This window comes from Aotus nancymaae, unplaced genomic scaffold (genome assembly GCF_030222135.1).
Source record: "Aotus nancymaae isolate 86718 unplaced genomic scaffold, 86718_ANA_hifiasm-v0.15.2.pri h1tg000029l, whole genome shotgun sequence".
Classification (NCBI taxonomy): domain Eukaryota; kingdom Metazoa; phylum Chordata; class Mammalia; order Primates; family Aotidae; genus Aotus; species Aotus nancymaae.
Genome location: NW_026988442.1, coordinates 42,852,593 through 42,907,832, shown reverse-complemented (window position 1 = coordinate 42,907,832; position 55,240 = coordinate 42,852,593). Strand labels below are relative to the sequence as shown.

Genomic DNA, 55,240 nt, shown 5'->3' with positions numbered 1-55,240 from the left:
GGGAGACGGGCTGCCCGGGAGTCCCACTGAGCTTGTCAGCAGTACTTCCTGACTCAAGCCTCAGCTCAGGAGACCAGGGTGGCCCGGCACCCAGGAGCCCCCCTCCCCACTACCAGAGGCCAGGGCCACGCACCCACTGCCACCCACAGTGACACAGTGACCGGAGCCAACCAGAGATTTCTCGGTGGGGGCTTGGCGGAACAAGCAGTATCTCCTGGGCTGTGTGCCCCCAGCCCCTCCACCCAGGTGAGCCCCCTCCCTAGAGGAGGCCCACAGCTGCTCACCATGGACCTTTCAGGATCTTGCCCTCCCTCACGCCCGCCAGCAGGCCATGCACATGATCCTGGGTCCTCAGACGGGATGTGTGCCGCCACAGGGCCAACACCAGCCAACGGCTTCCCTGGACAGGCTGCCTGGAGGACTGCAGATGCACAGGCCAAGCGGAGGCTTTTGAAGTTGGCTCCTCCAAGCTGAGGGAGGGAGCAGGAGAGGCCACGCAATCCCAGCCCTGCCCCTTCCCTCTCCCCACTCCCTATCGCTTCCATTAACCTGGCCCTGAAGCTGAGCAGCCGCCTCTCCCAGGGGACCCAGGGCGCTGCTGTGGGTCTTGGATTAACTTGTCAGTCCCAGAGACCCTGTTCTGTCAAGGAGGGGTGGGCGCCCCGTGGGCTGGGGCAGTGCAGGGCCCAGCTGGTGGGGGAGGGGAGCCAGGTGAGACAGGGGCCAACTCTGTGGCCAGCGAGAACTGCCTCCCCCAGGATCTGGCCAAGGAGCAGACTGGTGGGAGCCCCTCTTCCCCTCCCCAGCTGCCAGACCTGCAGCCTGACATCCAGGGGGCCCTGTCCCAACGGGTCCAAGATACGGACTTCTGGGGCCCCCACTGCCGGCCCGGCCTCACTCCTCCTGGGCTGAGGGGTCCCCTCGCTGAGGAGGTCGCGTCTGAGGCTATTGCTCTGCTGCCTCTGGTGCCAGCACACTCCGGTTTGCAGCCTGACAGGCAGCAGTGAAGAGACGTCTCAGAACAACCTCTGAGGCGCAACTCACCTTTCTGGGCTGAAAAAATTCAGCTGAAGAAAAGTCAAGGTAGTTTCCCAGGAGGAAAAGCCAGTGATTCACACAATACAGTCAAGAGCAGACCACACAGGATAGGGGTCCCCTAGGGTTCTAGCACTATCTTCACGTCTCTGCCTCTTCATGTGTGTAACATTGGAACTGCCCACAGTGACAGGCTGTGCAGGTCTGCGGCCCAGGAGTCCAGGCTTGTGTAAATGCACCCTGATGTTTGCAAGATGACAACATCACCTAGCAAGGTGTTTCTCAGAATGGATCCCCACCGTTGTGACGCACAACTATAGTCTGACCACCTTGAAGCTTTTGAGAAAACCCCACACAGGCAAGAAAGAGACACTCATGGACGGCGCAGGCGCCCTGGAACTCTCCGAGGGCCCTGCAGGAAGCCTCCCCTGAACGTGGCCGGACACGTGCTTTTCTGTGTGGCCCCTCAGTGCCCACCCGGCATTGGCCATGCTCAGCTCCAAGGTCAGAGAAGTGCCAAGAAGCCAGGCCTTCCCTCCTGGCTTCCCCTAGGCCTTGTTTCCACATCTGTGAAGAGCCAGGCTGGCTTACAGACTCCAAAAAGCCGCAGGACCCTCTTCATCTTCAGAGTAAATTCTGAAGGCTCCCTCGTTCCTCCATCTCTCCAGGAGACATCAACGGAAACTCCTTCCCGAGTTCCAACGAAAACCCTCATGGAGCTCCAGCAGCTGCTCCTCAGGATGGGGCGGGGAAGGACTTCCACAATCCAACAATTTGAGCTGGACCCCAGGCTGCCTGCCCGGCAGAGACCAACCAGCAGTTCCTGACCCCACGCAGGGGTGGCAGGTCCCCTGCCCTGGACTGGCCGTGTCCTCGAGGTCCCCAGAACCAGAGAGAAGGGGGACCCACACCCACATTCTGGCCTAGCAGGACCACCCCATGTGCAGACAGGGCTCCCCCACCCCAGCCATTCTCACTCGTCAGGAGCAGGGCGGGCAGACCACCAGGCCGAGCACAGGCCCCATGTGCAGGAGGGCAGAGCTGTGGGTCAGGGCCTGGCCACCACAGACTCTGTCACTGGCACCGCAGGACAAGGTGGGACCCTCGGGGCTCCCCTCTCACAGGGAATGTCCAGGGACAGCTGCTCTCCAGCAGCCTTCTCGGCCCACGTGACAGCAGCCTCCTCCTCCCCGGCAGGCCTGAGCGACTCTCCCCCCACAGCCTCTGGGCCAGCCATGACCTCCAGCCAGATGTCTCCAGCCCCCGCCTACACAAAAGAGCCAGCTGGCTCCCAACTGAATGCGCACACAGGATCCAGGCCTGAGGAAGTCCTTCATCCTCACACAGCTAAGGCTGAAAAGAAGCCATGTCTCCCAGGTAATACAACTTTCAGTTACAAGTGCTTTAGGGGTTTAACTGCTAATGATAAATTAGCAAAAATAAACTCACCTCCAAAAGTAAGAACACCTCTTATTGGTGACACTGCCATTCAACACGTGCCTGAGGGGCCTGGGAGGCAGCGTGGAGGCGCCCTGGGCAGAGCTGACCTCTGCTGTTCGCACTTGAGACCACAGGGAGGCCCCAGCTGTCCCCTGACCAAAACCCTTGCAGGCGGCTGCCAGGCTCCTGTGAGCACCTTGGCCTGCACACAGCTCGGTCCCCACTGTCTCCAGCTGTCCGCACACGTGGCTTTCACCCGGAACATCTGCACCCCACCACCTTCTCCACAGTCTCGGGGAACCCTGGCACCTCCAGCGTCTCCTCTGTGAGACACCAGCTGTCTACAAGAGGCTTCTGCCCAAGCAAGGGCGATCCCAACACCCCAGGACAGCATGGGACAGGCCAGGACAGGCCCAACGGGGGCAGCGGAAGCAGAAGCCAGGGAAGAGCCCCAGAGAAAACCAGCAGGCCGCCCGCTCTGACACAAGACATAAAAACTTTTAATGGAAGATGATAATGAAGGACACCGCCCGGAGCCCTCCACACGCCCTCCCCCCGCAGCCCAAGCCCTGTCCATGGAGACCGGCCAATCAGAAGGTGTTCTTGATGCGGCCGGCCACCAGCCTAAGGACCTCCCCGATCTTCTTCTGCCAGTTGGCGATGTCCTTGGACACGGCGCACCACAGCTCCCCGTGCCGAGGCTCTGCGCTCTCACAGCGCTTCCTCACCTCCTCCTGCTGCTCCTGGTGGGACCACAGGGCACTTGAGGCAAAGGCCCTCCCAGGCCACTCCCCACCTGCCCCCGGGCAGACCTGGCTCTGGCAGTACCGACCCCAACTGGCGGGCGAGGGGGCACAGGCCCTGCACCAGAGGGCAAAGCTCTTCCAGGTATGTTCCTCAAAGGAGCCCCTCCTGAGGAGCATGGACTCCCAATTCTGTGTCACGCACAAGTGCTCACGTCTGCCTTCTCCAAACAAGGAGTCAGGCTTCACATGGGCTGGCACCACTTTCCAGGGAGGACCAGGACAGCCTGCCTGCCCTCCAGCACAGCAGCTCTCACAATGCCTGGCTCCAGGGGGGGAAGTGGGAGCAGAGGGAGCTGCTGTCAAGGCTCTACCAGAAAGCCACCCCCAGGCTCAGCCCCAAGAGAAAGGCCAACTCCATTCCCATTCCTAAGGTGAGCGCAGTCTCCAGCCAACAAATGACTCAGTAAAATGCGCCAGCAGACAGGCCACTCCAAGGGACTGGGCACCTCAATTCCAGGGTGTGGGGCTGTGAGGCTATAACCAGAAAATGGATGTAGAGGCAGAGACTGCCTCGTGAGGAGGTGTGGAGGACTCCGTGCCCCACCCACCCTGTCTATCCTCCCAACCCGGGCAGAGTCACGCTGGCCTTGGCCACCTCCTAGAGCCCCCAGGGCTGGCAGAACTCCCCGCCACAGTCCCAGAAGGCCTCACCTCAGTGCCATGCTGCAGCTCAAACTTGTAGAAGAAGGCCCAGGCATCCCCCAGGTCCGAGTCGATCTTCACAGTGCGGTGGAACCACTCCCTGGCCTTGGTGATCTTCCGCTCACTCCAAAACAGCCTGTTCCGGAAGACGGGTGGGAACCCAGAGTGAGTGGCTGCAGGAGGGTGCCCTGGGCAGGGGAAGGGCTCCAGGGCCATCGGCCTCATTGCTGACACGGCGGCCCACTCAGGAAGGCCCGAGGAGCAGGGCCTGGGCTGATCAGGAAATTACCCCAGATCATTAACTTGAAGCCGTCCTTCATGGGTCTAACCAAATTCTTTCTTTTTTTGTTTAGAGACGGAGCCTCGCTCTGTCACCAGGCTGGAGTGCAGTGGCATGATCTCGGTTCACTGGAACCTCTGCCTTTCGGGTTCAAGTGATTCTCCTGCCTCAGCCTCCTGAGTAGCTGGGACTACAGGTGCCACCACGCCCGGCTCATTTCTGTATTTTTAGTAGAGACGGGGTTGCATCATGTTGGCCAGATTGGTCTCGAATTTCTGACTTCGTGATCCACCCGCCTTGGCCTCTCCAAGTGCTGGGATTGCAGGTGTGAGCCGCCGCGCCTGGCTCAAGTTGTTTCTTAAAACAAAAAATTCACACAGAGAAAGATCTTCAAAATCCTTAAAATCACGGTCAAATATCAGGAAATGAAACTCACCCTGACAAGTAACTAAATATGAGGGTAAGTTACGCAGTTTCAGCTCCTCCCTGAGACACCTGCTGGATCATCCTGCCCCACCTGGCCTCCAGCAACAACCCCAGTGGGCACTGGGAACGTGGGCTCGGGGCAGCGCCAGGGCCTGGGCCTGCAGCCGACAGCCCTCACACCACCGTGCCTGCCAGACACACGAACACCTGAAAACCAGGCCCGAAAAGGTCCACGTTGGACTATTAAGAGGCCAGGTGAGAATGTACATGGCACCCCCACCCGCTGCTACAGAAAGGACGGCGGGAGCTGGCTGCTGGGCGTGCTGGCAGGCCTGGGACCCTGCGCTGCTGCCACCTTCTCCTCGGGGTCACCTCCCCCGGAGCCAGAGGCATCACAGTCAAGAGCCAACATGAGGAACCCTCCACTCCAGGCAGCTGTTTGGGTTCGTCTCAGTTGCCAAACGGAATAATTTCACACTCTGATAACCTGATTGTTTTTTAAGCCTTGTGGTATTCTTAATTGCCTGGTGTTAGATAAACTGTGATTTAAAGAACACAAACCCAGATAGCAGACACACAGAACACTGGCTTGGGAATAGCAAGGAGTGACTTATTTACTTTAGCAAAGCCTTTTATAGGGTTTTATGGCTTCCCTATCAGAGTGTCACCCAGAAGTCACTCTGGGAGGTGGACGCACAGGGCAGGAGCACCAGGCAGACACAAGCCTCCCCGTGGGAAATCTTTCTCATCTGTCAGGGGCCTACGGGCAGGGGAGAAGGTGCCCCACAGGCAGCAATGCGGGGCAGCACCCAGACCTCTGGAGACCAATCACCACTGCCAGCCAGCACTGGGGAGAAGGGATGGAGAGGACCAAGAGCCGGTACTAGCAGGCCGCTCTCTGCATGACCCGTGGCAGGGCAGGTGGAAGGGAAGTCGGGCACATGAGCTGCTGGAGTCAGACACACCACCTCTGCCAGGTGAGCCGACATCCCCAGCTGCAGCCTCAGAAGCCCAGGGTTCTTCCAAGAACTCCTTCACCCCCACACGGTCACTTCCCAGCCTCCCGGCCCACACTCAGGCCCAGCTCCTTCTCGGGCTGTCCTCCTCTTTCTAGAAGGAAGCAGAGACTCTGTGGGTCAGGATGGTCCTGAGCTGCCCACTGTGCCCACACCTGGCAGGCCTTTGCCCACGTACACAGAGTCTGCACGCTCTGCACCACGCCACATGCTGCTGCCTGTAAGGTTCAAGAGTGGCGTCCCCAGAGAGTCTCCGACCCAGCACACCAGTGTGACCCACATGGTATGAGGTCACTCCTTTATACCATGTCTCCTGAGACAGCCTCCAGAAAACAAATCAGGCTCAAATCCCCAGCTCTGGATTATTTACGGGGTCACAGAGCTGAAAGTGATTTCTTGCCCCAACATAAAGCCTCTTGTCCAAAGGGGCTTTGCTTACCACTTAAATTCTATGTGAACATCAGCAAATCTATCTTGTAACCCAGGCCTGTGCAGGCATAAACTAAAAAATTGCAGAGACAAAGAGAGCAGCCTCCTAGAAAAAGCTGGAACAGAGGAAGGGCTGAACCACACCCAGGGGATCCCTGGGGGTGGGGAGAGAGAGGGAGAGACTGGCTGGTCCTCCCCAGGGCTTTGGGGCAGACGCCAGGTGATGCAGCAGCACCCTCAGGCTTGTCTCTGCCAGGAAAGGCGCCTGCCCCAGACCACAGCAGAAGCGACAGCAGCCGAGGATTGGGGGAGCCCACCTTGCTGCTGGGCATCTTTACGATGACCGGGGAGAGGCAGACAGACACTGGAAAAAGAGCCCCTCAGGACCCTGAGGTTCAGGAATCCTGTAGGACGTCCCACTCACTTGGCCACGGCCAGGAGCACGTGAGGGTCATGCTCACACTTCTTCAGGGCGTCCACGCTCTTGGTCTTCCTTTGGGGCCTCGCCTCCAGGAAGATGGCCTCAGACCACAGGATACCTGAAATTCAGAAACAAAGATCGGCATGCCAGCCTCTTGCCTCTGGTTCCAGAAAGGTGCCCAATCTATAGAGATTCTACCTGGGGACATCCTCAGACCATGGTGGGGGCCCCCCACACACTGCTGGCAGAACTTGTGCGAGGAGAACCATGAAGGATGAGCGCTCCAGCCCACCCAAACCCACGGCAGCCCCGAGGGCACAGAAGGGACCCCCTGCTGGGGGAGACTGGGATGGAAACGTTGACACCCTTTAAGCTCCTACTGACTCAACAATTTCACATTTAAGAATTTATAATGGCCGGGCACGGTGGCTCACGTGTGTAATCCCAGCACTTTGGGAGGCCAAGGAGGGTGGATCACCTGAAGTCAGGAGTTCGAGACCAGCTTGACCAATGTGGTGAAACCCGTCTCTACTAATAATGCAAAAATTAGCCGGGTGTGGTGGCACACACCTGTAATCCCAGCTGAAACTCAGGAGGATAAGGCAGGAAGAGAATCACTTGAACCCGGGAGGCGGAGGCTGCAGTGCGCCAAGATGGAGCCATTGCACTCTAGCCCAGGCGACAAGAGCAAAACTCCATCTCAAAAAAAAAAAAAAAAAAGAACGTATCATAACAAAACCACCAGAAATGTTTGTAAAGATTCATACAGAAAGACAGGCACCTCAGGCCGGGCGTGGTGGCTCACACCTGTAATCCCAGCACTTTGGGAGGCCGAGGCAGGTGGATCACGAGGTCAAGAGATCGAGACCATCCTGGTCAACATGGTGAAACCCCGTCTCTACTAAAAATACAAAAAATTAGCTGGGCACGGTGGCATGTGCCTGTAATCCCAGCTACTCGGGAGGCTGAGGCAGGAGAATTGCCTGAACCCAGGAGGCGGAGGTTGCGGTGAGCCGAGATCGCGCCATTGCACTCCAGCCTGGGTAACAAGAGCGAAACTCCGTCTCAAAAAAAAAAAGAAAGAAAGAAAGATAGTCACCTCAAAGCAGTATCAGATTAAAAATTGGAGAAAATCTAAATGTCCAATAATCGGTCAACAGGTGAGCAGCATATTTAACATGTCCAAACAATTACAGAATGCCACTAAAAACTAACATTCTTGAAGATTCGACCAGAATAAAAAATTCTCACTAACTGTTTAGCTTGAAGAAAAGGTACAAAACTGAATGTACAGCATGACTTTAGTCTTGTGCAAGACACAAGCTGTAACTCACAAGCTAACAGCAGCAGGCCTGCGGCTGGCTTCCATTCCCTTCTTACATCGACTGAACACGCATTACTTGACATAAAATGATAAAATTTAAAAATATTTTATTTTTAAATTATTTATTAAATAAATTTAATACATTTAGTATTATAAAATAATTTCTTTTTTTTTTTTTTTGAGACGGAGTTTCGTTCTTGTTACCCAGGCTGGAGTGCAATGGCGTGATCTCAGCTCACCGCAACCTCCACCTCTTCGGTTCAGGCAATTCTTCTGCCTCAGCCTCCCAAGTAGCTGGGATTACAGGCGTGCGCCGTGTCCAGCTAATTTTTGGATTTTTAGTAGAGACGGGGTTTCACCATGTTGACCAGGATGGTCTCGATCTCTTGACCTTGTGATCCACCCGCCTTGGCCTCCCAAAGTGCTGGGATTACAGGCTTGAGCCACTGCGCCCGGCCCTATAAAATAATTTCTTAAAAAATTTTTTTTGAGATGGAGTCTCACTCTGTTGTCCAGGCTGGAGTACAGTGGTGCAATCTCAGCTCACTGCAACCTCTGCCTTCAGGGCTCAAGCAATTCTCCTGCCTCAGCCTCTGGAGTAGCTGGGATTACAGGCACACACCACCATGCCCAGCTCATTTTTGTATTTTAGTAGAGACGGGGTTTCATCATGTTGGCCAGGCTGGTCTCGAACTCCTGACCTCAGGTCATCAGCCCACCTCAGCCTCCCAAAGTGCTGGGATTACAGGCGTGAGTCAGCCCACCCGGCCTCATTAAAATGTTTTAATGGCCAAGTACAGGTGAAACTTTTGACTGAAATGATTCACACAAACAAAACATTTTAGTACAGTCTGTCTGAAGCTCGAATCCCCACTCCCTCAGGAGGTGCCAGCCCTCCTAAACATGAGAAGCAGGAAGCACCCACTTACCGGAGTTAGGGCACTCCTGCAGCGCCTTGGCCATGAGCGTGTTTGCGATGTTCTTCAGCCCCGCCCGGTACTCCAGCCGCACAGACTCCAACCTGGGGAGACAGGCCCCGGGAGGTCCCACAGCCATCTACCAACAGCGTACATTCTGGGAGCTTCTGGGAAGTCCCGTCTGAAAGGGCTCTCGACCCAGTCACAGCAGCAAAAACTCCATTCCCTGCATAGCAGAGTTCATCCACCAGAGAAGCAAGGCACTGGTGCCCACATCCCTGCCAGTGCCACCAGCAAGCGCCCCAAGGCAAGACCTCAGATCCTGACACTGTCCAGATGCAGGTGAGGGCATCCAGAACAATCAAAACCAAGCTGGGAGAGCCAGGGCCGCCCGAGGCACCCGGGAGCTGCCCGTCTGCAGCAGTGCCCCTGCAGTGCTCCAGCCCTGTCACCCTGAGCTGGATGCTGCACCTCCATGAACAGAGCCTGCACCTGGCAGACTCCTGCCCACCTCCAGGGCCCTCCAGCCACCTCCTCTATGGAGTCAGCATTCTGGGATCCATGCTTCCTGCGCCCCAGCCATCATTAACCCCTCTCTCCCCCAGGCCCCTCCATCAGAGCACAAATTAAACTGCATCAAACCATCTAGAGGCCTGTCACAGTACATAGGCTGGACTCTCCCAAGGCAGGGACCATGACTTTTCATGGCCAGCACCTACCGCCCCCCAAGCTCCTGAGCCTGGAAACACCGCCCAAGCAACTCCACACACGCAGCTGGGTAAGGACGGCCACCTGATGGGTGAGCTGTGCCAAGCGCCCAGGCTGCCTAGACCCACCAGGACTCACCACAGTCCAGGGTTCTTTGGGTTCTTCAGACGAGACTTTTCCAGAATGGCCCGTGCTCGAGTAAGCTGCCCTATCTTCTCCTCCAGCCGAGACAGCAGCAGCCACAGGGCTGTGGAGTGGGGACACTTCTTCAACTGCAGCCAACAAGTAAGAGAGCAGCTCAGGTGGTGCCTGTGAAGAACTGGGACACAGCCACGCCCAGCTTCTCATCTGCAGTGGCTGAGCAAGTGCCTCAGGGCGGCCTGTGTCCACGGAAAAACACCCTCCATGCTCTCTGCGTTTGTGGGTTCACAGGTGTGCAGCGGTGCTATGTACCTGTGCACACAGGTGTGTAGACACCAGCCTTTACTTCAGGTGTGCCACACTCTGCACCGCTGAGGGCAGGTGTGCAGCTTTGCACGGGACAGTGAAGGGACCAGGGTTTGGGTTCTGAGTCCGCAGGTCCATCAGCTTAACTCCCCAGCCCTCCACTTCTCCTTGGAGGTGAAGGGCCATGACCCTGCACCAGGGGCTGAGTTCTGTGAGCGCCGGGTCAGCGGCAGCCCCGGGTGCAGGCAGAGACGTACCCCCTGGTTGTAAGCCTCCCGCGCCTTCTCCATCAGCTCCTTCTGCTCCTCGATCTGCCCCTTCATCATCCACAGCTTGGGGAAGTCCTCATAGTGCCTCAGGGCCTCCTCACACAGGTCCTGCGCTGCCTTGATGTTGTCCTGCACCCACTCCAGCTTCACAGACTTCATGAACACCTGTGGGGCAGACACGCGTGGTCACGCGGGGCACGTGCTTCACGTTACACTCATCCTCGACTCAACACCGCTACCTGCAGGACTGTGTGTACTTTTGTAAGATTTCATAGGCCGTTTGTGTACACAAATGGTGGGGATAAATATATGTTTTAAATTCACATCACAAAGACGAGCGTGTGCCGAGGCCTAGTCTGCCTGCTGTCATCTCACTCCCACCACCGCCCAAGCGCACGACGCACCCGACAGCCCATCCCGGCCCCGCCTGCCCCCGCGCACCCGGGCGGTGGGGGCGCTGCTTCGCGCCTTGGCCAGCAGCCTCCGGGCCCGCTCGTACTCGTCGTTCTCAGACTCCAGCTTCACGGCCGCCAGCCAGATCTCCTCGCTGTTGGGGTTGGCCTAGAGGGCAGGTACAGCAACGTCAAGAGGGCTCAGAACACAGGACCGGAGCTCAGTCACGTTAATCAAAAGCGAGCAGGCAGGAGGGACCCAGCCAGGCCCGGCTCCGCTGCAGGGTTAGTCCGGTCCAAGACCTTCCCAGGGAGACAACAGAGCAGACTCCAGCCCGAGAATCCAGACTCACCTGGAACACAGGCCCGTGTTCACTCTGGTTCGGTGGAGAGGCCTCCAAAGCACTCAAGCAAGCGGTCAGGGGAGTGGGTGCAGGGCCATCTTACCCAGGATCCACCCACACCCTCTCAAAGCCCCCGAATGGGTCACACATCTTATACCGGTAGACCCACCACACCCAACCTCCCTCCTTCCCCTGAGCTTGGTGAAAGGAAGCCAGCTGTCCTGTCCTTGTGAGTCCATGTGGGCAGGACAGAGAACCCCCTGTGTGCCGCTGACATGTGGAGAAGGCACCCACAGGTCGAGGAGGCTTACACAGCCAGAGTCCAGTGGACACCCAGGCTCTGCCCTCAAAGCCTCTCCGGGGCTGGTGCTCAGACTAACCCTAATCAGCATAGCCGCCCACTGACCACGCAAGATGACCACGTCACAGACCAGAAAAGCAGCCCCAAAATGATGGGCAAGGAAAGCCACCTGACAGGCAGCAGACAGCGGGCAGACGGAGCGGACGCTGCAGTTACTCACAGAGTGATGCCATCTCAGACAGGCAGCCGAGAGCAAAAGGTTCAACCCAGGCCAGTCCCCTCTCCTGGTGTTTGCTCAGGGAAGGGCACACTCTATGATGTTAGCCTGAGCCACAGTAACAAACTGACATTTGTAGCATTCTATAGTTTATTAAAAAGTATGCTGCAAAACCATTTGACTAACACCATGTCGTCATAAAGTAACAGGGTGTCATACGTGACAATAAAAACAACGTGCTTAAAAAAACCCACAGGCCTCATGGCAACCAGGCACCCTCAGGCCTGGCTCAGTGAGGCTGTCTGCATGCGTCCACTCACGTAAGGGTGCCCTCAGCCCCTGTGTGACCCCGTGCTCTATGTTCTGAAACACTGAGCCCGTGGTCACACTGGGCAGGGAGACCAAGAGGTAAGAACCTGCCAGTTGGGCTGCCTTCCTGCTCCTCTCAGGCCCCTTCACGGCCCCGCTCCTGGAGGGGACTCCAGGGAATCCCAGCCACAACACGTGCCACGTCGAGTGGAGGATTCTTTCAGGCCCCAGCTGGCACCCAGGTCAGCTCCTGTGTGCACAAGCCCCTCACCGCTCAGGCGACCCTCACCCACCTGGAAGGCCAGAGCCAGGATGCTCCTTGCCGCAGGCACATCCCCTGCCAGCCACTTGGACTTGGCGCCCATGAGCCACAACACCTCCGCTTTGGGGCAGTGGGCCACAGCCCTCTGCAGGAGTGCTTCCAGGGACTCCCTGCAAGACAGAGGCCACGGGCACCAGAGTCAGGGCCATAAACCAGAACACACATCACACTCAGCCATGGCATGGGCGCCAGAAAGACAGTTACTGCTCCAAAGTTCGATGCTATAAATGATTGACCAGATTTTACGATGGGGAGAGTGTGGGGAAATCTTTCCTCTCAATAAAGGTTCTAAAATAAACTACTGAAAAGGATTCTACAAAGCAATGCATTGTTTAAGTAGCAGAGCTGGAGAGAGGAACTTCACAAGAGACCCTTTTACAGCCGTGTGTCCTGGAGGCAGCAGTAAGTTCCGTCTGTGACAGGGGAGGCTTTTCATCTCGAGCCACAGAGCACAAGCACACCCGGACCCACCGATAAAGATTATGATCCCAGGTGGACTCTGCTGGCATCCAAAAGAACGACCTCGTAGGAAGAAAGTGATTTTAGGTCGTTATCGAGCAAAACCACCAGCCCTGGGTATCAGGCCTGACGCCCCTGGACTCTCACGCGGCCCACGACCCACAGTCACATCATCTTGCACCAATGACCCCTCTGGGCCTCAGTGAGCGCAAGAGCACGACAGAGTAAGCACACACAATCACACTGTGTGGAGAAGGGCCGGCCAAGCAACCGTGCTCCCCGAGGACCAGCTCCCCAGTACTGCTGCCTCCCCTCATCCCCGCGAGCCTGCACTGAGGGAGAAGGCAGGGCAGCAGGAGGGCACTGCCCACTGCGCCCAGGGGGAGACGGCGGCAGTTCATCCAGGCTGACACCTCAGCCCACACCCGGCACCGCCCTGTTCTTCCCTTCCACAGAGGGGCACCATGAGAGCCTTTCAAAACATCTCCAAACACTCCGAAACACCAGACCAACTGGTGGGTGTGTGAGAGGGCCAGGGCTTCAGGGGACACACAGAAAGACACCCTGAAGACACTGAGATTCGATAACACCAGAAAAGGAAAGCAGCAAGGGCTCCACTTTCTCAGCTGTAGTCCCAGTGGAACCAGCAGGGCCTGTCCCCACCCAGCACAGGGAGCATCACCGAGGACCTGGGCGAGGACGGACGGAGGGTACGTGGGGACGCCAGCCCAGTGCCCTTGAGAGCTGCCCATTTAAAACGATAAACTGCAACGCCTAATTTAATCAGCCTCATCCTCTGGTTTGTCAGCCAATAGAGCAGACCTGAAAAGTTTTTTCAATTAAAGAGTCAAAGAGAATTGTGGAGCACCTCCTCTAAGCACACACACAGTCAAAACCCAAAGCCTGAGCCCGGATGCTGCCCCTCCCACCGCTGCAACCAGTGCTCAGGCATGAGCCACACAGGCTCCAGCCTCAAGCCTGTATACACCCTGGCCACTCCCCAGGCTACAGGACACTCGGCAGGATGGGCCTCCTGGATTCCTTGGTTTCTTCACTATACAGCAGTAACAGTCCTATCCCAGAAGGGGCTATAAACATGGATGCAGTTGCAAACTCCCAAGTGCCATTAAAACCCTTGTCGCCACCAGAGGACCAGACCTCCAATGGGCACGATACTGGATGTGCAGAGATGTGAGGGTTAAATTCAGGCCTACATAAACGGAGGTGGAGGTTTCATTAGCACACTGGGGCGGGCAGGCCCCTCCACATACCGAGTGCCATGGTTCTTCTCAAAGTACGCGGCACGCAGCCACACACTCTTCTTGCTGGGGAACACTTGCAGGGCATAGGCGTAGATGGCGCGTGCACACTCCAGGGCATTGTGGGCCACACACTAGAGCAGAGAGACAGACGTGAGAATGGGCAGCCCAGCACCGGCCACAGAGCAAGTGGCATGACGCCCTCCCCAGCTTCATACAATTCTCAATGATGGTATCTGCTAGAAGATGTACGACAGCGTTTTATCTCATCAGAACCACAATCCAGGCCGGACGCAGTGGCTCACGCATATAATCCCAGCACACTGGGAGGCCAAGGAAGGCAGATCATCTGAAGACGGGAGTTTGAGACCAGCCCGGCCAACATGGTAAAACCCTATCTGTGCTAAAAATACAAAACCTAGCCGAGTGTGGTGGCAAGTACCTGTAATCCCAGCTATTCGGGATTCTAAGGCAGGAGATTTACTAGTATCTGGGAGGTAGAGGTTGTAGGGAGCCAAGATCATGCCACTGCCCAATCCAGGACCAGGAAACCACTCTGGGCACAGAAAACACTGTAGTTCTTACTCCAGAATTACAAGTACTTTGAAAAACAGCTATGCTTACTCCAGTGTACGTGAAAGAGACAAACCAGAGGATGAGGACAAGAACACTGAAAAAGGAACACGTGGGGCTGCCTGCTGGTCTCTTGGCCTGCAAGAGGTGCACAAGCTGCAGGTGACGGAGGTGTGCACACATGCTCGCGCACACACACACACAGCTGTGGCTGAGGCATATGCGCGCGCGCACACACACACACACACAGAGCTGTGGCAGAGGCATATGCACACACACACAGCTGTGGCCGAGGCATATGCATGCACACACACACACACAGGGCTGTGGCCGAGGCATATGCATGCACACACACACACAGGGCTGTGGCCGAGGCATATGCACACACACACACACAGCTATAGCCGAGGGATATGCACACACATACACACACACACACAGCTATGGCTGAGACATATGCACACACACACACGGCTATGGCTGACATATGCACACACACACACACACAGGGCTGTGGCCAAGATATATGCACACATGCACACACACACAGCTGTGGCCGAGGCATATGCACACACACACACACAGGGCTGTGGCCGAGACATGCACACATGCACACACACACACACACAAAGAGCTGTGGCCAAGGCATACGCACACGTGCACACATGCACACACACACGGCTGTGGCCAAGGCATACGTTCGTGTGCAGGCACACACACACACGCTGTAACTGCAGATCACACATATTGGTTTCTTTTTTAAAAATTAGGTATAGTTGCCAAGTGCAGTGGCACACGCCTGTAATCTCAGCACCTTGGGAGGCCGAGGCAGGCAGATCTCGAGGTCAAGAGATCGAGACCATCCTGGTCAAGATGGTGAAACCCTGTCTCTAGTAAAAAATATGAAAATTAGCTGGGCGTGGTGGCACATGCCTGTAGTCTCAGCTACTCGGGAGGCTGAGGCAGGAGAATCACTTGAACCCGGGAGGCGGAGGTTGCAGTGAGCCGAAGACTGTGCCACTGCACTCTAGCCTGGTGACAGAGTGAGACTCTGTCTCAAAAAAAAAAAAAGAAAAAGAAAAAGAACGACATGTGTATCACACGGACAATGCCAGGATCCCAAGGACCAAAGGAGGCCAATGCAGATGGAAGTGAACACACACAGATGAAGGAGAAAGTGAAGCTCTTCATTACTACAGAATTCCAACTGATAAAATGTAGGAGAAACTTCACAACATCACTATGTGCGCGTGACCACGCACAGTGACACACCTGTAATACTATACATTTTGGGAGGCTGAGGTGTGATCACTTGAGGCCAGGAGTACGAGACCAGCCTGGACAACACAGTGAGACACTGTTTCTACCAAAAAAAATTTTAATGTATAAAAAAAGATTTTTAAAAATCATCATTTAGCAAACACCACAGAAATAACTGATTCAGGCCTAGAAGCATCATTAATGGATCCTCAAAATACTTATTAATAATAACAAAGAAACAGCAACCACACAGTGGAAATGCCTGCAGGTCAGAGTTGAACAGGTGCACACCTCTCTGCTGTGATGCATCAAGAGAACCCAACACAACCCGGAGGAGACACCACGGAGACCCAGGTCAAAGAGGAGTCTACAGAATCACTAGCCTGTGGTCCTCAGAAATATTCAGGCTCATGAAAAACAAAGGCTGAGGTTCTCTTCCAGACTAACCTGAGGATGACCCTGTGTTCCTCAACAGAACACGGTTGGTTTTCTCTTTTGCTAAAAGGACACAGAGACAACGGGTGAGACGTCTTCTTTTTTTCAGATAGGGTCTTGCTGTCGCCCAGGCTAGAGTCTAGTGGCACAATCATGGCTAACCGTGGCCTCAAACTCCTGAGCTCAAGTGATCTACCCCCCTCAGCCTCTTGAGTAGGTGGGACTACAGGCGTGCGCCACCATGCCTGGCTTGTTTCTGTAAAGATGGGGTTCTGCCATGTTGCCCAGGCTGGTTTCAACTCCTGAGCTCAAGCGATCTGCCCACCTCGGCCTCCCAAAGTGCTGGGTTTACGGGTGTCAGTCACCATGCCCAGTCTGCGGATGATGAGTAAGGTCTTAAAGTTACATGATAGTACTATGCCAACATTAATTTCCTGATTTTGATAACTGAGCTATGGTTGTGTAAGAGAATGTCCTCTTTTAAAGTAACACACACCAAAAGTGTTTAAAGGTAAAGTGCATCACATCTGCAACTCACTCACTGTCAAACTGCTCCAGGAAAAAAGTAAGAGGTAAATGCATGAGTGTGATGGGAATAAGAAAGCAAATGTGAGCTGGGCGTGGTGACTCACACCTGTAATCCCAGCAACTCAGGAGGCTGAGGCAGGAGGATGGCTCAAGGCCAGGAGTTTGAGATCAGCCTGGGCAAAAATAGCAAAGACACCATCTCTAAAAAAAAGATTTTAAAAACTAGCTAGGTGTGGTGGCATGCCCGAGTAGCCCCAGATACTCAGGAGGCTGAGACAGGAGGATCCCTTGAACCTAGAAGTTCAAGGTGGCAGTGAGCCATGATCGTGCCACTGTACTCCAGTCTGGATGACAGAGCAAGACCCTGTCTCTAAATAAATAGGCGAATACGGTAAAATGGGTAAATTATAAGGAACCTGGGTAAAGGACACATAAGAATTCTTTGCAGACTTTTGCAACATTCCTCTATGTCTGAAATTATTTTTATTTCAAAAAGGAAAAGAGGGCTACATCTGCATTAAATACCTTAAACGGCTGGGCACCGTAGCTCAGGCCTGTAACCCCAGCACTTTGGGAGGCCGAGGTGGGAGATTAGCTGAGGTCAGGAGTTCCAGACCACCCTGGCCAACACAGTGAAATCCCATCTCTACTAAAAATACAAAAATTAGCCGGGTGTGGTGGTGTACACCTGTAATCCCAGCTACTCGGGAGACTGAGGCAGGAGAATTGCTTGAACCTGGGAGGTAGAGGTTGCAGTGAGCTGAGATTGCGTCACTGCACTCCAGCCTGGGCGACAGAGTGAGACGTCTCAAAAAACAAAAAAACCTTAAACATGTTTCATGATTTTGGCCCTAAAATCTTTTCTCTGGAAACCTATTCTAAGGAAATAATCTCAAAGGAGGCAAAAGCTCTGTATGCAAAATGTTTTCTGAAATCCAATTTACAGTAGAAACCAAGGAATAGAGACAACCCAGATGTCCTAGCAGTAACAGCTAAAACAGCTGCGGTCCAACCACACCCAGCTCCCTGGCCTGTCCACTTACTGTGTGACCTTGGATAATGTGTTGGGCTCTGTCCATTCAATAAGAATTCAAAACATGAGCTCTTCACTTAAACTTAGGTTAACAGGCTGGGCGTGGTGGCTCAGACGTATAATGCCAGCATTCTGGAAGGCCGAGGCAGGTGGGTCACAAGATCAGGCGTTCGAGACCAGCCTGATCAACATGGTGAAAACCTGTCTCTCTAAAAATGTAAAAATTAGCCGGGCATGGTGGCATGTGCCTGTAATCCCAGCTACTCAAGAGGCTGAGGCAGAAGAAATCCTTAAACCCAAGAGGCTGAGGTTTCAGTGAGCTGAGATCACACCACTACACTCTAGCCTGGGAGACAGAGCAAGACTGTCTCAAAAGAACAAAAACAAAAACAGAAACACAAACACAAAAAAACTCAGGTGAGCAGAAAGCAAGTGGTACTCCTTGTGAGTGCAACTCCATGCAAACAAGTGTATGTACAAGTTTTAAAACAGCCTGCTACTTAAGGTGCCTGCCGTTCCCACAAGCAAAGACTCCACAACGGGGACAAAGGCCCCTGCTGCCGACTCACACTGTCAGCATCCTCCATCCAGGTGTGCTTCCGATCTTCCTCCTCAATCCCAATTCCAATCACGGCGCGCATGACGGCCTGACAGGTGGCCACACTCCCAGCCCTGTCACATTCCTCGGCATCCTGAAAGAGGAACACAGAAATTATTTTTGATTTTGGAAATCAGAGCTGCAGATTCCCAACAGGGAGCACGGCGTTCCTGGATGGTTAGACTGAGAGACATCAGCATGAGATGCTGATATTGCCTAGCAAGGAAGTGAGGAAGTCAGTCTATTGCACACAAATCAGAAAAAAACAATAGAGAAATGTCACAAAGGACATAGACACAGTGTTCACCAGAAAATAAAAATACCAACAACTTTTAAACAAGTGGAAAGAAATGTAAACCCTTTTTATTTTTTTTTTTTTGTTTTTTTGTGTGTGTGTGTTTTTAAAGACGGGGTTTCCCCGTGTTGGTCAGGCTGGTCTTGAACTCACAACCTCAGGTGATCCACCCGCCTTGGCCTCCAAAGTGCTTGGATTACAGGCGTGAGCCACCATGCCTGGCCTTTTTTTTTTTCTTTTTTCTTTTTAAACCCTTTTTATTTTTAAGGGACAAGGTCTCGGCCAGGTGTGGTGTCTGATGCCTGTAATCCCAGCAGTCGGAGGGCAGATCACGAGGTCAGGAATTTGAGACCAGCCTGGACAACCTGGTGAAACCCCGTCTCTACTGAAAAAAAAAAAAAAAAAAAAATACAAAAATTAGCCAGGCGTGGTGGCAGGCCCCTGTAATCCCGGCTTACTCAGGAGGCTGGGGCAGAGAATCACTTGAACCCAGGAGGCAGATTGAGCACAGATCCCATCACTACACTCCAGCCTGGGTGACAGAGCAAGATTCCATCTCGCAAAAAAAAAAAAAAAAAGAGAGAGAGAGAGAGAGAGACAAAGTCTCCCCGCCGTCACTCAAGCTGGAGCGCTGTGGTGCAATTATAGCTTACTGCAGCTTCCAACTCCCAGACACAAGGGAGCCTCCCATCTCAGCCTCTCGGGTAGCTAGGACTACAGACATGTACCAGCATGTCCATTATTACATTGTTTTTGTAGAAACGGGGTCTCCTTATGTTACCCAGGCTGGTCTTAAACTCCTGGTCTCAAGTAATTCTGCTTTAGCCTCCCAAAGTGCTCGGATTAATGCATAAGCAACCATGCCTGGCCCCATTCTTTTTTTGAGACAGGGTCTCACTGAGTCACCTAGGCTGCAGAACAATGGTACCCTCAACTCCTGGGCTCAAGTGATCCTTGGGCTCCCAGAGAGCTGGGATACAGGCATGAGCCACCACACCCAGCCCCCATTCTTATCTTCAAGATGCTAATTAAACAATTCTAAGTACCATTTTGCACGTATCAGATGAACAACACCGAAACATTTGCTGACTGGCTCACTTGGTGATGATGGGCATGAATCTTATAGTGCTAAGAAGCACATATCTCTATGGAGGGCAAGTTCTCATTCTCCATCAAAATAAAACATGCGCATATTTGACCCAGCAGTTCTACTTTAAGGTATTCATCTTATAAACATATTCCCACAAGTGCAAGGCAATGTGTCTACCAACCAGAGACTGCTAAGCCAGCCAGAGCGACAGGGTGCAGGGGCACAGGCACCACCATGGCGTGCCAACCTGGGGGACCACAAGACGAGCGAGTGAAGTGCCACAGGAGCCAGGTGCTCACACACCCCCTGGGCCCTGCCAGCACCAGAAACCATCCCAGACAGAAAGCAGAGCCAAGAGCAAGGATCTGAGGCAGAGACGCTGCTGAGAAGGTCAGTGCTGAGAACTCGTGGGCAGGTCAGTGGGCAGTAAGCCAGCACCCAGACCTCAGGGCCTGCAACAAAGGTGCTGGCTCTTCCTCCATGGACAGTCTCTACTGAATGCAAATTGCTTCTGAACCACAGTAAAATCAAACCACGGGAAGGCAGGGGCCATCTGTATTTGCAAATCGTGTATCTGATAAGTGACTATATCCAGAACCTATAAAAACACCTCTTACAACCCAATAATAAAACAGACAAAAATAATACAGAGACAATAATAAAGACGCAATCTAATTTAAAAGTAAAGCATTTCATACCTCCATGCTGCAACATGGAGGAACCCCAAAAACGCACTAAGTTAAGGCCAGTCACAAAAGATCATATATCGTGTGATTCCACTCACAGGAGGCCCCCAGTGTGGGATGGTGCATAAGCCACATGCATTCAGTAGAAGCAACACTTTGACTCAAACCACTACTGTTTTTCACTTTCACCGAAGTATTCAATAAATTACATGAGTTATTCAACACTTTATGTTCAATGACTGCTTAACTGTAGGCTAAGGTAAGCATTCTTAGGATGTTTAATGTAGGTTAGGCTAAGCTACAAAGTTCAATAGGTTAGGTGTATCACATGCATTTTATTTTTTGAAATGGAGCCTCACTCTGTCGCCCAGGCTAGAGTGCAGTGTCACCATCTTGGCTCACTGCAACCTCTGCCTCCTGGGTTCAAGCGATTCTCCTGCCTCAGCCTCCCAAATAGCTCAGATTACAGGTGCTCGCCATCAAGCCTGGATAATTTTTTTGTATTTTTAGTAGAGATGAGGTATTACCATGTTGGCCAGTCTGGTCTTGAACTCCTGACCTTAAGTGATCCGCCTGCCTCAGCCTCCCAAAATGCTGGGATTACAGGCATGAGCCACAACACCCAACCTCAAATGCATTTTAGACTTACGATATTTTCAGCTTACAATGGGTTTATCAGGATGTATAAGTTGAAGAGATTCATATACAAAATGTCCGAAAAAAAAGTATAGAGAAAGTAAGTAAAAAAGCAAGGTTAGACAGGCAAGGTGGCTAACACCTATAATCCCAGCACTTTGAGAGGCCGAGGCAGGTGGATCACCTGAGCTAAGGAGTCTGAGACCAGCCTGAAAAACATGGCAAAACCCCATCTCCACAAAAAACACAAAAAAATTTGCTGAGCATGGTGGCGCACACCTGTAGTCCCAGCTACTCAGGAGGCTGAGGCAGAAGAATTGCTTGAGCCCAGGAAGCAAAGGTTGCAGAGAGCCAAGATAGACTGCACCATGCACTCCAGCCTGGGAGAGAGAGCAAAAACCTGTCTCAAAAAAAAAAAAAAAAAAACGCTTCTGGAGTGATGAAAAGGTTCTAAGATTGTGGTAATAGATGCATAACTTTGTGACTATACTAAAAACCACAGAATCATAAACTTTAAATGGGTGGCTTTTATAGGATGTTAATTATAGCTTAATTAACCACCTTTGGCTGGGTATGGCAGCTGATGCCTGTAATCCCAACACTTCGGGAGGCTGAAGTGGTAGGATTGCTGGAGGCCAGGAGTTTAAGACCAGCTTTGGCAGCATAATGAGGCAAAAAGTAAAAATAAAAAAATTAGCCAAGCATGGTGTCACATGCCTGCAGTGCCAGCTACTTGGGAGGCTAAGGCAGGAGGATCACTTGAGCCCAGGAGATCAAAGATGCAGTGAGCCATGAATGCACCACTGCACTCTAGCCTGAGCAACACAGCAAGACCGTGTCTCTTAAAAAAAAAAAAAAGAAAAAAAGGAAAACTGTCATAAAATAAAACAGAAACAATAATTTTTTTTATCTTTTTTTTTTTTTTGAGACAGAGTCTTGTTCTATGGCCAGGCTGGAGTGCAGTGGCACGATCTCGGCTCACTGTAACCTCTGCCTCCCAGGTTCAAGCAATTCTCCTGCCTCAGCCTCCTGAGTAAGCTGGGACTGCAGGCACGTGCCACCATGCCCAGCTAATTTTTATTTTTTTTGGATTTTCAGTAGCGATGGGGATGTTCTCTACTAAAAATATTGGCCAGGATGGTCTCGATCTCTTGACCTACTGATCTGTCCACCTCGGCATCCCAAAGTGCTGGGATTACAGGCGTGAGCCCGCGCTCAGCCAGAAATAATAATTTCATTATTTATTTTTCTTGAGAGAAACATAGCTCAGTGGGTGACTCCTTAAAAAAAGGCAAAAAAGGGCTGGGCACAGTGGCTCACACCTATAATCCCAGCACTTTGGGAGGCCGAGGCGGGTGGATCACAAAGTCAAGAGATCGAGACCATCCTGGTCAACATGGTGAAACCTCGTTCCTACTAAAAATATAAAAATTAGCTGGGCATGGTGGTGTGTGCCTATAGTCCCAGCTACTCGGGAGGCTGAGACAGGAGAACTGCTTGAACCCAGAAGGCGGAGGTTGTGGTGAGCCAAGATCGTGCCATCATTGCACTCCAGCCTGGGTAACAAGAGCGAAACTCCATCTCAAAAAATAAAAAAGCAATAAAGGCCGGGCGCGGTGGCTCACGCCTGTAACCCCAGCACTTTGAGAGGCTGAGGTGGGTGGATCATGAGGTCAGGAGTTTGAGACCAGCCTGACCAACATGGAGAAACCCAGTCTCTACTAAAAATACAAAATAAGCCAGGCGTGGAGGCATATGCCTGTAATCCCAGCTACCTGGGGGGCTGAGGCAGGAGAATGGCTTGAACCCAGGAGGCGGAGGTTGCCGTGAGCTGAGATTGCACCACTGCACCACTCTAGCCTGGGCGAGAGAGCAAGACTCCATCTCAAAAAAAGAAAAAATAAAGGCAATAGAGGGAACCCAAGCCCTACTTCCTGAGTTAGACGACCTTTGGAGACTTTCCTTTTTTTTTTTTTGAGACGGAGTCTCGCTCTATCACTCAGGCTGCAGTGCAGTGGCGCGGTCTCGGTTCACCGCAACCTCCGCCCACCGCAACCTCCGCCTCTCAGGTTCAAGTGATTCTCCTGCCTCAGCCTCCCGAGCAGCTGGGACTACAGGCACCTGCCACCACACCCAGCTAATTTTTGTATTTTTAGCAGAGACAGGGTTTCACCATGTTGGCCAGGCTGATCTGAAAATCCTGACCTTGTGATCCGCCCACCTCAGCCTCCCAAAGTGCTGGGATTACAGGCACAACTCACCACGCCCAGCCCTTTCAAGACTTTTTTATAGCCTTAAGTCTACAGAAAAAGCTAAAAGTCAGGGAGGACCAAGGTGGGCAGATGGCTTGAGGTCAGGAGTTGGAGACCAAACTGGCCAACATGGTGAAACCCTGTCTCTACTAAAAATACAAAAAGTAGCTGGGCATGGTGGTGGGTGCCTGTAATCCCAGCTACTCAGATGGCTGAGGTAGGAGAATCGCTTGAACCTAGGAGGTGGAGGTTGCAGGGAGCTGACATCACGCCACTGCACTCGGCCTAGGTGACAAAGCAAGACTCCCCTCTCAAAAACAAAAACAAAAAGGCGGGGGAGAAGAGTAAAAGAAGCCGTGAGAGTTCCTGTCATTCTCTTTTAGGTGTACTGTTCCTACTAGAAAAGAAATGCAGTCAGGTGTGCACACACTGAAAGGGCTTCAGAAGCCTTCACCCCAAGATGAACTTCAGGCCTCGAATCTATCAAAAGTGACAGTGGGCACGCCCAGGTCCTTCAGGGCCCAGCCACACCTCTGCTTCTGCGGCCCGTGCAGGACTCCCACGTGCAGCACGTGCACCACGACACCTGCCGCCTACCTGGATCCACTGCTCACGGTTGATCTCCACCCCGTTGGCCCGCAGTGAGGTGATGGCTCGGTCGACGATCTTCTCCACCATCTGCGTGTTCCCGTTCGCTTCCTCCAGCTTAGCAGCCGTGATCCAGATATGTCGGTCTGTGGGGATGTTCTCCCTCGCTTTGTTCAAGACCTTGCGGGCATTTTCATAGGTCTCTAGTCTTGCCAGAGCGAGCCAGAGCTACACGGAGAGGACACCAGAAAAAGGAGAGGACACAGTGCTGCAGGGACAGCTGCAGGCCAGACAGCAACCCACCCTCAACAGACCCCAGTGTGGCCACCACGTTCTTCCTTAGCTCTCGAGAACCATTTGAACATAGCCTGAGAAGTGTTCACAGCAACATTTCTCACCTGATCAAATGTTCACTTATGCTTCTGACTTAATTAGTGACTAGTGAGCATGAAAAGTTGGTGAGTGTGAAAAGATTCTCAGCTGAATGTTCACAAACACTGCCTCCAGTCACACACCGCACCAGACCTGATACCAGGGCCCTGGCACAGATAAGCAGGATGAGGCTACTGCCCTCATGGGCTAAACACACAGAAGGGCGTTCAGCCTCCTGGAGTTCCCAGACCCTAGCAGTGTTGACTCTGCAACATTCCATCCCTAAAATGTGTACGGGCTTCATTTATTTTTATGTAAATAAAATAAGATTAATTTTGTTTGGAGAATTTCACAATACCCCTTAAGATAATTAAAGACATACTGGGTATCACAAAACCAAGACTAGAAATCGCTGCACGGATGCTGTAAACTGGAATCTTATAAGCAAAGAGCAGACATGTGGGGCTGGCAGAAAACAATGTTTTCTATCTCCCTGCCACCTTCAGCTCCCATGACAAACTCTGGGCTGAAGGAGAAGAATGGCCCCTGAGAGAGTGCCCAACAGAGCACTTTCTAGAGTCATCACAAATGAGCTAAGATTCTCTCTGCACTTCCATGAAGAGCACAACCAGCTGAAGCCACTGACCACCCTGCCTAGCAGCTGCGTACAGAACAGCAAACTGGGGTTCCACATGGCCTTCTTTTCCCAGAAATCGCAGCCTGAGTGAGCTCAATGCTCTGCTTACAGCGTCACTTCCAGACACTGAACCTGGGCTCAGGCCTGGGCCACTTTGGGCTATGGTGGCCCTGGGCCCACCAGACTCACCTCCACACTGGTGGGGCAGCACTCCACAGCCCGGCTTAGCATGATTCTAGCATCTTCAGGCTCTTCCAGCTCAACGGCTGCTTTCCACAAGCGAACCGAGTTTGGAACATGCTCGAGGGCTAGGAAAGGTCAAACGACAAACCACGTCACAGAAAAGGAGATGAGAGCAGAGGCTCACGTGGCGAGCACGCCGCTGGCTGGGGTGAGGTGGACTTCCCCAGTGACAGTCAAGAACGCACACCTGCCCTGTACATGTGTTCCTTCAGGTCTGGGGCAGACACAAACCAGGACAAACAAGCATCTTGTGGAAGCAGAAAGCAAGGAGGTGACCGAAGACTGCCGGGGTCACATCAACGGACTCATGACACCAGCAACAACGGGAATGAACCTCAAAAACGTGCTGAACGAAAGAAACCAGTCCCAGGAGAGTTTCTACTGTATGACTCCCTTTATGTGACTTTTGAAAACAGGCAAAACTAATCTTGGTGCAGTAAGTCAGAAGCATGACTGCCAACGAATGGGGAAGTGTGGATTGACTGAGAGGCACCGGGGGACTTTCTAGGGGGACAGAAATGTTTTTGTTTTTGTTTTGAGACAGAGTCTCACTCTGTCGCCCAGGCTGGAGTGCAATGGTGCAATTTCAGCTCACTAAAACCTCTGCTTCCTGGGTTCAAGTGATTCTCCTGCCTCAGCCTCCGAAGTGGCTGGGACTACAGGTGCCTACAACCACGCCTGGCTAATTTTTGTATTTTTAGTAGGGTCGGGGTTTCACCACATTGGCCAGGCGGGTCTCAAACTCCTGACTTCAAGTGATCCGCCCACCTCGGCCTCCCAAAGTGCTGGGAGTACGGACATAAGCCAGGCGCCTGCCCTGGAAATGTTCTATGCCTTGGTCAAGTGTGGGTTACACGGTTGCATGTATGAAGACATACTGTACACTTAAGATCTACATAATTTACTTAAGATATTTAGGGGAAAAAAAGCCAGTGACTGAAATACCTCATTATTACATGTTTTCCCTTAAAATAAAACTACGTAAAACTTTTTTTTTTTTTTTTTTTTTTTTTTTTTTGAGACGGAGTTTCGCTCTTGATACTCAGGCTGGAGCGCAATGGCGCGATCTCGGCTCACCGCAATCTCCGCCTCCTGGGTTCAGGCAATTCTCCTGCCTCAGCCTCCTGAGTAGCTGGGATTACAGGCACGCGCCACCGTGCCCAGCTAATTTTTTGTATTAGTAGAGACGGGGTTTCACCATGTTGACCAAGATGGTCTCGATCTCTTGACCTCGTGATCCACCCGCCTCGGCCTCCCAAAGTGCTGGGATTACAGGCTTGAGCCACCGCGCCCGGCCACTACGTAAAACTTTAAAAAAAAAAAAAAGAAAATTTGAGCGCAAACTAGAAGAGCCTCCCACTGGCCAATGATCAGAGAGCAAAGAGTCTGAAGGTCAATAAGAATATTACCTGCAATGCAGGCCAGGTGCGGTGGCTCACGCCTATTATCTCAGCACTTTGGGAGGCCGAGGCAGGCAGATCACAAGGTCAGGAGATCAAGACCATCCTGGCTAACATGGTGAAACCCCGTCTCTACTAAAAATACAAAAAATTAGCCGGGCGTGGTGACACGCACCTGTAGTCCCAGCTACTCAGGAGGCTGAGGGAGAAGAATCACTTGAACCCAGGAGGCGGAGGCTGCAGTGAGCCGAGATTGCATCACTGCACTCCAACCTGAATGACAGAGCAAGACTCCGTCTCAAAAAAAAAAGTTATCTGCAGTGTATTCGAACCCACAAAACACAACAGCATTCAAAGTTCATAGCAAAGAGACCACTAGTCACCCTTGGAGGATGCTAGAGAACCAACTCATCATTCCAAAATTTGAAAGGAGAGCAAATCAAGTATCTGTCTTTCCCAAAAAAACTCAGAATAATCAAATCAAGGATACAGGAAAGTTCTTCTCTTTAGAATACTTCTGGCAATAAAAGCAAAAAGAGTGACCTAACTGTAATGTCACCATTTTGCACATCCCAATAAAGTCATAGAGGCAGGCGCCAGTCACCAGCTACTGCCAAAGGCAGGACACTCCATCAAGGACACTGTGGCCACCGAGCAGTGACAGCCTCTGCAGCTCCTGATGCTGCTTGGATCGCCACTAATACTTTCTTGATAAAAAAGAAAAGAAAAAAATCAAAGCTTACTCTTACCGAGTTTCCAAATCTACCTTCCAATTTATAAGAGAATACAGGAAACAGAGGACCCACATGAAACAATCTCAGGCCTGCAGTGAGCAAAACCCTGACACAAGGAATCTCAAGAAGAAACAACCCAATTCCATCAAAGAACCCAGAAAAGACATCAAGCAAATGGCAATGTTGAGACTTTGCTTAAACGCTGATTCAAACCAACTGTGTGTGCATGTGGGTCTGTGTGCATGTGTGTGTGGCAGGTACTGACGTGACAGCAGGAAAAAAATAAATGTTGTAGACATTCAATGATGTTAAGAAATTAGACTGTGCAATGGCATGCATATTAATTAAAAAAATAAAATAAAATAAATTTTTTTTTTAAAAAAAGAAGAAATTAGGCCGGGCACAGAAGCTCATGCCTGTAATCCCAGAACTTTGGGAGGCTAAGGCAGGCAGATCACCTAAGGTCAGGAGTCCAAAGCCAGCCTGGCCAGCATGGTGAAATCCCATCTCTACTAAAAATACAAAAATTAGCCAGGCATGGTGGTGGGCACCTGTAATCCCAGCTACTGGGGAGGCTGAGGCAGGAGAATCTCTTGAACCCAGGAGGCGGAGGTGGAGTGAGCCAAGATTGTGCCGCTGCACTCCAGCCTGGGTGACAGAGAGAGACTGCGACTCAAAAAAAAGAAAAAGAAAGAAATTAGGCCAGGTGGCTGATTGCAATGGCTCACATCTGTAATCCCAGCATTCTGGGAGGCTGAGGTGGGAGGATTGCTTGAGCCCAGGAGTTTGAGACTAGCCTGGACAACATGGCGAAACCCTGTCTCTACAAAAAAAATATAAAAATTAGCTGGGCATGGTGGCATGTGCTTGTGGTCCCAGCTACCTGCGAGGCTGAGGGGGGAGGATTGCTTGAGCCCAGGAGGTGGAGGTTGCAGTGAGCCAAAACTGTACCACTGAACTCCAGCTCCAGCCTAGGTGACAGAGGGGGACCCAGTCTCAAAAAAAAAAAAAAAGAGAGAGACAGAGAGAGAGAAAAAAGGGGAAGGGAGGGAAGGGAGGGCAGGAGAGGGGAGGGGAGAGGAGGGAAGAGGAGCGGGTAGGGGAGGGGGCAAGAGAGCTAGCTAAGCTCTCCTGCAGGTACCTGCTCTCCTGCTGAGAAACAGCCCCTGGCTGGCTGTGAGGCCCTGGCGGGGAATGAACACTCAGCTAAGAGACATAAAATGACCGAGCAACCTGCTGCCCACTCGGGATGTTACTGACAGACCAAGCCACAAGGTTGCACAGATACAGCAGTGGCCTCATAGGGTGGGAATGGCACCCAGAAGATGGGGGGGGAAGGAAGGCAGGTGCAGCACAGGTAAGCTGCCTGAGTCACAGCAGACGCCTCCCACGCTGGTGGCCGTTCAACCGCCTTCCTCCCTCAGCCGCACTTACAGCCCCTGGGGAGTTCCCTGGGATCAAGGGACTGAGGAGGCAAAAGCCCGCTGTGGTTCCACACAGCGCACTGGCACTGACAGCCCTGGCCTCATTACCTGCTAGTCCACTTGACCAGCTGAAAGACGGCCAGAAGACGAAGCTACGCGAACTCACTGATGCAGGCAGAACGTGGTCTTAGCACACGCCCACCACTCAGAGCCATGGCCTAGCAGCCCAGTAGGACGTCACAAATGCTACAAATAGACACCAATCCCGGCTGGACCTCACAGCCAGAACACATGGGTCTAGGAACAGACAATGACCTCTGAATGGCTCCGCGGCCACAAGTCCCATCTCTGCCTCTTTGGACACTACTGTCCAAAGGGAGTACGTGCCACCCAGGGTGCAGACCACAGCTCCCTCTGGCCTCCCTGTGCACAGCGCTGGCTGCAAAGGCGAATCCTGACCCCCAAAGCGAGACTGAATTGCTGCCACCCACTGGGGGAGGCTATCTAGAGCCTGGTCCTGAGTACAGTTTAGTATTTCTGCTTCTATGAGTAAAAGTTAAGGAAACTACAGCTGCCAAAAAAGCACAACTATCAGCAAGTCAGACCCTTCGGGGATAAAGATTTGGGTCCTCGCTGGGCACAGTGGCCCATATCTACAATCCCAGCATTTTGGGAGACTGAGGTGGGAGGATCACTTGAGCCCAGGAGTTCAAAACCAGCCTGGGCAACATAGGGGGACCTCATCTCTACGAAAAACTAAAAAATTAGCCAGGCATGTTGGTATGTCCCTGGAGACCCAGCTATTCAGGAGGCTGAGACAGAAGGATAGTTTGAGTCTGGGAGGTTGAGGCTGCAGTGACCTATGATCGCGCCACTGCATTCCAGCCTAGGCACAAGAGGTACATCCTGTCTCAAAATAAAAATTATCTGGGCATGGTGGCGTGTGCCTGTGATGCTACTCAAGAGCCAGAAGCAGGAGAATCACTAGAGCCCGGGAGGCTGAGGCTGCCGTGAGCTGACTGCACCACTGCTCTCCAGACTGGGCAACAGGATGAGACTCTGTCTTAAAAATAAAGAGTTGAGGGCCGGGAGCGGTGGCTCACGCCTGTAATCCCAGCACTTTGGGAGGCCGAGGCGGGTGGATCATGAGGTCAAGAGATCGAGACCATCCTGGTCAACATGGTGAAACCCCATCTCTACTAAAAATACAAAAAATTAACTGGGCACAGTGGCGCGTGCCTGTAATCCCAGCTACTCAGGAGGCTGAGGCAGGAGAATTGCCTGAACCCAGGAGGCGGAGGTTGCGGTGAGCCGAGATCGTGCCATTGCACTCCAGCCTGGGTAACAAGAGCGAAACTCCGTTTCAAAAAAAAAATAAAATAAAATAAAAAATAAAGAATTGGGTTACTCATCCAGGTCAAGAACCTTGACCGAGTAGGGTGGCAGCAGAGGGCACAGCAGTAAGTAAAAGTCTAACCTCCAACCAGGTGACGAGGGACAGGGAGGACATGGAACCACACGGCTGGTTTTCCTGTGTGCTCTCACCTCTCCTGCGTGGGAGCGGGGAGCTCGATTTGTCTAAATATGAACTACTTCTTATTACTCTGTACACTGTGGAGATGAACTTCGTGCCTCTAAAAACAGAATATTCATGTGGGACTAAACTTTTGGAGTCATTAACTTAAGGCCCCCAGGATTCTACGTCTTCAAGTTTCTGGAGAGAGCTGACACTATTTCCAGTGGAATCTCATCAGCAGCCCACAGGCATGGCGCTGAAGCCAACAAGGCCACCTTCCCCCGGAGCTTTCAGAAGGCACATGGCACACCATGCTACAATGGCCTCCAAGGAGTGTCACTTTCTGAGCAGAAGCCAGCCCATGTGTGTAAAGGAACCACACACCCCTGAAGTTGGCCTAGAACAGGAAAAGCATATTCTGAATGCTCGATGAAGCTGTGAAGATGTGGCCGTGCAGAGGCCGACACGCTCTCTGGGGAACAAGTAACTACAGGAGAGACCCTTGACCTGACTGTGCCGTTCCTGTACCCCCAGAGGGACAGTGATGGCCGCTGAAGGATGCCACGCTTCACAGGCCAGAGCCTATGGCTTTAGTGTAAAGTTAACTCACTTTCACACATCTGCATTAACTAGCGGAGTCACACGGCACTTCACATGTCCTGTGAGCTGCGTTATTGTAGGGGAGCTGCCAGCCGGGCCTCCCCAGGGAACTCAGCACATGGGACACCCCACCCCGGCCAGTAAGCTCACATGCTGCTCCCTCCCCAGTCCTGAAAGCCCTCTTCCTTTTTACAGATGAAGACATGGAAGCGCAGAGGTCGAGCACCACGGCCAAGGTTACTCAGCTTCCTCAGCTCTCAAGACCAGCACCCGAAACGCCTGTTCTCCCAACAAAGGACTAAGGTGTCAGCTCAGCCTAACAGCGACCCAGAGCTCACAGAGACCGTGCCCTGCCCGGCTCCCTGGCTGGCAGGTGTCCTAAGTCACCAGTGGAGGGAGTTGTCCTCTTAATTTCAAAAAGCTGACCTTCCAAGCCACTTTTAAGTGTTCACTAACAACAAATGAAGCAGTGCTGGGCTTCACCCCAGAACAAGAGCGCTGTTTCTGGAAACACTCTTGGGAGGGGGCAGGCCAGGACCAGTATTAGGGGCAGTGGCAAAGCCCGTCCTGGAGATCCAGGGTTCATTCCACCTTAGCACAGCTTTTCTGCCCGAGAGAGCAGAGCCAGGAGGCCGCTCCCTGAGGACGGCCGTGGAAACAGTCCCTCGACACTCCCTGACAGCACCCACCTCCAGCAGCATACTTCTCTCCAAATCCAGAGTCAACTGGAAATGAACCCAGACAATCTGGTGGTGAGCAGGGAGTGGCCACAAAGACATTCATGATCATTCATCAAACCGTGGCAGGAAGAATTCAATAGAGCTTTCATAAATAAACAATACTAATTACCCAGACTTTAATGTGCTTTTCATCAAAGAACGATTTCTTCCTAGCTGAAAAAAGAGAAAATGATTTCTACGAAGCAAGACAGGTCCTCACTTTCTGTTCCCGGCCCCATTGTAAGAGGCCGCCTCTGCGCGCTCACTGAGTAGCTGGCTGCAGCGGCCCCAACAGAAGGAAGCACGTTCATGGGTGACAGCACAAGGCCGGGGGAACTCGGGCCACTGCCAGGCCGACTTCGCCTGGCCTCCGACAAACGTGGACAGAAGTGAATGAACTGCATTTGATAAGGGGCTTTCTAGCAAAGAGACCCTCACCTGCACAGCCCTGACTAACGGCACAGAAGCCTCAATGTGACCCATCACTATATGATATTTCACTTAACACACATTTGAAAAAACGAGAGCTGGAAAGCTCTCACTGAAAACTACCCTTGATTCCACAAAATACACCTTATTTTTCCAAGGCTATAAATTCAGGAAGAACAGACTGGATGCAATGGCTCATACCTGTAATCCCGGCCCTCTGGGAAATCAAGGCAGGAGGATCACTTGAGGCCAGGAGTTTGAGACCAGCCTGAACAACATAGCAAGATCCCATCTCTACCAAAAACTAGAAACAGCTGGGCGCAGTGGCGGCACCCATAGTCCCAGCTACTCGGGAGGCTAAGCTAGCAGGATCGCCTGAGCCTGGGAAGTGGAGGTTGCAGTGAGCCAAGACTGCGCCACTGCACCCAGCCTGAGTGACAAAGCGAGATGCTACCTCAAAAAAAAAAATTCATGCTGGGTGCAGTGGCTCATGCTGATAATTCCAGCACTTTGGGAGGCCGATGTGGGCAGATCAGTTGAGGTCAGGAGTTCAAGACCAGCCTGGCCAACATGGTGAAACCCCGTCTCTACTAAAAATACAAAAATTAGCCAGGCATGGTGGCATGCACCTGTAGTCCCAGCTACTCATAAGGCTGAGGCAAAAGGATCACCTGAACCCGGGAGGTGGAAGTTGCAATGAGCCAAAATTGTGCCATTGTACTCCAGCCTGGGCGACAAAGTGAGACTCTATCTCTCTCTCTCTCTCTCTCTCTCTCTCTCTCTCTCTCTCTCTCTCTCTCTCTCTCTCTCTCTCTCTCTACACACACACACACACACACAGAGCCCAGGTGCAGTGGCTCATGCCTGTAATCCCAGCACTTCGGGAGACCGAGGTGGGAGGATCACCGGTGGTCAGGAGTTTGAGACCAACCTGGCCAACATTAGGAAACCCCATATCTATTAAAAATACAAAAATTAGCTGGGCGTGGTGGTGCACGCCTGTAATCCCAGCTACTCGGGAGACTGAGGCAGGAGAATCGCTTGAACCTGGGAAGTGGAGGTTGCAGTGAGCCAAGATCGTGCCACTGCACTCCAGCTGGACAACAGAGAGAGACTCTGTTTCAAAAAAAACAAAAAACCAAAAATAACTCAGGTAGAAGCCACCGTACAGATTTGCTTCAGAACATAGTTCTGAACCCAGTTCAAGAGCAGCACCTACTACACAGTTCCGGTGACGAGAGAAACAGTGCTCCTTTAATGAATCCACAGTAAGAAAAGTAAACAAACTACCACAGAAGCGCTACCCCGGCAGGAGGTTCCCTGGGAGGCACACCACCGTCATTAACTGACCTGAGCCAGCGGCACACGCTGCCTCGCAGGAGCTGGGGGGCGCTGCCCTGTCAGCAGCGGGCAGGAGTTCAATCAACGTGCGGCTCTGCGCCCCTCAGGAGAGAATGAATAACACCCACAGAGGGTCTGCCAGGTGCCAGGTGCTGGCTCAGCACGCTCTTCACACAGACCATCTCACTAGCCCTCCAGAGCCCCAGGACACAGGCTTTGAGCTACTATTGTTCTCACCCCGTAGATGAGGGAAGCCTGGACCACAGAGCGACCGCCCAGCACATCCAAGATCACACGCTGGAAAAAGACAGGAGTGAGGGCTCAACCCAAGCACCCCTTCCAGGATGGGAACTGGCCCACCACAGTATCCCTCCCCCATGGAGGGTCCAAGAGCAGAGACAACCCAAGCTGAGTAAAGGCCTGAAAAATGTCCCTGGCTCCTTATCCACTCTCACCAAAAGCCTGAGCCAGGAGCAGGAAAGCTGCTGAGAGGAGGGGCCCCAGGGATGGAGAAAGCAGCCCTCCTTCAGAGACCAGGGCCCCCAGGAGCCCCTGCTGGCAGAAGGGCACCCACGAGGGAGGGACCAGAGCCCCCAGAAACACCTGCTTGTGGAAGGCACTTCTAAGGGAGGCTCACCTTTACGAAGAACCCGCTTCTTTGCACGAATGTCTGTTTCTAGCTCTGCTGCTCTGATGTAAATCCTGACAGACTGTGGGAGATGACGGACAGCCTGGGCCACCACGGCCTTGGCTGTGTCCCCAGGCTGCAACCTGGCTGCTTCTAACCAGACATCTTCACTCTGTGAGGCAAGAGACAAGAACATAAGGTTCAGTGTGGGCTGGAAGCCACAACAGGCAGCAGGCACCTCTAGAGCAGATCCTCGGGCCCCAGATTTTACAAAAGCCAATCAGCTCAGCCTCAAACACGCCTGCACCAGGACGCGCCCCTATGACAGCACTTGGGAACACGCTACCATACGTCTGAGCAAAGAACATAAAACCCTACTTTGTGAAGAGAATACGAAGCCCTGCAGAGTAACTCCACGGACAAAGCAGAGACTGTGCATCTGCTCGGGTAGTTCTCTTTTGTTGTTTTTGAGATGGAGTCTCACTCTATCCCCCAGGCTGGAATGCAGTGGCACAATCTTGGCTCACTGCAACCTCCATCTCCCAAGTAGCTGGGATTACAGGCGCCTGTCACCATGCCCAGCTAATTTTTGTATTTTTAGTAGAGACGGGGTTTTGCCATGTTGGCCAGGCTGGTCTTGAACTCCTGATCTCAGATGATTCACCCGCCTCGGCCTCCCAAAGAGCTGAGATTACAGGCGTGAGCCACAGCACCTGGCAACCATTAGGTGGGTGAAGAGCTGATCAACTGAGCTCTTTATAAGGAAGCTTAGCCTGCCATTAAACCAATGGTGGATCAGCCTTCACTCCACGTGAAAACAAGCAGGAAAAACGGGTGGCCATGTTTCACATCCTCCCCTGCCTGTTCCACTCTCTGTAGTTTCAATATCAAAAGACAAAGAGATTTGCTCTAATGAGTTTACTTCCGTAGGGGTCCTACCATTATGTAGCCTCCCAGGAAACGCCTCACAGCAGGCCTCACCTTGGGGCACATCTCTGTCCCCTTCATTATAAGGTTCCGAGCTACTTGCAGCTTCCCAGTGACTTCTTCCAGGCGGGCTGACGCAATCCAGGCTGGCGGGTGATGAGGGTTTGTCTCCCGAACAGACTTGAGGAGCAGCCGCGCCTTCTTGATATCACTACAAGAGTGAGAATGCACACAGCATCAGGCTGTGCCGCCAGGGTGCACCCGAGACCCGGGACAAAGGCACCCACTTCACAGTCACAGCGTGAGAACTCTCAGTCCTGATGTCCTGAGTTACACAAACCAACTCAAAACTCAGTGCACACTATTCCAAGCCCCTTCAGCCTCCCTGCAGACAAATGCTGAGACCCGAAGGTCTAGATGGGACATGCGGATCTAGAGTTGGCTGCTTCCAGCTCAGCACAGGCACAGACTTGCACTATCACATGTAAAACATTTAGTGTACACGATGAATGGATACAGACACTTTCAAATGGAAAAACCAAACTACTGCACTGTGTATTTCTTAGAACCACCATGTCACGTTTTGACGGCAGATTTTCCACATAAAATCCAAAACACCCTAGGCCCCAGCACCTCCCTCCCAGCCCAGGGATTCCGCAAAGCACTCACTTGATGTCCCCTCCGTGTGTAGGGATCATGGAATTTAAATCTGTCAGGTAGCCTTTGGGGTCAACAACGGTCTGTCCACTCACGGAGTCGGACACCTGTGAAACAGGCCAGGCTGAGAGTCAGCTGGACACGACCAGGAGCAAAACAAAGTTCCCAGAGGGTCCCTGGAGCCCCTCCCACAATCCTGACTGGCAGTAAGTAGGAGAAGAAAGAAACCAACTTGAATTTCACTCAGACAACACCTTGTGATAATAACAAATTTTTTCTGTATGGAAAAAAGAACTGTATTTTTATTTATTTCTTTGAGACAGAATCTCTGTCACCCAAGCAGGAGAGCAGTGGCGATCATAGCTCACCGCAGCCTCCAGCTCTTAGGCTCAAGGAATCCTCCTGCCTCAGCCTCCCAAGACTCTATCTCTATAAAAAAGCAAAATTTTTGGCCGGGTGTGGTGGTTCACACCTGTAATCTCAGCACTTTGGGAGGCCGAGGCAGGTAGATCATGAGGTCAGGAGTTCCGGACCAGCCTGGCCAACATGGTGAAACCCCGTCTCTACTAAAAATACAAAAATTAGCCAGGCGTGGTGGTGTGTGCCTATAATCCCAGCTACTCAGGAGGCTGAGGCAGGAGAATCGCTTGAATCCAGGAGGCAAAGGATGCAGTGAGCCAAGATCACGCCACTGCACTCCAGCTTGGGTGAAAGAGCGAGACTTATCTCAAAAACAAAGAGAGAACATGCTGGCACATGCTGCAACATGGATGAACCTTAAGGGCATGAGCTAAGTGAAATAAGCCCGTCACAATAAGGTAAACACCACGAGATTCCACTCACACAAGGTGCAGAGAGTTGTAAAATTCATAGAAACAGAAAGAATGGTGGATGCCGGGGGCTGAGGAGAAAGGGCATGGGGAGTCAGTGTTTAACGGGTACAGAATTTCAATTTGGGAAGATGAACAGTTCTGGAGATGAACGGTGATGAAGCTGTATAACAACATGAACATAATTATGTCAGTGAAGGTACGTACAGTTAAGAATGATTAAAATGGTAAATTCTTTGTTACATATATTTTGCCACAAAAAAATTACCGTGACAAAGTTTTATTTATTTTGAGATAGTCTCACTCAGTAACCCAGGCTGGTGTGCAGTGGCATGATCATAGCCCACTGCAGCCTCAAACTCCCTGGCTCAAGCCATCTTCCCACCTCAGCCTCCCTAATAGCTGGGACTACAGGCACGCACCACCAAGCCCAAGTTATTTTTTTTAGATTTTGTAAAGACGGAGTCTCATCATCACCATGCTTCCCAGGCTGGTCTTGAACTCCTGGGCTCAAGCAATTCTCCTGCCTTGGCCTCTCAAAGTGCTAGGATTACAGGCATGAGTGGCTGGCCCGAAAAGTTTTACAATTTCTATGTAAACAAATTTCAGGCTGGGTATGGTAGTTCTTGCCTGTAATCCCAGCACTTTGGGAGGCGAATGCAGGCAGATTGCTTGTGCCCAGGAGCTCGAGTCCAGCTTAGGCAACATAGTGAGACCCCATCTCAACAGAAAATACAAAAATTAGCTGGGTGTGGTGGCACATGCCTATAATCTCAGCTACTCTGTAGGTTGAGGTGGGAGGATCACCTTAGCCCAGGAAGGTCAAGGTTGTAGTGAGCTTTGATTGAGTCACTTTTTGTTTTTGAGACAGGTTCTCACTCTGTTGCACAGGCTGGAGTGCACTGGTGCAGTCTCGGCTCACTGCAACCTCCACTGCCTGGGGTCAAGCGATTCTCCTGCACCTGTAATAGGCACCCACCAACACACCCGGCCAATTTCTGTATTTTTAGTAGAGACGGGATTTCACTGTGTTGGCCAGGTCAGCGTGATGAAGGAACCGTGTTCCTTCACGATTTCTGATGTACATGCCAGAAAGAGGTCTCTGCTTCACTGGTGTCCAGAGCACCCAATCTCCAGATCAAAGTACACGTTCCATGCCGGGCCATAAGACATTTTACTGAGGTGCAGGAAGAAAACACACTTTAAAAAAAATTATTATTAGGCCGGGCAAGGTGGCTCACACCTGTAATCCCAGTACTTTCGGAGGCTGAGATGGGTGGATCACAAGGTTGGGAGTTCAAGACCAGACTGGCCAACATGGTGAAACCCCATCTCTACTAAAAATACCAAAAAAAAATTAGCTGGATATGGTGGTGTGTGCCTGTAATTCCAGCTACTCAGGAGGCTGAGGCAGGAGAATTGCTTGAACCGGGACCTGGGAGGTGGAGGTTGCAGTGAGCCGAGATTGCACCACTGCACTCCAGCCTGGGCTACAGAGACAGACTCTGTCTCAAAAAAAAAATTATTTTATATATTTTTTTAAAAAGGGCAGGCGTAGCCAGGTGTGGTGGCTCACACCTGTAATCCCAGCATGTTGGGAGGCTGAGGCAGGTGGATCACGAGGTCAGGAGTTCAAGGCCAGCCTGGACGAAATGATGAAACCCCATCTCTACTGCAAATACAAAAAATTAGCCAGGTGTGGTAGTATATACCTGTAATCCCAGCTACTCAGGAGGCTGGGTTAGGAGAATCACTCGATTCTCCACCCAGGAGGTGGAGGCTTCATGAGCCAAGATTGTGCCACTGCACTCCAGCCTCTGGGTGACAGAGCAAGACTTTGTCTCAGAATTTAAAAAATTAAAAAGAACTGCAGAATTATTCCGGCAAAATCAAGCCACTAAAAGCAGAAAGAAGAAATGAAGAAGAAAGAAGAACAACAACAAAATGTTTGAACCTGTCTACAGGAAAATGCTGCAGACAGACTCACCTGGCTCAGCCTCATGTCCATCAGAGTGTTCCTCGCTTGGCCAATCTTCCTCATGTCCAGCTCACCTGTGCCAGGTGTCATCAATCCTGGTGTCATTCCACCTGGGTATGGTGTGTTTAGTCCACCTGGATAGGGTGTGTTAAGACCTCCAAATTGCTAGAAGGGAAGAGAGCAGAGGGAAGAATAAGACAATGGTTTGCATTTCATGCCAAAGAACTTTATTCTCTGAAATACTTCCCCAGTGGCCCGATACGTGCACAGCTGTGCAGACAGACTCGGCCAGAGCACAGCCATGACCTGCGGAAGCACTGAATCCAACACTGCCCGCCATCCTGCCACTGATCCAGCAAGACTACGTGAGCCGCATGTGCCCTTGTACTTTGGATGCTCACAGTTTGTCGGGGATCCACTGAGGTGTGGTTCTCTCCAGTCTGTAAATGTTTGGCAAAGAAACTGTCGGGAACGGGGGTCAGTTTCTCGTAGCGTGGGTTCCGCTGACGTTTGTTTCTGGCATCGCCAACCTCAGGGATGCTCAGCCACTCTTCTTCCGTGACTTCCGCCAACTTCCTCTGGAAATATCCAGCCCCAAAAAACATCAATTCTCTGGCAGAATTTCATGTGCCCAGGTAGGACCATGCTCCCCCTCACTTCTAGCCCCCACACCACCATGTTTTAGAAAGGACTTTGGGCCGGGCGCAGTGGCTCACACCTGTAATCCCAGCATTTTGGGAGGCTGAGATGGACGGATCACCTGAGGTTGGGAGTTCGAGACAGTCTGACCAACATGGATAAACCCCATCTCTACCAAAAATACAAAACTAGCCAGGCGTGGTCGCGCATGCCTGTAATCCCAGCTACTTGGGAGGCTGAGGCAGGAGAATCGCTTGAACCCGGGAGGCAGAGGTTTCAATGAGCCGAGATCGCACCATTGTACCCCAGCCTGGGCAACAAGAGCGAAATTCCGTCCCAAAAAAAAAAAGAAAAGAAAAGAAAGGATTTTGATGCAGCAATTGTTTTTAAGTTTTGTTTTGAGATGGGACCCGTTCTGTTGCACAGGCCAGAGTTCAATGGCACAATCACAGAATCACTGCAGCCTCAACCTCCCAGGCTCAAGGGATCACCTCACTTCAGCTTCCCAGCCCACAAGTTGCTGGGACCACAAGTGTGGGCCACCATTCCTGGATAATTTTTTATTTTCTGTAAAGTCAGGTTCTCCCTGTGTTGCCAAGGCTGGTCTCAAACTCCTGGGCTCAAGCGATCCTCCTACCTCGGCCTCCCAAAGTGCTAAGATTACAGGTGTGAGCCACTGCACCCAGGCCCCAAAATGGTTTTCTACTTCACTTAGAAAAATCAATTTAGGCCAGGCATGGTGGCTCATACCTGTAATCCCAGCACTTTGGGAGGCCGAGGCAGGCAGATCACAAGGTCAGGAGTTCGAGAGCAGCCTGGCCAAGACGGTGAAACCCCATCTCTACTAAAAATACAAAAAATTAGCCGGGTGTGGTCGCAGGTGCCAGTAATCCCAGCTACTTAGGAGGCTAAGGCAGGAGAATCACTTGAACCTGGGAGGTGGAGGTTGCAGTGTGCCGAGACTCCATCCCCAGGCAACAGAGTGAGACTCTATCTCAAAAAAGAAGAAAGAAAAATCAATTTATTAGATCTATTCAGCTTCACGAAAATGTAAATTATTCTCTCAAATCAAAGCCCAGGGGACACAGTTTAGAAAATCTTACATATAAACAGGGCTGGATGTGGTAGCTCATGCCTGTAACCCCAGCACTTTGGGAGGCCGAGGTGGGCAGAGCATTAGAGGTCAGGAGTTAGAGACCAGCCTGGCCAACATGGCAAAACCCCATCTCTACTAAAAATACAAAAAGTAGCCGAGTGTGGTGGTGGGCACCTGTAATCCCAGCTACTAGGGAGGCTGAGGCACGAGAATTGCTTGAACCTGGAGGTGAAAGTTGCAGTGAATCAAGACCGTGCCACCGCACTCCAGCCTGGAAAACAGAGCCAGAGTCTGTCTCAAGAAAAAAAAGAAAGAAAGAAAATCTGAGGTATAAGTGGAGTCAAAATTACAAAGAAAATAAGTTCATCTGTCCTACCTTTTATGATAGGGGACGGAAGGGTTTTAATACACATATACATATTCAAACATACGGAAGCAAGGACTTTCTTCTTCTAAGCAATTACCCTCTGAATTTAAAAAACAGCGAGTTAGTAAAGTCTCATCAATTCCACACAAAAGAAGTCTGAGTCCTGCTACTTAGGTGAAGTGCATTAGAAACTGCACACCATTTCATCTGCTTACTTTGAGATCTGAGAATTGCTGCTGGATTTTGGGGCGTTCCATACGATATTTCTCTATTTCTTCTTTCTCTCTTTGCTCCCTAGTAAATAAAATGTGCACACATCAGAAACACTGCATGTCTGAAGATGTCTGAAGCTGCTTTAATATACATTTCAATTAAATCACCAAATAGAACAATTCTATACTCTTAGCAGCTAAATCAAATATATTTCAAGGCAATTGTGAATACATTCTTAGCTGGGCATGGTAGCACACACCTGTAATCACAGCTACTTGGGAGGCTGACGTACAAGAATCATTTGAACCCAGGAGGCAATGGTTGCAGTGAGCCAAGATCACACCACTGCACTCCAGCCTGGGTGACAGAGCAAGATTCTGCCTCTAAATAAATAAATATGAAAACATTCGTAAGTCTAATAACTCAATTACCCACCAAATGAAAACATGCAGAAATTCACTAAAATGAAAACAAAAAAGATCTTACTTTGATCTAAATATTTGAATGTGAGTATATTTACTGCTTGAAAATTAACAAAATCCCAAAGGTAGGACCATCCTATAAACACCTAAGAAGGCCAGGTGTGGTGGCTCACGCTTGTAATCCCAGCACATCAGGGCAGATCACTTCAGGTCAGTAGTTCAAGACCAGCCTGGCCAACATGATGAAACCTCATTTCTACTAAAAATACAAAAATTAGCTGGGCACAGCCGGGCACAGTGGCTTACACCTGTAATCCCAGTGCTTTGGGAGGCCAAGGTGGGCAGATCGCCTGAGGTCAGGAGTTCAAGCCTGGCTAGTGTGGTAAAACCCCGTCTCTACTAAAAACACAAAAATTACCCTGCCGTGGTGGTGCTCGCCTGTAATCCCAGCTACTCGGGAGGCTGAGGTAGGAGAATCGCTTGAACCTGGGAGGCAGAGGTTGCAGTGAGCTGAGCTGAGCTCATGCCATTGCACTCCAGCCTGGTTGACAAGAGTGAAACTCTGTCTCAAAAAAATAAAAATTAGCTGGGCATGGTGGCAGGTGCCTGTAATCCCCAGCTACTTGGGAGGCTGAGGCAGGAAAATAATTTGAATCCAGGAGGCAGAGCTTGTAGTGAGTCGATCCAGCCTGGGGGACGCAGTGAGATCCCATCTCAAAAAAAACACCTAAAAGGAAAAGCAGTAACTATCCTAGTTACCACCAAACCCTCTACTGAACTCCTCCATCCTCGCTTCCTTCTCTTCCAAGTAAGCAGTTAACCACTAACAGCCAACTCAGCTCGGTTCTACAGCTCTAAGTGCCCGAACAGTTTGCTTCATCCATGTAACTGCACTTCAGTGCTGAGACTACACGTGACGATGTGGTATTCACAGCGCTGTTCTTCCTACTTGCTAGTATTATGACGGTTTTCAGAATAAAGTTTTAATAAGTATACTACTTTTTTTTGAGACGGAGTCTCACTCTGTCTCAAAATCGCTTGGGTTCAAGCAATTCTCATGCTTCAGCCTCCCAAGTAGCTGGGACTACAAGTACGCACCACCACACCCAGCTAATTTTTGTATTTTTAGTACAGACAGGATTTCCTCATGTTGGCCAGGATGGTCTCGATCTCCTGACCTCGTGATCTGCTTGCCTCAGCCTCCCAAAGTGCTGGGATTACAGGCGTGAGCCACCGCGCCCAGCCAAATACACTTTTTTTTTTTTTTTTTTTTGAGACTGAGTTTTTGTTCTTGTTGCCCAAGCTGGAGTGCAATGGTGCGATCTTGGCTTACTGCAACCTCTGCCTCCCAGGTTCAAGCGATTCTCCTGCCCAGCCTCCCAAGTAACTGGGATTACAGGCATGTGGCACCACGCCTGGCTAATTTTTTGTATTTTTTTAGTAGAGATGGGGTTTCACCATGTTGGCCAGGCTGGTCTCGAACTCCTGACCTCAGGTGATCTGCCTGCCTCAGCCTCCCACAGTTCTGATATTACAGGCAAGAGCCACTGCAGCTGGCTACCTACACTACTTCTTAAAAACACTTAATTGGCCGTGTGCAGTGGCTCACACCTATAATCCCAGCACTTTGGTAGGCCAAGGTGGGCAGATCACCTGAGGCCAGGAATTCAAGACCAGCCTGCCAACATGGTGAAACCTCATCTCTACTAAAAATACAAAAAATTAGCCAGGCGTGGTGACATGCACCTGAAATCCCAGTTACTTGGGAGGCTGGGTAGGAGAATCACTTGAACCCGGGAGGCGGAGGTTGCAGTGAGCCGAAATCGCACCATTGCACTCCAGCTTGAGCGACAGAGCGAGACTCTGACTCAAAAAAAAAAAAAAAAAAAAAAGCCGGACGCGGTGGCTCAAGCCTGTAATCCCAGCACTTTGGGAGGCCGAGGGGGGTGGATCACGAGGTCAAGAGATCGAGACCATCCTGGTCAACATGGTGAAACCCCGTCTCTACTAATACAAAAAATTAGCTGGGCATGGTGGTGCGTGCCTGTAATCCCAGCTACTCAGGAGGCTGAGGCAGGAGAATTGCCTGAACCCAGGAGGCGGAGGTTGCGGTGAGCCGAGATCGCGCCATTGCACTCCAACCTGGGTAACAAGAGCGACACTCCGTCTCAAAAAAAAAAAAAAAAAAAAAAAAAAAATCCCACTTAATGACTTTGTACATGTGTCCATGTCACCTGCTCTTTTTTGTTTTGTGACAGGGTCTTGCTCCGTTGCCAGGCTGGAGTGTCGTGGTATAATCACAGCCTCAAATTCTGGGCTCAAGCGATCTTCCTGCCTCAGGCTTGGGACTGTAGCTGGAAGTACAGGCATGTGCCACCACATCCAGCTACTGGCTAACGGAGTTTCGCTCTGTTGCCCAGGCTGGTCTCGAACTCCTAGACTCAAGTGATCCTCATGCCTTGGCCTTCTAAAAAGTGCTAGTATTAAACACGTAAGCCACTGCACCCAGCCTGCTTTTTTATAAAATGCATTCGTCCTAGAGGTTCAAATCAAATCTTTAAAATGTAGGGCTGAGTGTAGTGACTCATGCCTGTAATCCCAGCACTTTGGGAGGCCAAGGTCAGGGGAGGCAGGTGGATCACTTGAGGTCAGCAGTTCAAGACCAGCCTGGGCAATATAGTGAGACCCCCCCCGACCCCTACCAAAAAAAAAATTAGTTGGGCATGGTGGCATGTGCCTATAAACCTGTAATCCTAGCTACCTGGGAGGCTGAAGAAGGAGAATCACTTGAGCCAGGAATTCAAGGCTGCAGTGAGCTATATCATGCCACTGTACTCCAGCCTGGGTGACAGAGCAAGATCAAAAAAAAAAAAAATTAAAATGCAATGCCATTCACACTTAACTACTATAGGTATAAATTCATGCACAATGATTTAATAACGAGCTTCTAAAGAAATTTCCAGGCTAGGCACACTGGCTGACGTCTGTAATCCCAGCACTTTGGGAGGCCAAATGATATGGTTTGCATCTGTCTCCATCAAACCTCATGCTGAATTATAATTCCCAATGTTTGAGGTGGGGCCTGGTGGGAGGTCACTGGGTCACGAGGGCAGGTCCCTGATGGCCTAGTGCTGTCCTCAAGACAGCAAGTTTACATCATGCAAGATCTGGCTGTTTAAAATATGTGGCAAAACTGGGTGTGGTGGCTCACACCTGTAATCCCAACACTTTGGGAGACCAGGGCAGGAGGATCACTTGGGGTCAGGAGTTCAAGACCAACCTAGCCAACATGGTAAAACCCTGTCTCCACAAAAAACACAAAAATTAGCCAGATGTGGTGGCATGCACCTATAATCCCAGCTACTCAGGAGGCTGAGGCAGGAGAATCGCTTGAGTCTGGGAGACTCAAAAAAATAAAAACAAAATTCTAGAACTATATTTTACTATTCTAAAATGGTCTTCAAAAAATAAAACATTCTATATACATCATGGGAAGTTATAATTACATGTATAAAAAGCAACAGAAAAAGGAAATGAACCAAACATTAACTGTTACTTTCCAGGCTAACGAATAAACATTACGCTTTTACCCATACTTACTCTCACTTTCCTAACATTTTATAATGAGAACTTTATTTTTTTCCTTTTTGAGACAGTCTCTTTTTGTTGCCCAGGCTGGAGTGCAGCAGTGTGATCTCGGCTCACAGGCATGAGCCACCACACCCAGCTTCCATCCATCCATTTTTGCTTTGGTTGCCTGTGATTGTGGGGGATTACTCAAGAAATTTTTGCCTAGTCCAATGTCCTAAAAAGTTTCTCCAATGTTTTCTTTTCTTTTCTTTTTGAGACAGAGTCTTGCTCTGTCGTCAGGCCGGAATGCAATGGCTTGATCTGGGCTCCCTGCAACCTCTGCCTCCCGGGTTCAAGTGATTCTCCTGCCTCAGCCTCCTGAGTAGCTAGGATTACAGGCGTGTGCCACCATGCCCAGCTAATTTCTGTATTTTTTTAGTAGAGATGGGGTTTCACCATGTTGGCCAGGATGGTCTCAATCTCTTGACCTTGTGATCTGCCCACCTTGGCCTCTCAAAGTGCTGGGATTATAGGTGTGAGCCACCTCGCCCAGCAGTTTTCTTCTAGTAGGTTCATAGTTTGAGGTCTTAAAGTCTTTAATCCATTTTGATTTGATTTTTGTATGTGGTGAGAGATAGGGGTCTAGTTTCATTCTTCTGCATATGGACATCCAGTTTTTCCAGCACCATTTGTTGAAGAGATTGTCTTTTCCCTGATAAATATTCCCGGTACCTTTGTCAAGAATGAGTTCACTGTAGACATATGTATTTATTTCTGGGTCCTCTATTCTGTTCCACTGGTTTATGTGTCTGTTTTTCTGTCAGTACCATGCTGTTTTTGTCACTATAGCCCTGTAGTATAATTTGAAGTGTGATTTCTCTAGTTTTGCTCCTTGTGCTCAGGATAGCTTTGGTTATTCTGGTCTTTTGTGGCTCCATATACATTTTAGGATTATTTTTAATTTTTTCCTTTTTTCTTTTTTTTTTTTTTTTTTTTTTTGAGACAGAGTCTCTCTGTTGCCCAGGCTGGAGTGCAATGGCGCCATCTCAGCTCACTGCAAACTCCACTTCCTGGGTTGAAGTGATTCTCTTGACTCACCCCGTCAAGTAGCTGGGATTACAGGCGCCCACCACCATGCACAACTAATTTTTGGATTTTTAGTAGAGATGGGGTTTCACCATGTTGGCCAGGCTGGTCTCAAACTGCTGACCTCAAGTGATCTACCTACCTTGGCCTCTCAAAGTGTTGGGGTTACAGGCGTGAGCCACTGCACGTGGCTATTTTTTCAATTTCTGTGAATAATGTTCCTGTTTTGATAGGAATTGCACTGAATCTGTAAATTGCTTTGGGCAGTATGGTTTTATTATATTTTTATTTTATTTTATGATGGAGTCTCACTCTGTCACCCAGGCTGGAGTGCAGTGGTGCGATCTCAGCTCAGTGCAACCTCAATCTCCTGGGTGCGAGTGATTCTCCTGCCTCAGCCTCCCAAGTAGTTGGGATTACAGGCGTGAGCCACCATGCCCAGCTAATTTTTGTTTTTTAGCAGAGATTGGGTTTCACCATGTTAGCCAGGCTAGTCTCGAACTCCTGACCTCCAATGATCCACATGCCTCGGCCTCCCAAAGTGCTGGGATTACAGGCGTGAGCCACTGCGCCAGTGGGGTAGCATGGATATTTTAAACACTGATTCTTCCAATCCATGAACATGGAGTATGTTTCCATTTTTTTGTGTCCTTTTCAATTTCTTGCATCAATGTTTTATAGTTTTCACTGTAGGGATCTTTTACTTCTTTGGTTAAGTTTATTCCTAAGTATTTTATTTGTAGCCATTGTAAATATAATCTTTTTTTTTTTTTTTGAGACGGAGTCTCACTCTGTCACCAGGCTGGAGTGCAGTGGCACGATCTTGGCTCATTGCAACCTCCGCCTCCCAGGTTTAAGCAATTCTCCTGCCTCAGCCTCCCGAGTAGCTGAGATTACAGGCTTGTGCTACCACACCCAGCTAATTTTTGTATTTTTTAGTAGAGACGGGGTTTCACCATGTTGGCCAGGATGGTCTTGATCTCTTGACCTCGTGATCTGCCCGCCTTGGCCTCCCAAAGTGCTGGGATTACAAGTGTGAGCCATTGTGCCTGGCCTTGTAAATATAATTACTTTCTTGATTTTTTTTAAGATTGTCCCCTGTTGATGACAGAAAGGCTACTGACTTTTTTATGTGGATTCTGTGTCCTACAACTTTTTTTTTTTTTTTTTTGAGATGGAGCCTCACTTTGTCACCAAGGCTAGAGTGCAGTGGCACAATCTCAGCTCACTGCAACCTCTGCCTTCCAGGTTCAAGCGATTCTCGTGTCTCAGCCTCCCAAGTAGCTGGGATTACAGACATGCACCACCACACCCAGCTAATTTTTGTAGTTTTAGTAGAGACAGGGTTTCTCGATGTTGGTCAGGCTGATCTCCCAAACTCCCGACCTCAGGTGATCCACCTGCCTTGGCCTCGCAAAATGCCGGGATTACAAGCATAAGCCACCACACCCGGCCCAATTTCTTCTATTTTTGATAGTGACAGGGTTCCTCTATGTAGGCCAGGCTGGTCTCAAACTCCTGACCTCAGGTGATCCACCCACCCTCAGCCTCCCAAAACGCTGGGATTACAAGCATGAGCCACCGTGCCTGACGACATAGCCTGCAACTTTAATGAATTTGTCAGCTCCAATAGTCTTCTGGTGGAGTCTTTAGGGTTTTCCAAATATAAGATCATATCCTCTGCAAACAAGAATAATTTAACTTCTTCTTTTCCAATTTGGATGCTCTTTATTTTTCTCTCATCTGACTGCGCTAGACAGGACTTTCACTACCATGTTGAATAACAGTGGTGAAAGTGGACATCCTTGTGTGTTCCAGATGTTAGAGAAATGGCTTTCAGTTTTTCCCCATTCAGTATAATACTAGCTATGGGCCTATCATATGTGGCTTTTTTTTCTTTTTTTTTTTTGTGACACAGTCTCACTCTGTTGCCCAGGCTAGCATGTAGTGGTGTGATCTTGGCTCACTGCAACCTCCGCCTCCCGAGTAGCTGAAATCATAGACCTGCATCGCCACATCCAGCTAATTTTTGGATTTTTAGTAGAGACAGGCTGGTATCGAACTCCTGACCTCAAATGATCTGGCTGCCTGGGCTTCCCAAAGTGCAGGGACTACAGGCGTGTGAGCCATGGCATCCGGCTGTATGTGGTTTTTATTGTGTTGAGGTATGTTCCTTTTTTTTGAGACAGGGTCTCTCTCTGATGCCCAGGTTGAAGTGTGGTGGTACAATCTCAGCTCGCTGCAACTTCTGCCTCCTGGGCTCAAGCGATCCTCCCACCTCAGCCTCCTGAGTAGCTAGGACTATAGGTGCATGCCACCAAGCCTGGCTAATTTTTGTATTTTTTTTGTAAAGACAGGGTAACTACCCTCTTGCCTAGGCTGATCTCAAATTCCTGGGATCAAGCAGTCCTCCCGTCTCAGCCTCCCAAAGTGCTGGGATTACAGGTGAGAGCCACTGTGCCCGGCCAATGAACGATCTTTCTAATGTGTTGTCAAATACAGTTTGCTGGTATTTTGTTGAGGATTTCTGCCTTAATGTTCATCAGGAATAGTGACCTATCGTTTTCTTTTTTCAACGTGTCTTTGTCCAGTTTTGGTATCAGGATAATACTGGTTTTATAGAATAAATCTGGAAGTATTCCTGCCTCTATTTTTCGGACTAGTTTGAGTAGAATTGATATTAGTTCTTTAAATATTTGGTAAAATTCAGCAATGAAGCGATTAGATCCTGGGATTTTTCTCTGCTAGGACATTTTGTATTACGGCTTTGATCTCATTACTTATTACTGGTCTGTTCAGGTTTGGGATTTCTTCATGGTTCAATCTTGTTAGCTCATAGCTGTCAGTTGACATCTTTAATTCATTCGCAAATTACTCAACATATAATAGATTAATCAACAGTCAGTATGCCCTTTCCAAAGATGGTAACACGGATATATAGTAAAAGTAATCCCCAGAATTCTTAAAGCTCTCCCAGGCCCTGAGGCTGTTCTGCAGCAGCCCAGTGCCTACCCAAGCACAGCACAAGACCCTTACGTGGCCTAAAAGCCGAGCAGAGACACATGTACTCTTGCAACTTTTCTCCAAGTATAAAACAATTCAAAATGAAACTTTCTTTTTTTTTGGAGACAGGGTCTCACTATGTCAACCAGGCTGGAATGCAGTGGCATGATCATGGCTCACTGCAGCCTTTACCTCCTGGGCTTAAACGGTCCTTTCACCTCAGCCACCCAAGCAGCTGGGTCTACAGCCACCATCTGGCTAATTTTTAAATTATTTGTAGAGATGAGGTCTCACTAATGTTGCCCACACTGGTCTCAAACCCCTGGGCTCAAGCTATCATCCTACCTCGGCCTCCCAAAGTGCTAGGATTACACATGTGAGCCAGTATACCTGGCCTCAAAACTTTTTTTTTTTTTTTTTTTTTTTTTTTTGAGATGGAGTCTCACTCTGCCACCCAGGCTGGAGTGCAGTGGCACGATCCTGGTTCACTGCAACCTCCACCTCCCAGGTTCAAGCAATTCTCCCACCTCAGCCTATGAAGTAGCTGGGATTACAGGCTTGAGTCACCATGTCCAGCTAATTTTTGTATTTTTATTAGAAAGAGGGTTTCGCCATGTTGGCCAGGCTGGTCTCCAACTCCAGACCTCAGGTGATCCACTCACCTCAGACTCCCAAAGTGTTGGGATTACAGCTGTGAACCACCACACCCAGCCAACTTTTTTTAAAAAGTTGGATAAGTATTGTGAAAGGCAACAATTTCTTTTACCTTCTTTCTTTTCTTCTTTCATCCATCCTTTTATCCAGGGCTGCATAAATAGCATCTGCTTCCTCATCATCTTTTTCATAGGGCCCACTTGAGAAGAGGCTCCCGGCATAGCCATTAAACTGAGAACCAAACAACATGTGTAGAGAGGTGAGCTTTTCCTCCAATACCTCCCCACCAGCAGAAATGGAGAAGATCTCTACTTATGAAATACTTGCTAAACTATTTCTTCAGCCAACAAAGCCAAACTGAGGGACAGTCTGCGATGTAACTGGTAACTACTCTTCGGGTATCAAGGGCGTGAAAGACAGAGGAGCCACTCCAACTGGAAGGGACCAAGGAGACACGACAAAATGCAGTAAGAGACCCTGGACTGAGCCCTAAGCCAGAAAACAGACTTTCACGGAAAAACACGAACTCAAATGCGATGGAGAGACAAAATGCAGTAAGGGATCCTGGACTGAGCCCTAAGCCAGAAAACAGACCTTCATGGAAAAACACGAATTCAAATACGATAGATAGTACGTGTGAGCGTTAACCCCTTGGTTTCAATAATTGTGCTAAGGTCATGTAAGATGGGAAGAAGCTTGGTGAAAGACACACAGAAACCATTTTTTTTTTTTGAGAGGGAGTCTTGCTCTGTGGCCAGGATGGAGTGCAGTGGTGTGATCTCTGCTCACTGCAACCTCTGACTTCCTTGTTCAAGCAATTCTCCTGCCTCAGCCTCCCAAGTAGCTGGGCTTACAGGCATGTGTCATCATGCCCAACTAATTTTTGTATTTTTAGTAGAAACAGGGTTTCACCACGTTGGCCAGGATAGTCACGATCTCCTGACCCTGTAATCCGTCCGCCTCGGCTTCCCAAAGTGCTGGGATTACAGACGTGAGCCACCATGCCTGGCCAACTTTTTTTTTTTTAAACTTTTTTCTGGCACTACTTTTGCAAGTCCCTGCAAATTTAAAATTACTTCAAAACTAAAATTATTTTTAAAAATTTTCCTCAGAGGAAAAATGTATGTGTTAGAAGACAGTTAAACGGTATTCAGTCAGCTGACGTTTTTCTTTAGATGTCTTTTCAGAGAGCAACCACTAACGCTAAAAAAAGCAAATATTGTCACATATTCCACTGTAGGTGTTTACCATAAGAGACTGACCAATACAAAATTCCAAGGCAGTGGTCCTGGCATCTGCAAGAACATCTCTCTGAAGAGACAAAAAGTGCACATTTCTCCGTATTTTTCCTGCTCCCTCTCACTCTCTGCTAAAGATGTCCCGTGAATAGCTGAAATTTTAAATGCGTGAGCCACTCCAAGCCACTCATTACAGGCACCAACACACACTGGTTAGGGAGCTGGTCAGCTGCTCCCAGAGACTGGCTGGAGGAGCCACAGAAGCCCAGCACATCTCACCTCGTCGTAATTGGTGTCATTTAGGTCCTCATCATCATCGTCAGCAGCCTGGTTTTTCTTCATCTGGTCCCCAACGGTTCTCTTGCCTGGGGGTGCATGACGATCATCCACAGGATCATTTGCATCACGGGCGGGCCCAATGTCTGACCGCGTGGTGAAGCCAGTGGCACTGCAGGAGACCCCCAAGACACTCAGTATCTGAGTGCGCCTGTTCCCAGGCTCTTCTCCACCCCGGGCATGACTTAATCTCACCTCTACTTCTAACACCTCTGGGAAACCTCCAAAGATCCTGGTGACAATGAACTGCAGTCTCAAATACCAGTGATCTTCTCTACTTACCTGAGGGTTTCAACCTACCCTGATGACGTTACCAAGGCAATCCCTCCACCCGAAGGCTTCGATCATCTCCCCCTCCACATCCAACCAGGCCCTTAAACCCAACTTGGCCCAAACTGAGCTCTTCTGGGCCCATCTTACAGCTGTTCAGGGGTGTTTCAGTGTGCTGACCCAGATGCCAAGGGTCCATGACACAATATTTGCCTCCCTCTCCCACTCTCACCATCCTGTCTGCCGCCAAGCACTAATGAATCCACCTTCAAAATCTCTCCTCCCCAGACTATGACTCCCACCACGGCTGGAAACCAAGTTAGCCCTCCCTGCCTCTAGCCTTCCTCTACTTCAACCCATCCTCTGCCAGATGATTCTTCCCAAAACACAGCTCTGACTGAAAACTTCTGAAGGGTCTCCAGGAGCTCTAGCGTGGCGCTCAAGGCCACTCCAACCTCCTAAGCTCCGTTCTACTGGCTGCACATCCCACTCACACCGGACTCCCCTGTTCCCAGGGCTTCCTCCTGGCCTCACTTTTTTCTAACTCTCCACACACACAGAATGTCAGTTTCTCCTCTATCGTTACCATGTTTCTGCAGCCCTAAGTCCAGCTCTCCTACTCAACTTGGCCCCAGCGCCACGGTCCATTAAGCACTGGGTTCTAAATCCGACCCTCCTTACGTACTGATTTACGCTGACACCAAACCCTGCACAAGCTTCGGGTCCCCTGAAGGCGCAGTCGGTATCGGAGTCGTGTGTGCCGCACAGATCGCGGTATAATAACACCACCGAGAAAAACCCAGTAGTCCTCATCAGATGAATGGCCGAATAGGACAGCAACGACCGCTCCCTCATCCGACATCGTGCGGGGGCCGCTGCGCGGCAGGCACGGAGGACCCAGGCACGCTTTCGGCGGGCGGGCGCGTGCCAGCCCGACCCGGGAGGCGGCCGCGTTTCCCGCACACGGCACCGCTCATCCCGCACCGCGGCCGACGGCCAGCGCGTCACACCGCGCAGCGGGCAGGCTGCAAACGTCCGTCCCGACCCACAGCCCGCGGCTGCCTGCAGGGACTACGCCGACCCCCCGAGCGTCCTTCCGACTGCGCGGCCAAAGATCGCCGCCCCCAAACGCGCGCGCCGCGCTCCGCCAGCCGTCCCCGCCCCCGCGCGCCGCCCCGGGCCTCGCCCCAGGCCTCACCCCCGGCCCAGCCCCGGCACGTAGCCGAGCGGCGCGGGCATCCCCAGGAACGGCTTCTTCTTCTTGTTCATGGCGGCGACGACGACCAGGGCTGGGAGGGAAGGGAACGAAGCCGCGGAAGAAGGAAAGACGCAGACACGCCGAGGCCGCCGTCCGAGCGCTCCGCGGGAGGAGGTCGCGGCGGGCGCGTCACCCGCGCCCCGGAAGCAGAGCGCTCGGTCCGCACGAAGCCCGCCCACTTTTGACTCCCCGGGCGGAAGCCCCGACGCGCTCCTTGACGACTTCCGGCCGCGGCTGGGGGGGCGGGGACGTGGCAGGCGCGTGCGCGGGAGCGCCTCCTCGTGGCAGGGCGGGAGGAGCGAGGCCGAGCTTGCGCTGGGACCCTAAGGGGCCCCGGGGGCGGCCCCAAAAGCTGAGCCGGGGGCATCGCTGCTTCCCCGGCGCTCTGATGCATTCCCGAGGAGGCCCGTCTGCCAGTAGGGCCCGTGGTCCCTCCCTCTGCACCGGCCCAGCTTCCCGCCCTCGCCCTCGGCGGGCCCCGAGCCCCCGTGCAGTTGTGTAGAGCTTGTGCGTACTGGTTGTGGGCACACCTGCCTGTGGGCGTCCTGTGCGCACGCTGCTGCCCTGTGCTTTTAGCATCCATAGTTTTGGGCCCCCATTCAGGCGTCTGTGCCTCCAGCGGGATTAGAGACCCCACCCACGCCCCCCAATGTGCCTTGCACATTCTGGTGACGGCCAGGCCACATTCTCAGCTCCCGGAGAGCTAATCGACGAAATAACCGCAGCTGACCTGTCGGGAACACGTCAGTACATGAACATGGCTGTCAAGCATGTGGGCGAATTCTGTGTGTGTGGATTAGTGGGGTGTCTGCACATTGAGGTCACGTGTGCTCGTGTTTTGGGTGCACGCGTTTCTGCTCCTTCTGCTGTAAGACGTCCTCCAGAGCCCCTGCATACACCCAGGGAGAGCACCTAGGCTCCTGGGCAGAGCAAGCCAACTACAGCCCAGCCCAGCCCAGCCCAGCCCAGCCCAGCGCTTCTCACTGGAGCCCTGGAGCAAACGCATCGCTCCGGCCTGCTACGGCCCCCTTGGAGTTCCTCTCTGCCCCATCTCCAGCCAAGCCCCTCTCAGTTACAGAGCACTGTACCGCCCCCCCGGGCACTGAGCCAGGTTCTGGGGCTGCAGAGGGAAGGGAGTCACCCTAATGTTCACAGTGGGGTGGGCAGCGTGCGGGAGCCGCTGATCTGCCCCTTCTCCTGGCTCTGTGGGTAGAAGGCCCCGCAAGATGCCCGTCAGCCCATCCCTACGCACGGAGGGGCGCGACCTCAGAGGACCCCCAGCAAGTGCACGGGGCCTCTCCTCCGCGGAGCCGCGCCCGGGGCTCACGGACGCCCCTCGCCCTGGCGGATAGCCTTGGCGCACGCAGGCCCGCGCGCCGCCGACACACCTCGGAGCTCCCGGAGCGCGCCCGGCACACAGGGCTCGGCGGCAGGTGCCTCGCCGCGCAGACTCGCGGACAGCGGGGACCGGCTCGGGAGCGGAGCCGGCTGGGGCGGGGCGGGGCGGCGGCGCGCGTTCCCCGCCGGCCACACCGGCCGCCCTGCACTCGGCGAGGGGCGTGTGCGCGGGCCGGGCTCCCGCGGGCCCCATGTTCACCGAGCTGAGGTCCAAGCTGAGCCCCCCGCGAGGCCGCGCCGGGGCCGTGCGCGCGGACTTCGGGGAGCGCCGGGATGTGGACGGTGAGCGGGGCTGGACCGGGGCGCGGGGATTTCGCGGGCGGGGGTCTCAGGGACCCAGAGGCACTTGCGGGCCTGGAGCGGCGGCGGCCGTGGGCATTCGGAGGACGTCTCGGCCCAGCGCGGTCCCCGTGGCCTTTGTCCTGTTTTGGGGGGCAGCCGGCCTCAGGCCCGGTCAGCGCGCCCTTGGCTTGGGGTGAGCGGGTGACAAGCCGGGGCGCCTGTGTCCACGCCGGCACTGCGCTCGGTCACCTCTTCCTTAGCGCGGAGAAAACCCTCCCAGCCTTCGCCGTGGGGCCGAGAGGGGACCGAGGTCACAGCCGGCCTGGGTGCCCCCGACCCATTTCCTTCTGGAATCTTGGCGTTAGGGCGGGAGGGACCCACGGGCCGCCGCGGGACAGACGGGACTCCCTCCCGGAATGCGGGCAGGAAATGGGCGGAGCCCGCTTGCCCGGGGCAGGTGTAGCGCAGGCGGAGGAGTCGGACGGGTTCCCGGGGCTGCCGCGCGCTCCTGCACCAGCCCGGCCGCTCGAGGCCCTGCAAAGCCCGGAAACCACAGCGCCTGTCCGCTGGAAGGCGCGGGCTTAGAATAAGTCTTTTCCCACAGCACTAGAAGCTGCCTCGGTGCGGTGGCCACACCCTCTGCTGACCCTAGACCTCAAATTTGGGGTCACCCAGGGTCCGGTTCCTGAAAGTTGCAAGAATTGGGGTGGAAGATGTTGTCTCAGAAGTCTTACAGGGGTGGGAGGACCGGGGAGTAGGATGTGGGTTTCCCCCCACATTCAGACCTCCTAAACACATCCCCAAGCCCTGCCCTGGGTGTGGAGTGGGTGGCTGAGTGTGGGGCGGGGAGGGTACATGAGGGGAGGGCCCCAGCGTGGGAACCTCACCTGCCCTGCTGAGGGCCTGGGCGCTGTAAAGACAGGGACAGGCCCGTGCCCACCTTCTGCCTCCCCACAGGCTCTGTTCACTTGCAGACACCATACAGAGCCTTCATTCATTCATTCACTCACAATGTTGTGGGGTACCCCATGTAACAAGACCTGGATCGAAATGTCTGCCTCCCCCAGACTCAGGTCAGCAGCGCCCCCAGAGATGATCACAAAGCTCAGATGAGACGCCCTAATGTAGTTACTGCAGGAAGAGGGAGCACAGGGCATCCCCGTGGGTCTCCGAGCAATGGCTGTACCCCACATACCTGTGCTCACCCACCCACAGCCAGTGGGTGCCCACCATTCA

At 51.6% G+C, this 55,240-nt stretch overlaps 1 protein-coding gene across 3 annotated transcripts; it reads right to left on the bottom strand.

Annotated features, from left to right (window-relative positions):
• Window positions 1-2,952: 2,952 nt before the first annotated feature.
• Window positions 2,953-52,430, bottom strand: PRPF6 (pre-mRNA processing factor 6). 3 transcript variants are annotated; one of them, XM_012440546.3, is made up of 21 exons: window positions 52,265-52,430; window positions 50,740-50,908; window positions 49,335-49,453; window positions 40,490-40,568; window positions 38,574-38,750; window positions 38,182-38,337; window positions 35,377-35,471; window positions 34,762-34,918; window positions 33,790-33,952; window positions 24,936-25,054; window positions 23,747-23,965; window positions 18,162-18,284; window positions 13,776-13,897; window positions 12,017-12,155; window positions 10,602-10,721; window positions 10,149-10,325; window positions 9,583-9,716; window positions 8,749-8,840; window positions 6,499-6,613; window positions 3,933-4,059; window positions 2,953-3,218 (listed from the first exon to the last, which is right to left on the bottom strand). In XM_012440546.3, exons 1-21 carry the CDS (start codon window positions 52,333-52,335, stop codon window positions 3,066-3,068), a joined length of 2,826 nt encoding a protein of 941 aa, XP_012295969.1. In that variant the 5' UTR covers window positions 52,336-52,430; the 3' UTR covers window positions 2,953-3,065. The 3 variants fall into 3 exon arrangements, with proteins under 3 accessions (XP_012295969.1, XP_012295968.1, XP_064238685.1); XM_012440545.2 differs by lacking the exon at window positions 52,265-52,430 and adding an exon at window positions 51,752-51,902; XM_064382615.1 differs by lacking the exons at window positions 2,953-3,218; window positions 3,933-4,059; window positions 6,499-6,613; window positions 52,265-52,430 and adding exons at window positions 7,070-7,194; window positions 51,752-51,902.
• Between the last annotated feature and the right edge of the window lie 2,810 nt (window positions 52,431-55,240).

Coding starts and splice junctions, on each gene's coding strand:
- PRPF6 (XM_012440545.2), bottom strand. CDS start 51,879: ATGAGGACTACTGGGTTTTTCTCGGTGGTGTTATTATACCGCGATCTG. Junction 49,454..50,739: donor ATGACACCAATTACGACGAG/GTGAGATGTGCT, acceptor TTTGGTTCTCAG/TTTAATGGCTATGCCGGGAG. Junction 13,898..18,161: donor GGATGGAGGATGCTGACAGT/GTGAGTCGGCAG, acceptor TCTCTGCTCTAG/TGTGTGGCCCACAATGCCCT.